Source organism: Procambarus clarkii, unplaced genomic scaffold (assembly GCF_040958095.1).
Source record: "Procambarus clarkii isolate CNS0578487 unplaced genomic scaffold, FALCON_Pclarkii_2.0 HiC_scaffold_173, whole genome shotgun sequence".
Taxonomy (NCBI): domain Eukaryota; kingdom Metazoa; phylum Arthropoda; class Malacostraca; order Decapoda; family Cambaridae; genus Procambarus; species Procambarus clarkii.
Window position 1 is genome coordinate 576,565 of NW_027189206.1, and position 72,089 is coordinate 648,653.

A 72,089-nucleotide genomic window follows, 5' to 3' on the forward strand; every position below is an offset into this window, starting at 1 on the left:
GTTCACAGCGCTAGCCACAGCACCACAGCGTTATTTCGTCCATGTAGAAACCTTCAAACGACTTTTTAGGTTCCTTTTCAAAATAAACTTGTGGTCAATTATTCATTTACAGGTATTAGTGATCAGGATTGTGGTTATAATGAGCGTTGTGCGTAGGAAGGAGGAATTTTGGTGAGGGAGGGAGGGAGAGAATTGAAGTAGCCTCACTGTGTGGCAGTAACTCTTGTTTTGCTCACCATACTAGCTTCGTGGTTCGCTATGGGGAGCACACATGTACATGGGTATATACAGTGTGTGTGGAATAGTGTAATAACAGCCAATGTGTAGCCATCAATAATATAATCTCTCCCATTCTACCAATAACTGTTGGAGTGCCACAGGGCAGCATCTTGGGACCTCTTCTTTTTCTTATATACATTAATGATCTGCCTAATGTCTCTAACATTCTGAAACCTATTTTGTTTGCTGATGATACTATCCTCATCTACTCCAACCCCAACCCACATACACTAAATGGTGTTGTTAATAATGAACTAAAAAAAAGTCCACTTATGGATGTCAACCAACAAACTAACACTTAACATAGAAAAGACCTACTACATCCTATTTGGAAGCAAATCTACAAATGCAATTCAGCTTCAGATTGACAATGTAAACATTAGCAATAAAAATGATGGAAAGTTTCTTGGCATATTCCTAGACAAGTGACTCAACTTCAGTACCCACATACAACACATAACTAAGAAAGTCTCTAAAACAGTTGGTATACTCTCCAAAATCAGATATTATGTTCCTAACTCTGCTCTCATCTCTCTATATTATGCACTAATCTATCCCTATCTCAACTATGGTATCTGTGCATGGGGTTCAACCACTGCAAACCACCTCAAGTCCATCATCACCCAGCAAAAATCTGCTATCAGAATAATATCAAATTCTGCTTTCAGACAACACACAGCCCCCTTGTTTAACTCCCTAAACATGCTAAACATAATCTCACTCCACAAATTCTCTTGTGTCAACTACATTTACAAAACCCTGTTCTTAAATGCAAATCCTTGTCTGAAACTCTTCTTGGACAGATGTAATAGGACCCATTATCACCACACCAGAAATAAATATCTCTTTGATATCCCCAGAGTTAAACTTAATCTGTGTAAACACTCTATGCAAATAAAGGGACCCAGTTTATGGAACTCACTCCCTACTGAATTTGAAAAGCTGTCCAACTTTTACATCATTCAAAATCAATACTAAAAAGTACCTAATTTCATCTTCATAGTTTTTCACGTTTTGCCTTAAAATTGCACTGTATCAATTGCTACCCAATCTCCCAACCTTTATGTTCCCAATTTGAACATCTTTACCATTGTGATCATTGCTGTTTTCTTATATGTGCTGCCAATCTGTTGTATGGTGTTTATAAATCTTGTTTATCTGTATCTTTTGCTACCCAGTCTCCCAATCTTTATGTACCCAATCTGAACATGTTTACCATTGTGATCATTGCTGTCTTATATGTGCTGTCAATCTGCTGTATGGTGTCTATTAACCTTGTTTAAATTACTAATCAAGCTGTCAATGTAATTAATCAGAGCTTTAATATAACAATGTGCTTTAATATACCTACTTATCTCTCTCATCTCATTTTTCTCTTGTAATGTATCTTTATCATTTATCAATTCTGATTGAAATTACCTACTTAAAATTATCTGCTAGATTAAGGACCTGCCCGAAACGCTGTGCGTACTAGTGGCTTTACAAGAATGTAAATACAGTGGTACCTTGCATAACGAATTTAATCCGTTCCATGTTCGTCATGTGAAACGGACGTCATACAAAACGAGTGTCCCCCATGTAACCAGTGTGATGCACTGTGTTTATTGTGAAATTCCCCCAGTGTGCATGACATCAAATGTTCCCCAAAATATAATTTTTCTTTGCAAAATGATAAATTACCGTCCCTGAACATGTCTATGTAAAAATAATTACCAAATTCCACTTACTTTGGCTGTGAGGGTGTGGACAAGGTGCGCTGTGACGTCATCAGGGCTTGGTCGCCCGTGTGTGAAGCTCCCAGACACGGTCGCGCAGGCCATTCAAGCACCGCGTGTTGCCACAAATATATTTTGCAAATATTTTTTCTATGCATTTCCAATGCGGTTTTATTTGTTTCTTTTATCGTATATGATGCATATTTGTGACCTTTACAATATGTATACAGTAGAATGTTCATAATTTTCCATGGAACTGTGATACATATGTCAGTAATGTGTCCACAATAAATGTTTGTCACAATATTACGTGGTAAAAATTCACTAAAATTACAATATGTACAGTTTCACATACTATTTACACAGTAACACACTGTATTACACACTCAGTACTTTGGAGGTGCGTAATAGTCAATGAAGTAGTCCATGGTACACAGCACGACTTTGCTCTCCTTGCACCAGCTACAGATAGATTTTCGTTTCCTATTTCATCGTTCTGTGTGCTTGCAAATAACGCACTCGCGTGCACCCTTGGCTTTAGTACTTGTAGGTGGTATGTAGCCAAGCTTGTAAAGCATAACGTAGTATTGAAACGATTACAGGAAAAGCTCAATTTGTAAGGTAGTTTTGAAAAGATTGCTTTGTAAGGTCCCACACAGGAAGAGATTCAGCTAGCCTCAAAGAGTGTCCATCAGTCAGGAAGAGATTCAGGTATTCTTGAAAATATAAATGAACAACAACACCATGGAAGCCGCTAACAATGTTCATCTATGCTACTTGTATCAGATGCATCATCACTGAACGCAGAAAACAATTCATTTATGTATCATCTATATAAATTCGAGATGGCAAGGGTGGGGCTCGGAGCTACAACTGGATACGCTCGCTGTATCATCCTCATAGGTGCTGTATCACTGGCATCCGACCGTTGTGTTAAGCCCTTATTGCGCCTAGCTTCACTAATGTTATGACCCTTATGTTCTTCAAACAATAGGGTCTGAATTGCACCGACTGAGCAGTCTTTCAACACCGTGTGGGACAGGTGTTTGAGAGCCAGAGGCACGTGTGCTACAAATGGTTGCTCACGCAGTACTAACCCAGCCAGCAGCCCTTGTCTTTCATATTCGTTATAGCAAAAGGTTCGTTCAGTGTTTGTTGGGTAGGCTGCTCCATTATGACAATCTTTCTTTGTTTCAAATGTGTTCCATTTGTTTTGTATTGTCACTTACGTCTCAATAATGGAGCAGCCTACCCGACACACTGAACGAACCTTTATGGCATTTGTCCATTTTTCAAATTGTTTCAACAGTTTTTATTTTTTTTATTTAAGAAACATGGAGCAGCCGACCTGTAGACCACCGAACGAACCTTTTTTGACATTTGTACTGGTTTTTAAAATTCTTCATTTTTTTTATTATTTACGTCTTTTGTATGTAAGAAACATGGAGCAGCCTACCTGCCGACCATCGAACGAACCTTTTGCTATAAGACAAATGAAAAATAAATATTGAACACATTTGAAGAAAGGAAAATGTCATAATGGTTTATTCAGTGTATGTAAGGTAGGCTTCTCCATTTTTGAGACGTAAATGACAAATGCAAAACAAATGGAACACATTTGAAACAAAGAAAGATTGTTATAATGGAGCAGCCAACCTGCCGAACACCGAACAAACCTTTTTGACATTTGTTGTATAGCAGACATTTCATTTCTTTTTTCCTACAAAAACGTCAATGCTTTGCAACATCTCAGCAGTCACCCTTTTATATCCCAGCATCATTAGCATCTTTAAACAAGAACAACATAATTTATGTGCATTGTCGGAGGCGTCTAAGAATGTGCAAGAAGCAGCGCGACCCCACCATGTGGTGTTGACGTTACTCAAACCAGCGTTCGTCATACGGGACGATTTGACGCCGATCGGGCCGTTCGTTACCTAAAATGTTCGTCTTTTGGGGCGATCGTTATGCGAGGTACCACTGTACTGTACTATCCAATGTATTCTCACAAACCCAATGTACCTTCTTGTATATATATAAATAAATAAAATAAATAAATAAATAAATAAACAGCACCAGGAGTATGTTGTGAGGAGCTATTTTGGTGAGGGAGGTGACGTCGTAATTGTGGAGTCGTCTGCTGTGATTTGTCATGCAGTGTATGGTGGCCACTGTACTGTTTGGACACAATACCGGCTTACTTGCATAGTTCTGGTAAATAAAATATGTAGATAGGTATATATAACATGTGTAATAAATACCATAACAGTATGGTGGGAGGAGCAATGTTGGCGAGTAAGATGTTGGAGTGAGGGAGGGCTGGCTGGGTGGGTGTGGCTGCTCACACTCGCGGTGTTCTGAGTGTGTTGATGGTGAATGTATATAGTGTGTGACAGTGTAGAGTGTGTACATATGTTGTAAATATACATAAATGAACATGAAACATTGGTGTGAATAACTATGATTTGGAGGAGTAATGTTGGTGAATACAATGTTGGAGTGAGGGAGGGCTGGCTGGGTGTGGCTGCTCACACTCGCGGTGTTCTGAATGTGTTGATGGTGAATGTATATAGTGTGTGACAGTGTATAGTCTGTAAATAGATTGTATATATACATAAATTAGCATGATACATGGTAAATATGTGCAACATGTGTGTACACAAGTGTCATGCACGTAACACAGTGTCTTCGGACAGTACGGATGTTTTACTGCCATAATATAGTGTAAGTGTTCATTATACATAGGATTAGCACGTAAAAACAAATAAAATGTATTTGGAACTGTGCGCAAAAAATGTGCAAAAAATATATTCGCGGCAACTCGCGCGCCCCACCGGCCCCAGGAGCATACTGCTCTGGCGCACGGGAAATTATGACGTCACGGCCCACCTTTCGGACCCCATAGCAGCCAAAGTAAGTACAATTTCGAACTTGCGTTGCTATACCCATATACAGGGAGGGGTTTATGACACTTTCCGAAGAAAATTGTTTTTTCCCCAAGGTTTCATTTCCTGCGCATTGGGGGGATGTCATATTTATAGGCCGCGCAGTTAAAGGGTTAATGTCCAGAGGTGGCCCACTTGAAAGTTGGCCCAAAAAAATTGTTGTGCAAAATTAGCCAACTTTCAAGGCAAAATATCTCAATATGCATCATTCCCAATTTGGTTTTGAATGACACCATTGGAGAGAGCAGATTTTTCTGTACAAGAGTAACTTTTATTTAAGTTGGGATTTGAATTCCTAGTTCAGCCAGAGGACTCTGAAAGTGACATACCTTGGTGCGATATAAAAAAAAATCAAATTATAATTCTCCATCTTCTTTGTGCACTGATCATGACTGCTAGCAAATTGATATCCAAACTGATCGGAAAATTTTTAAGCTTCAGTGGGTAGAACATTTCTGGATGGGATTCAGAATTATTATTAAACAATCAGTGCTATTTTAGGCTCATGTTGTATATTTATCTTTACATCTTTGTAGTATCGTGTCAGCAGGTCAAACATTGCTGTTTACTTATTTGTGTATTTACTTGCAATAAATACACAAATAAATAAAAAGCAATATTAATATTAATGTATTACAGGTTTCACTTGAAATTACTATATTCAGTTAGTTAAATAATTTGATTTGAATTCGATTACAGATACGTCATGAATCAGGATTCCATTGGTTTATTGCCATGTGCTATTGCCAGCCATGAGTGTGGCTCTTCTGAATGTCACTTGACAACCTATATTGCCATGTGCTATTGCTAGCCCATGATCGTGGCTCTTCTGAATGTCACTTGACAACCTATATTGCCATGTGCTATTGCTAGCCATGAACGTGGCTCTTCTGAATGTCACTTGACAACCTATATTGCCATGTGCTATTGCTAGCCATGAGCGTGGCTCTTCTGAATGTCACTTGACAACCTATATTGCCATGTGCTATTGCTAGCCATGAACGTGGCTCTTCTGAGTGTCACTTGACAACCTATATTGCCATGTGCTATTGCTAGCCATGAGTGTGGTTCTTCTGAATGTCACTAGATAACCTACACTCCCAACAAAGACTTGAAGTTTCTAAAACAGTATAGTGCAGAAGATAAAAAACTGATAGCAAAGCGAAGTGAACTGAACTTGGATGGAGAATCTCCAGTCTGCCTCCATCATGAAGCTTTGATGTTGACAAAATTTGAATTTTTGTAAAAAACTTGCTGCAATCCCTTCAAGAAGAAATGCCATGTAAAGCGAAAAGATTTGCGACCAATCACAGTAGCTACTGCAGAGAAAATGTCAGATATGGTGAAAGTCAGTATTAAGCCTGGCCAAAAGTTGTGCACATCATGCAGAAAGGAATTGGACAGTAAGCAGGTGAGTGAGTCCCGCTCTACTGACTCTGATGGTCCTGCTGATAATATGGAAATCTGTGAAAGTGTAAACACAAGGTTATCAGTATTAGGCACCTTACCTATTAAATATCAACGAGTTAGTGCAAGGGATTAGCATGGTTATGCAAAGCGTAAGATTAGCCAAGCACAGGAAATAGTTGCCGAGCAGATTGCTGCAATTAGAAATATTGATTGGCAAAAGCTCTTGGTACCAAGGTCTACCCAACAGTGCACAAACTGCCAAGACTTCAGTAAACTCATTGAAAAAATGAAGCTAAAATTCCATGTAGCAAAGAACCAAGAAAAATACAAATCCTAACCCTCGTGCCACAAAGCTGGTCAATCAAAAAGTCAATGGAGCAATTCAAAGTTTCAGAATACATGGTTCGCAAAGCTAGGAAGCTGAAGGAAGAACAGGGGAATACTTTTCAAACAGTGACAATTTTTCCATTATTAGAGCCTTATCCAAGATTTATTGCTATCAGAATTCAGGCTTGGGAACCATAAAGATACCCACTATAGGCTTGGAATCTTAGACTAAGACTCCACACAAGGCTATCATGCACACTCCCCCATACACCAGGCCCCTCCGTACACTCCCCCATACACCAGGCCCCCCCGTACACTCCCCCATACACCAGGCCCCCCGTACACTCCCCCATACACCAGGCCACCCCCCGTACACTCCCCCATACACCAGGCCGCCCCCCCGTACACTCCCCCATACACCAGGCCCCCATATACTCTATGCTAGATTTGATATTTACCCATGCTAGATTTGATATTTACCAGGAAGGAGGAAGAGATATTTGACATTCAGTACCTTCCTCCCTTGGGTAAAAGTGACCATGTCTTTTTGGGAATAAAGTATGCAATGCGTTAACATCTGGAAGAAAATAAGGAGGTTGAAGCAGTTGAAAAACCTTGACTTCAGGAGAGGACATTATGGCGACCTTAGAAATTTTTTTAGTGAGTATAATTGCACAAACTTGATGCTAGGCAAGGAAGTCAATGCGATGTATGTCAAGTTCTGTGAAATATATGATAAAGGCACAAAAAAATTTATACCAAAACAGAGATGCAGAACTAGGAAACAGCATTGGTTCAATAGAAATTGCGAGAGGACCAAAGACCAAAAGACACAAAAATGGAATCAATACAGCAAGAGGCCAAACCCCAAAACATAACAGCGATACAAAGATGCGAGAAAAAACTACACGGCAGTGAGGAGAGAGGCAGAAAGAAATTTTGAAAAAGGGATTGCAGACAAATGTAAAACAGAACCAGGTCTATTCTATAAATTCATAAACAACAAATTGCAGGTAAAGGATAATATTCAGAGGTTGAAAATGGGAAATAGATTCACGGAAAATGAAAAGGAAATGTGTGAAACACTAAACGAAAAGTTCCAAAGTGTGTTTGTACAAAAGGAAATCTTTAGGGAACCAGACACAATAAGAATTACAGAGAACATAGAGCACATAGAGGTGTCTAAAGACGAAGTGGAAAAAATGCTCAAGGAGCTAAGTGAGAACAAAGCAGTTGGTCCAGATGGAGTTTCACCATGGGTTCTGAGAGAATGTGCACCTGAGCTCAGCATTCCACTTCAACTGATTTTTCAGGCATCCCTGTGTACAGGAGTTGTAGCTGATGTGTGGAAAAAGGCTAACGTAGTTCCAATCTACAAACGTGGAAGCAGGGAAGACCCCCTTAATTATAGACCTGTATCATTGACAAGTGTAATAGTGAAAATATTGAAAAAAAATAATTACTGTAAAACTAAATGGGTAGAACACCTGGAGGAAAATGATATAATATCAGACAGACAGTATGGTTTTCGATCTGGAAGATCCTGTGTAATGAACTTACTCAGTTTTTATGATCGAGCCACAGAGATTTTACAGGAAAGAGATGGTTGGGTTGACTGCATCTATCTGGACCTAAAAAAGGCTTTCGACAGAGTTCCCTATAAGAGGTTATTCTGGAAACTGGAACATATTGGAGGAGTGACAGGTAAGCTACTAACATAGATGAAAAATTTCCTGACAGAAAAATGAGGGCCGTAATCAGAGGCAAGGTATCGGATTGGAGAAATGTCATGAGTGGAGTACCACAGGGTTCAGTTCTTGCACCGGTAATGTTCATTGTCTACATAAACGATCTACCAGTGGGAATACAGACTTACATGAACATGTTTGCTGATGATGCTAAGATAACAGGGAAGATAAGAAACCTAGATGATTGTCATGCCCTTCAAGAAGACCTGGACAAAATAAGTATATGGAGCAACACTTATCAAATGGAATTTAATGTTAATAAATGCCATGTTATGGAACATAGAATAGGAGAACATAGACCCCACACAACCTATATATTATGTGAGAAATCTTTAAAGAATTCTAACAAAGAAAGGGATCTAGGGCTGGTTATAGATAGAAAACTGTCACCTGAGGACCACATTAGGAACACTGTGCGCGGAGCCTATGCTACACTTTCTAACCTCAGAATTGCTTTTAAATACTTGGATAGAGAAATACTAAAGAAATTGTTCACGACTTTTATTAGACCAAAGCTGGAATATGCAGTTGTTGTGTGGTGCCCATATCTTAAGAAGCACATCAACAAACTGGAAAAGGTGCAACGACATGCCACTAAGCGGTTCCCAGAACTGAAGGACAAGAGCTACGAGGAGAGGTTAGAGGCATTAAATGTGCAAAAACTAGAAGATAGAAGAAAAAGAGGCGATATGACAACCCGTTCTCGCAAATTCGTAAAGTCAATATTGACTTATTAACTACGTGCATAAGTGATATACTAAACATAATAGATACCCTTAAAAAGATTCATAGAAAACACCGACCTTACCTAACCTTGTTAGTATCTTAAGATAAGCATCTTATTGCTGCGTAATTACAATTATTACTTAACCTATACATATTATAGGTTAGGTAATAATTGTAATTACGAAGCAATAAAATGCTTATCTTAAGATACTAACAAGGTTAGGCAAGGTCGGTGTTTTCTATGAATCTTTTTAAAGGTATCTATTATGTTAGGTATGTCACCTATGCACATATTTAATAAGTCAATATTGACTTATTAAATTTGCGAGAACGGGTTGGATATGATCACTACGTTCAAAATAGTAACAGGAATCGATAAAATTGATAGGGAAGAATTCCTGAGACCGGAAACTTCAAGAACAAGAGGTTATCTTGAGATGATTTCGGGGCTTTTTAGTGTCCCCGCGGCCTGGTCCTCGACCAGGCCTCCACCCCCAGGAAGCAGCCCGTGACTGCTGACTAACACCCAGGTACCTATTTTACTGCTAGGTAACAGGGGCATAGGGTGAAAGAAACTCTGCCCATTGTTTCTCGCCGGCGGCCGGGATCGACCCCAGGACCACAGGATCACAAGAGGTCATAGATTTAAACTAACGAAACAAAGCTGCCGGAGAAATATACGAAAATTCACTTTTGTAAACAGAGTGATAGACAGTTGGAACAAGTTAAGTGAGAGGGTAGTGGAGGCCAAAACTGTCAGTAATTTCAAAGCATTATATGACAAAGAGTGCTGGGAAGACGGGACATCACAAGCGTAGCTCTCATCCTGTAACTACACTTGGGTAATTACACTTAGGTAATTACACTCCCCACATACACCAGGCCGCCCCCAAACACCAGGCCTCCCGTACACTCCCTCATACACTCCACCATACACCAGGCCGCCCCTGTACAATCCCCCATACACCAGGCCACCCCCCGTACACTCCCCCTCACACACCAGGCCCCCCGTACACCAGGTTCCCCGTACACGAGATCGAGCGGATAACAATAGTTCACGACTGTTGATAGTCGGCGACTTCAACTTGAAATCTATCGACTGGGAAGCATGTGAAGCTAAAACAGAAGATTTCTGGACCTGTAAATTTGTAGACCTCATCCTGGAAACATTCTTGTATCAACATGTTAACACTTTCGCCTGGGCATGACGCAGCATTGCGTCATCCGTTTACTGGCGGTAATACCGGGGATGACGCAGCATTGCGTCATCCACTTTAAATAATCACCAAAAATCAGGTTTTTATCCGATTTTTTGGGGACTGGTTTTAAAATGTGCGCCGATGTCTTCCCATTTTCTTTGTTGAGCCTCTTGGCCCTCAGGTGGCTTGGCACACGCCGTCGGCCCATTGTTTTCGCTCCACTGTTGTGACCAATGTCGCCTCCCCTCACATCTCAAACGTGTGAACATTTCGTCTATTTTCCGTGCCTATATTTCTTACTGCGGCTTTAGAAACTATCTACGCTTACTCCACGATGGATAGTGACATTGAACAAGGCCCTTCCAGGAAGAAAATTGTGAAAGAAAGGCTTGAAAAGGAAGGGAATTGGGCGTGTAGCTGGAAGGCGTCCGAGTGCTCACTCCCGGCTAACGCGTGGCCCGTCTTCAACTCGTCGGCGGTTGGAGCGTGACCATGTTTTTTATTTTATATGCTAATGTTCCTCTAGAGAATTCTATTGCGAACCCATTGAGACCAAAATGAAAGACCTAGGACAAAAATTAAGGTGACCAGAGTGAAAATAGTGAAAACATTTTATCGCGTTTGCGCGCTCCTGGGTAACTCATTCGCACTTTCTCTGTTTGCTGCGGGTAATTAGCCGGTCTTTTGGAGTTTATATGCATTTAGTGCTGTAGAGAATTCTATTGCGAACACAATGATACCAAATTTAATCTCGTAGGACGAGAATTAAGGTGACAAAGTTGAAGAGAGTATACACTTTTCAGAATTTACGCGCGCTCCTGTGACACCCTGGGTCCCATATCGGCACAGTTGAAGGGTGGCGCGCGGGGTACGCCAAAGTGTTAAACAAGCTACGAGGATGAGGGAAGGGGACGTCCCCTCCATGCTAGATTTGATATTTACCAGGAACATAAGAACAAAGGTAACTGCAGAAGGCCTATTGGCCCATACGAGGCAGAAAAGGAGGAAGGAAGAAGGAAGAAATATTTGACATTCAGTACCTTCCTCCCTTGGGTAAAAGTGACCATGTCATTTTGGGAATAAAGTATGCAATGCGTTATAATCTGGAAGAAAATATGACGGTCGATGCAAATGAAAAACCTGACTTTAGGAGAGGACATTATGGCAACCTTAGAAATTTTTTTAGTGAGTATAATTGGACAGGCTTGTTGCTAGGCAAGGAAGTGAATGAAATGTATGTCAGGTTTTGTGAAATATATGATAAAGGCACAAAAAAATTTATACCAAAACAGAGAAGCAGAACTAGGAAACAGGATTGGTTCAACAGAAAGTGTGAGAGGGCCAGAGACCAAAAGACACAAAAATGGAATCAATACAGGAAGAGGCCGAACCCCCAAACATACCAGCGATACAAAGATGCGAGAAACAACTACACGGCAGTGAGGAGGGAGGCAGAAAGAAATTTCAAAAAAGGGATTGCAGACAAATGTAAAACAGAACCAGGTCTATTCTATAAATTCATAAACAACAAATTGCAGGTAAAGGATAATATTCAGAGGTTGAAAATGGGAAATAGATTCACGGAAAATGAAAAGGAAATGTGTGAAACATTAAACGAAAAGTTCCAAAGTGTGTTTGTACAAAATGAAATCTTCAGGGAACCATTGACTATTGTTAATAGTCATTAACAATAGAACTTTGTGTTAAATAGAGAATAAACGGGAGACCATGTGTGAGCCAGTGAACGAGGCTTTGTGTACATGCGTGTATTAGGATAAAAAAACAAAAAAAAATAGTGAACGGTGATTCGTGGAACAGTGATGTGGAACGGGTATCACAACAACATATAAGTTGGAAGTGAATATTATAAATATAGAACACTAGAAATATAGAATAGTGGCAAGAGGCGGCATCAGTGGTTATAAATCGGGTAACTGGAAACTGGTGACATCAACCTGGGCCACAAGAGGTCACCTGTACTGACCGGGGGACCAGCCTCGCTACCTACGCTAAGTACCTGCCATAAAGTTTGAACAAAATAACACACATAATATTACAAATATACGATATACATATAATATTATAATATTAACCCTTAAAGTGCGCATCACTTCATATGAAGTGTAAATCGTTTTACCAGTCAACTGCGCTTCACTTCATATGAAGTGTATGGGTACCGCGCACGATTTGAATGGCCCGCGGTGTAGCTGGGGGTCCCATACGCTGCCCAGGGGCTCTAGTAAACAGCGGCCATTTTGAAAAAAATTCCAGCTCACGATCCGATGGCATGGGAGGCCTCAGTTTAGCGAGAGTCACCATGGCGAGCGCACGGTCAAACGCCTCACGGGCACGCACCACTCAGTCCCTCACCCCAGAGCAAATAGCCCACGAATTATTCTCTGAAGGTGAAGAAAGTGTGTTTGACGATTCAGACAACGATGAGGATTATACACAGTTGTCGGGTGATAGTAGCAGCAGCAGTGAAAGTGAGAATGACCGCCATGCCATGGCGAGGCCTATACGCTCTCCCATGCCTCCTCGCCCATTTTCTACCCCAATTCTACCACGACCTCACAGTTCCTGTGGATATTTTCTGTTTGAGGGTGACGAGTCAGAGGGAGGTGACTCCTTTTCTGGGTTTAGTGACTCAGATCAAAGTTTTATTGAGCCTGTGGCTGGTACCAGTGGTGTAACTGGGCGAGAAATTGTCGCGTCGGCAGCATCTCGCCCAGCCAAGCGCCACCGCATGGCACCACATGAGGGACCAAGACCCTCGTGTTCACGTGCATCCACCTCACGTGCATCCACCTCACGTGCATCCACCTCACGTGCATCCACCTCACGTGCATCCACCTCACGTGCATCCACCTCACGTGCATCCACCTCACGTGCATCCACCTCAAGTGCATCCACCTCACGTGCACCCACCTCACGTGCACCCACCTCACGTGCACCAACCTCACGTGCACGTAGCCGCCGTGCTTCTCGCAGACGGTATTCAGCTCCTGGTCGCCGGTATGCATCGCTTCCTCGCCGTCTTTCCTCTGCATCTCGCAGGACGCCTGGTATACTTGAGTGGAGTGATGGTGACGATTTTATTCCTAATATTCCTCACTTTGACGATAAAGATGTTGGGATTACAAACCTTTTCCCTAATCAAGGTGAGGACATGGTTGAGATGGAATATTTTACAGCATTCTATGATGAACCACTCATGGAATACATTGTACACCAAACGAACCTGCATGCTGCTTACCTGATTGAGAGGGAAATCACAGAATTTTCACGACTGCAGCGTTGGAAAAATACCACAGTGGCGGAAATGTATGTGTTTTTGGCACTCTGTTTGTTGATGAAGCACTGTCACAAACATGCAATAAATGACTATTGGAGCAAGGACAAGACAATACCAACACCTTTATTCGGGAAATATATGTCACGAGACAGGTTTCAGATACTCCTCAGGTGTCTACATTTTGGAAGTGTTCAGGACCGAACACCTGATGATAGACTGTGGCGAGTGAGGCACTACATGAACGATGTTATTGGAAAATTCAGAGATTTTTACGTACCAGCACAGAAGCTGGTGGTTGATGAATCTCTCATACTTTTCAAGGGACGTGTTCCATTCAAACAGTACATTCCCTCAAAACGAAACCGATTTGGCCTGAAATTTTTTGTTCTTTGTGATTGTGAGACAGGATACGTGTTACACATGATTCTGTACTCGGCTAGTGATGTAGACATTCCCGGTAACGACGAACATGGATTCTCGGGGAGTGTAGTGAAGACCATCATGGCTCCGTGGATGAACAAGGGACACATTTTATACACAGATAATTACTATACAAGTCCCTTGCTAGCTCGGTTCTTGCTAGAAAATAGAACCGGATTGGTTGGTACAGTAAAGCCACAACGAAGGGAAATGCCTGTGTTTGACAACGACATTGCAGTTGGTGAGTGTCAGAGAAGGAAAAGTGATAACATTCTGTCAGTTCGGTGGAAAGACAAAAGAGAGGTGAACTTGTTGACAACAATTCATGATGGAACAATGGTGAACAGTGGGAAAGTGAGCCATAAAACAAACGCACCACTATATAAGCCAGACTGTGTTTTAGACTATAATATCAACATGCGGTTGATTGATAAATCAGACATGATGATTGGCACTGCAGAGTGTGTGCGGAAGACGTGTAGGTGGACGAAAAAAGTGTTCTTCCATCTTGTGGACATGAGCATGCTGAACTGTTTCAACATGTACCTTGTGAGAACTGGACGTAAGCCCACTTTCCGTGACTTTGTATTTGATGCTGCAATACAGTTATTAGGAAAGTTTGCAAAAGATGTCCCAGGTATTCAGCGGCCCATCATAAACCCACTGTTGCAGCATGCTGGTACTCCACGCCTCGCTCACACTGAAGGCTTCCTAGCACACAAACTTAAGTATTTGCCACCTGGTGTGAAGCGTGCAATAGCCCAACGTGATTGCTTGGTGTGTAAAACAACGACACGTAGAGACAAGAAACGGAAGCTTGTGCAAACATGGTGTAAAACGTGTGGTATCCCATTATGTGCTGTCGACTGCTTCAATGACTACCACAGTCTAGAAATCTTCTAAGTGTGCTTCAAAGTGTGTATTGCGTGTGCGAGTGTGTAAATATGTAAACATATAAGCAGATAGCGTGTGCGTGTGTGTAAATATATACAAATATAAGCAGAACATACAATATAATAGACTGTAATGACATATTATATTGCCGTAATTGAAAACATTTGTGTGCGCCTGTGTATACTCAAATATGCAACAATTATTGATACAAAATATGTTCAAACAGTATTTGAAACACAATTAGTGAAAAAAAATTAGATAAAATGCGCTTAGACATTGTAAATAAATAGCGCGAAAATATATTTGTGGCAACTCTGGCTGTTTGAGGACCGCGCGCAACACCTCCCGGGCGTGTACTGCATGAGCGAACATGCAGATTGTGACGTCATCACCGTCCTTCTCGGCTCTATTGCAACAAAAGTAAGTACAATAGAATTTTTTTTTTATTTTTCCCGTGATCAGTGAACAGAACTTAACAGATTAGCAAAAAAAAAAATTTTTTTTTTTTTTCAAAATGACATGCGCCTGTGTGGATGGCAGGATATTAGACCCCGAGCATGTTAAGGGTTAAACATATAAATATATATACATATATATTGTTACAAATATACAATATACATATAATATTATAAATATATAGATATATACAACAAAACAAGGCAATATGGGAGTAAATAAACAAATTTGTGGCCACTGTAACAACTTCTTAAAGACGAAGGTAACGGGAATTGAATGTTATATCTGTAAGACTAGATTCCATTCAGCTTGTACAGGAGTGAGTAACACTACGGCACTGAGAGATGGCCACTTGCTCTGGGTGTGTAAAAATGACCTGCCAGCTTGGAATATCCTAAAAAACCTTCTAGATAACATGACGCATGATCGGAAAACATCATTCATTGGAAGCCTACCAACCATCCAGAAGGAGTGGGAAAGGATCAACAATTCTAATATACAAGGGGCGGAGGCTATAGTCAGGGATGAAACTGAGGCTGAAACTCAGAAAGTTGTAAACTCTGACTCAGTAGGCCAGGATGTAGATGACAGTAAACTAGAAAGTGTACCAGACAGCACTGACAGCTCGATAGGTACAGACACTACGACGGTTCTCGATAGAGCAATTCAGAACAGAAGGACAGACTTATGCAAATTTTATGCAAAGGGCATATGCAGACATAGATATGCTGGTAATAAGAAAGGATTAGAATGCAGTTACCAACATCCCAAAAAATGTTTAAATATGCTTAGGAAAGGTGAGTGTCGATTTGGATCAATATGTAGGTTTTTCCATCCTGACATGTGCCAAACCTCACTGGAGGACAGAAAATGCTATGACCTCAGCTGCCCACACTTTCACGTGAAAGGCACGGAACGCTACATAAAGAGTGGCAAGCAGGATAATGAATTTGGAGAAAACTCTATAAATTTTTTATACCAGACCGGCAGAGAATTCAAAAGGAGCAGCATGGAGAATGTATGGAACTGGATGCCAGATCCACTTGCATTCCAGAATTACAGATACAATTACCCACCGAAAGGGAACTACAACTACGACAGAAAACTGCCCTACAACAATCAGTACTGGTCAGAACAAACTCATTATGTCCACGAATAATGGACTTGCCGAAAAAGTCTCCCATTCAAACTATCACTAATAGAGTAACCTCATTCATCTTTGCCAACATACAAGGACTGAAAACAAGAACAAACAACAAAGTACAGTTCATAAATGGCCTCCTCACGAGTCAAATGCAGTATTTGGAGCTTTCACAGAAACCCATGCAGGGGAATTGTTGGACAGTGAGATCTGGATTCCAGGATATAACCTATACAGGTGTGATAGGAAAATTAGGTCACATGGAGGAGTGGGTCTGTATATTAGGGAAGACCTTGTATGCTCGGAGCTCCTAAACGTTACAAATGAGGTGGTAGAGGTACTGGGATTAAAAATAGAGAAAATAAATTTAGTGATTATACTAATATACAAACCGCCAGATGCAACGGCTGAGGAATTCACAGAACAGATAAGCAAAATAGAGAATAGCCTTGATAATTTGGAGAACCCGATACCTGATATTATCTTCCTAGGTGACTTCAACTTGCCTAGTCTCAGGTGGAAAATAGCAAACAATAATATTATACCAGGAAATATATCAGGACCTAACCAACCACAGATTAGAGAACTACTTAGATTCTGTGACAAATTTTCACTCAATCAGCAGATATCGGAGCCAACGAGAAATGAAAATATTCTAGATCTGGTCTTTACGAACAATGAAGACATTATCAGAGACATTACGATATCAGATACCACATACTCAGATCACAAACTCATTGAAGTGCAAACTACCATCAATACTCAGAATAGACCTAAAACGTTGATAAAGCGAGAGGGGCTATTCAGTAAATTCAATTTTAATAATAAAAGGATAGACTGGGAGATAATAAACAGGGAACTTACAAACATTCCATGGGGAACTGTTCTAAATAATACAAGTCCTACAGAAGGAATAGAAAAACTGACTTCAGAAGCGTATCAAGTCTGTCTGAAACATGTTCCTTTGAGGAAAGCCAGAAAGAGATCTAACGTAGAAAGAGAACGCAGACGACACTATAAACGCAGGAAAAAAATAACGGAACTGCTTATGCAGACACGAATTTCCCGTCAAAGAAGGAATAATTTAAATAGGGAGATTGAAGAAATCGAGTGGAAATTGAAACACTCATATGAAACTGAAGAAAGGCAGTTAGAACAGAAAGCAATTCAGGAAATAAAGAAAAATCCAAAATATTTCTTCTCATATGCGAAATCAAAAGCAAAAACCACTGCCAGTATTGGACCTATTCGTAAAAGTGAAGGTTCATACACGGAGGATGACAAAGAAATTAGTGAAATCCTAAAAAACCAGTATGAGGACATGTTTAGCACTCCAATAAACAACATGAAGGTGGAAGATCCAGACAATTTCTTTATGCGGGATATTCAAACCCCTGTAAATATAACTGATATAAACACGTGCGCACTAAATTTTGAAAAAGAAATTGAAAACATGCCCATGCACTCGGCCCCAGGTCCAGACTCATGGAATTCAATATTTATAAAGAAATGCAAAGTGCCGGTAGCACAGGCACTCAGTATAGTGTGGAGGAAGAGCCTGGACACGGGGGAGATACCAGATGCACTTAAAGTAGCAGACATAGCCCCTCTACACAAGGGAGGGAGCAAAGCATTGGCAAAAAATTATAGACCAGTTGCACTAACATCGCACATCATAAAAGTTTTTGAGAGAGTGATTAGGAGTCAGGTCACCAATTTCATGGAGACCAATGACCTTCACAACCCAGGCCAACATGGATTTCGAGCGGGAAGATCGTGCCTCTCACAGCTACTTGAGCACTACGACAAAGTCACGGAGGCATTAGAAGAGAAACAGAATGCTGATGTGATATACACGGACTTCGCAAAGGCTTTCGATAAATGTGACCATGGCGTGATAGCACACAAAATGAAGTCAATGGGAATAACCGGTAAAGTAGGACGCTGGATACTCAGTTTTCTGTCAAACAGGACTCAGCGAGTAACTGTCAACCATATAAAATCTAGTCCAAGTGCAGTGAAAAGCTCTGTACCTCAGGGTACAGTCCTTGCACCGCTGCTTTTCCTTATTCTCATATCAGATATAGACAAAAATACAAGTCACAGCTTCGTATCATCCTTTGCAGATGACACAAAAATTCAGTATGAAAATTACCTCGGCTGAGGACATTGAAAAACTTCAAGCTGATATTAACAAAGTTTTCGACTGGGCATCAGAAAATAACATGATGTTTAACAGTGATAAATTCCAGGTACTCAGGTACGGTAAAAATGAGGACCTTAAACATAATACAGAGTACAAAACACAATCAAATGTACCCATAGTAGGAAAACAGCATGTAAAGGATTTGGGAATAATAATGTCTGACGACCTAACGTTTAAGAAGCATAACCAAGCAAATATTGCGACAGCCAGAAAAATGATAGGATGGATTACGAGAACTTTCAAATCCAGGGATCCCATCACAATGGTTGTACTCTTCAAGTCACTTGTGTTGTCCCGTCTTGAGTACTGCTCAGTACTCACTTCCCCCTTCAGAGCAGGAGAGATTGCTGAAATAGAGGGAATACAGAGAACATATACGGCACGCATAGATGCAATAAAGCACCTAAATTATTGGGATCGTCTCAAAGCCCTCCAAATGTACTCACTAGAAAGAAGACGAGAGAGATATCAAATAATATACACCTGGAAGATACTGGAGGGCCAAGTACCAAATCTACACAGTAAAATAACAACGTACTGGAGTGAACGACATGGAAGAAAATGTAGAATAGAACCAATGAAGAGCAGAGGTGCCATAGGCACAATCAGAGAACACTGTATAAACATCAGAGGTCCGCGGTTGTTCAACGTCCTCCCAGCAAGCATAAGAAATATTGCCGGAACAACCGTGGACATTTTCAAGAGGAAACTAGATTTATTCCTCCAAGGAGTGCCGGACCAACCGGGCTGTGGTGGGTATGTGGGCCTGCGGGCCGCTCCAAGCAACAGCCTGGTGGATCAAACTCTCACAAGTCGAGCCTGGCCTCGGGCCGGGCATGGGGAGTAGAAGAACTCCCAGAACCCCATCAACCAGGTAACCAGGTATCAAGAATTACAGAGAACAGCATAGAGCACATAGAGGTGTCTAGAGACGAAGTGGAAAATATGCTCAAGGAACTAAACAAGAACAAAGCAGTTGGTCCAGATGGAGTTTCACCATGGGTTCTGAGAGAATGTGCACCTGAACTCAGCATTCCTCTTCAACTGATTTTTCAGGCATCCCTGTATACAGGAGTTGTAGCCGATGTGTGAAAAAAGGCTAACATAGTTCCAATCTACAAAAGTGGAAGCAGGGAAGACCCCCTTAATTATAGACCGGTATCATCGACAAGTGTAATAGTCAAAATATTGGAAAAAATAATTAAATCTAAATGGGTAGAACACCTGGAGAGAAATGATATAATATTAGACAGACAGTATGGTTTTCGATCTGGAAGATCCTGTGTATCGAATTTACTCAGTTTCTATGATCGAGCAACAGAGATATTACAGGAAAGAGATGGTTGGGTTGACTGCATCTATCTGGACCTAAAAAAAGGCTTTCGACAGAGTTCCACATAAGAGGTTGTTCTGGAAATTGGAAAATATTGGAGGAGTGACAGGTACGCTTCTAACATGGATGAAAAATTTTCTGACTGATAGAAAAATGAGGGCTGTGATCAGAGGCAATGTATCGGACTGGAGAAATGTCACAAGTGGAGTACCACAGGGTTCAGTTCTTGCACCAGTGATGTTTATTGTCTACATAAATGATCTACCAGTTGGTATACAGAATTATATGAACATGTTTGCTGATGATGCTAAGATAATAGGAAGGATAAGAAACTTAGATGATTGTCATGCCCTTCAAGAAGACCTGGACAAAATAAGTACATGGAGCGCCACTTGGCAAATGGAATTTAATGTTAATAAATGCCATGTTTTGGAATGTGGAATAGGAGAACATAGACCCCACACAACCTATATATTATGTGAGAAATCTAAAGAATTCTGATAAAGAAAGAGATCTAGGGGTGGTTCTAGATAGAAAACTATCACCTGAGGACCACATAAAGAATATTGTGCGAGGAGTCTATGCCATGCTTTCTAACTTCAGAATTGCTTTTAAATACATGGATGGCGATATACTAAAGAAATTGTTCACGACTTTAGTTAGGCCAAAGCTAGGATATGCAGCAGTTGTGTGGTGCCCATATCTTAAGAAGCACATCAACAAACTGGAAAAGGTGCAAAGACATGCTACTAAGTGGCTCCCAGAACTGAAGGGCAAGAGCTACGAGGAGAGGTTAGAGGCATTAAATATGCCAAAACTAGAAGACAGAAGAAAAAGAGGTGATATGGTCACTACATACAAAATAGTAACAGGAATTGATAAAATCGATAGGGAAGATTTCCTGAGACCTGGAACTTTAAGAACAAGAGGTCATAGATATAAACTAGCTAAACACAGATGCCGAAGAAATATAAGAAAATTCACCTTCGCAAATAGAGTGGTAGACGGTTGGAACAAGTTAGGGGAGAAGGTGGTGGAGGCCAAGACCGTCAGTAGTTTCAAAGCTTTATATGACAAAGAGTGCTGGGAAGACGGGACACCACGAGCGTAGTTCTCATCCTGTAACTACACTTAGGTAATTACACTCCCCCATACACCAGGCCGCCCCCGTACACTCCCCCATACACCAGGTCCCCGTACACTCCCCCATACACCAGGACCCCCGTACACTCCCCCATACACCAGGTCCCCGTACACTCCCCCATACACCAGGCCCCCTGTACACCAGGACCCCCGTACACTCCCCCATACACCAGGCCGCCCCCCGTACACTCACCCATACACCAGGGCCCCGTACACCAGGCCGCCCCCCGTACACTCACCCATACACCAGGCCGCCCCCGGACACCAGGCCGGCCCCCGTACACCAGGCCGGCCCCCGTACACCAGGCCGCCCCCATACACCAGGCCGCCCCCGTACACCAGGCCGGCCCCCGTACACCAGGCCGCCCCCCGTACACCAGGCCGCCCCCCGTACACCAGGCCGCCCCCCGTACACCAGGCCGGCCCCCGTACACCAGGCCGCCCCCGTACACCAGGCCGCCCCCGTACACCAGGCCGCCCCCGTACACCAGGCCGCCCCCGTACACCAGGCCGCTCCCGTACACCAGGCCGCCCCCGTACACTAGGCCGCCCCCGTACACCAGGCCGCCCCCGTACACCAGGCCGGCTCCCATCCACCAGGCCGCCCCCGTACACCAGGCCGCCCCCGTACACCAGGCCGCCCCCGTACACCAGGCCGCCCCCGTACACCAGGCCGCCCCCATACACTAGGCCGCTCCCGTACACCAGGCCGCCCCCGTACACCAGGCCGCCCCCATACACTAGGCCGCCCTCATACACTAGGCCGCCCCCGTACACCAGGCCGCCCCCATCCACCAGGCCGCCCCCGTACACCAGGCCGCCCCCGTACACCAGGCCGCCCCCGTACACCAGGCCGCCCCCGTACACCAGGCCGCCCCCGTACACCAGGCCGCCCCCGTACACCAGGCCGCCCCCGTACACCAGGCCGCCCCCGTACACCAGGCCGCCCCCATCCACCAGGCCGCCCCCATACACCAGGCCGCCCCCGTACACTAGGCCGCCCCCGTACACCAGGCCGCCCCTATCCACCAGGCCGCCCCCATACACAACAATAACATGACCAAGAGTGTGCAGGAGTCAGAGGACCAGGGGCCGCCCTTCACAACTTACTCCCTGGTTAAGGTTGTCGTATATGCCCTCCGTCAGCATGTCAAAGCCTCGCTCGAACATGAAGGCGCCGACCACGGCGGCCAGCACGAAGGTGGACGTCCGCCGGAACACATTCTGGTATATTTTGGTGGCGAGTCCAGCCATCTTGTGAGGTGTTGTGGAGGAGCCGGGAGCCTTGCGATCCTTCCTCGCCGCTCCTCTCCTAACTTTATTTCTATAATATTTTCGTGGCCTATATTATTATTCCCCTTATACTATATTTGTATGTTATTCATTTATTGCATAAAATTGAGGTATTTGTGATATTCTTCTTGTCGTCAATGTTGCAAGAATCGCAGACAGTTGAGGGTCGGGGGCCGCGCTCCTGGCTCGCGGGCTCCAGCTCCTGGTCTCATGCTTATTTGCAGCCTTTTTAAATATTGCATGTAGGTATGGGGGTCCAGACGCGTAACTTGTGCCATTACTGGTGTGGTGCCATACACGAGGACAGTGACCAAGGGCCTGTCCCGGCCACAGCTGTGACGTCACCACCAGAGCTGTGACGTCACGGCCAGAGCTGTGACGTCATTGCCAGGTCTGTGACGTCACAGTGGCCTCAGCCAATCAGCGCTCAGGATTCTTGTGTTTTGGATGTATATCTTGACGAGTTGCTCAATATCATTATAATTTAATACCGTCTCATTATTCCGCCATACTGTAACCGTAATTATGCCGCCTAACATACTCCGTCAGTATTTGTATAAATATAATAAGAATATATTAATAAATCAGGGCGTGAAGTGTGTGTTTGAGAGCGGAATAATAGATACTAAATAGTGGAGTGGCAGCTGATCACGTGGGAGCTGCTGGAAGCTTGACACTTGCTAGGGATGCCTCAATTAGTGCTTTAAACGGTCAATGTAATTAGTGGAGGTAGGTGTATGGTGGGAGGAATGTGTGTGTGTGTATGGGTGGGGGGAGGTGTGGTGTTATGGGTGTGGGCGGAGGAGGGGAGCAGCCACCACCCGCCCGTCACGGTACGTCTCCCTCCTCTTGTTATATCTTCACAAGCGTCTGCTTCAGGAGGTGCAGGTGGGGCGTGTAGGTGGTGCCTGGTGGGGGTGCAGGTGGTGGAGGGCCTCGGGCAGGTGGTGGGGCGGCCACACACCTGACAGGTGGCCCCCGGCCGCAGGAGGGAGGGACAGGTGGTGGTGGCGGTGGTTTGTTTACCAATACTCTTGTGGGCCCGGCCTGCCCACCCTCTTGGTCCTTGTGGTAGGTCTCTGGTTGTGGTGGGCTGGGGTGTGGTTATGTGTTGTGTGTGGTTGTGGTGGGTCTGTGGTTGTGGTGGTGTATGTGGTTGTGGCATGTGTGTGGTTATGGTGGTCGTGGTGTGTGTGTGGTTGTGGAGGAATGTGGTTGTGGTGGATCTATGGTTGTGGTGGTGTGTGTGGTTGTGGCATGAGTGTGGTTATGTTGGTCATGGTGTGTGTGATTGTGGTGGGTGTGTGGAGGCATGTGGTTGTGGTGGTGTGTGTGGTTGTGGCATGTGTGTGGTTATGGTGGTTGTGGTTTGTGTAATTACCTAAGTGTAGTTACAGGATGAGAGCTACGCTCGTGGTGTCCCGTCTCCCCAGCACTCTTTGTCATATAATGCTTTGAAATTACTGACGGTTTTGGCCTCCACCACCTTCTGACCTAACTTGTTACCTTAACTTGTTGTGTGGTTGTGGTGGGTGTGTGGAGACCTGTGGTTGTGGTGGGCATGTGGTTGTGGTGGGCCTGTGGTTGTGGTGGGCCTATGGTTGTGGTGGGTGTGTAGTTGTGGTGGGTGTGTGGTTGTGGTGGGCGTGTGGTTGTGGTGGGCATGTGGTTGTGGTGGGCCTGTGGTTGTGGTGGGCCTATGGTTGTGGTGGGTGTGTAGTTGTGGTGGGTGTGTGGTTGTGGTGGGCCTGTGGTTGTGGTGGGCCTGTGGTTGTGGTGGGCCTGTGGTTGTGGCAGGCCTGTGGTTGTGGCGGGCCTGTGGTTGTGGCGGGCCTGTGGTTGTGGTGGGCGTGTGGTTGTGGTGGGCCTGTGGTTGTGGTGGGCGTGTGGTTGTGGTGGGCGTGTGGTTGTGGTGGGCCTGTAGTTGTGGTGGGCCTGTGGTTGTGGCGGGCCTGTGGTTGTGGCGGGCATGTGGTTGTGGTGGGCCTGTGGTTGTGGTGGGCGTGTGGTTGTGGTGGGCCTGTGGTTGTGGTGGGCGTGTGGTTGTGGTGGGCGTGTGGTTGTGGTGGGCCTGTGGTTGTGGTGGGCCTGTGGTTGTGGTGGGCGTGTGGTTGTGGTGGGCGTGTGGTTGTGGTGGGCCTGTGGTTGTGGTGGGCCTGTGGTTGTGGTGGGCCTGTGGTTGTAGCGGGCGTGTGGTTGTGGCGGGCCTGTGGTTGTGGCGGGCCTGTGGTTGTGGCGGGCCTGTGGTTGTGGCGGGCCTGTGGTTGTGGCGGGCCTGTGGTTGTGGCGGGCATGTGGTTGTGGCGGGCGTGTGGTTGTGTTGGGCCTGTGGTTGTGTTGGGCCTGTGGTTGTGGTGGGCGTGTGGTTGTGGTGGGCGTGTGGTTGTGGCGGGCCTGTGGTTGTGGTGGGCCTGTGGTTGTGGTGGGCCTGTGGTTGTGGTGGGCCTGTGGTTGTGGTGGGCCTGTGGTTGTGGTGGGCGTGTGGTTGTGGTGGGCGTGTGGTTGTGGTGGGCGTGTGGTTGTGGTGGGCCTGTGGTTGTGGTGGGCCTGTGGTTGTGGTGGGCGTGTGGTTGTGGTGGGCCTGTGGTTGTGGTGGGCGTGTGGTTGTGGTGGGCCTGTGGTTGTGGTGGGCCTGTGGTTGTGGTGGGCCTGTGGTTGTGGCGGACCTGTGGTTGGCCTGTGGTTGTGGTGGGCGTGTGGTTGTGGTGGGCCTGTGGTGGGCGTGTGGTTGTGGTGGGCGTGTGGTTGTGGTGGGCCTGTGGTTGTGGTGGGCCTATGGTTGTGGTGGGTGTGTAGTTGTGGTGGGCGTGTGGTTGTGGTGGGCCTGTGGTTGTGGTGGGCCTGTGGTTGTGGTGGGCGTGTGGTTGTGGTGGGCATGTGGTTGTGGTGGGCGTGTGGTTGTGGTGGGCCTGTGGTTGTGGTGGGCCTGTGGTTGTGGTGGGCGTGTGGTTGTGGCAAGCCTGTGGTTGTGGCAGGCCTGTGGTTGTGGTGGGCGTGTGGTTGTGGTGGGCCTGTGGTTGTGGTGGGCGTGTGGTTGTGGTGGGCGTGTGGTTGTGGTGGGCGTGTGGTTGTGGTGGGCGTGTGGTTGTGGTGGGCGTGTGGTTGTGGTGGGCATGTGGTTGTGGTGGGCCTGTGGTTGTGGTGGGCCTGTGGTTGTGGCGGGCCTGTGGTTGTGGTGGGCGTGTGGTTGTGGTGGGCCTGTGGTTGTGGCGGGCCTGTGGTTGTGGCGGGCCTGTGGTTGTGGCGGGCCTGTGGTTGTGGTGGGCGTGTGGTTGTACTCACCTAGTTGTGCTTGTGGGGGTTGAGCTCTGGCTCTTTGGTCCCGCCTCTCAAGTGTCAGTCAACTGGTGTACAGGTTCCTGAGCCTACTGGGCTCTATCATATCTACATTTGAAACTGTGTATGGAGTCAGCCTCCACCACATCACTGCATTCATTCAGAGAATGAATGGTAGAATGCTAATGCATTCCATTTATTGCATTTTGCAATAATGCATTGCTTTCTGCCCGAAACACTATGTGTACTAGTGGCTTTACAAGAGTGAATACGTCAATGCCCTGTACTCTAATAAACCCAATGTACCTTCTTACATATAAATTAATTAATTTAACTACTCTGACACTGAAAAAGTTCTTTCGAATGTCTGGCTCATTTGGGTACTCCGCTTCCACCTGTGTCCCCTTGTTTTGTGTTGTGTGAGGTTGAGTTGTGGTTGTACTTGCTTGTGTTGGTTTGGGAAGTGGTTAGGTTGTGTGGTTGTGATGTGGTTAGGTTGTGTGGTTGTACTGGGTTGTATGGTTGTGCTGGGTCGGATTGTGCCGGGTTGAGTGGTTGTGCTGGATTGTGTGAAGTTGTTGGGTTTTGTAGTTGTGATTGGTTGTATGGTTATTCTGGGTTGTGTAATTGGGCTGAGTTGTTGAGTTATGATTGGTTATGTGGTTATGCTAGGTTATATTTGGGTATGATTGGTTGTGTGATAGGGTGGTTATGTTGGGCTGTGTGGTTATGTTGGGCTGTGTGGTTGTGCTGGGTTGTTGGGTTGTGATTGTGTGTTTTTCTTATTTTACGTTGTACTGGGTTCACTTGAATTGTGTTGTGTTGTTAATAATAATAATAATTTATTTAGAAAAAGTACATACGTAGTTGCAGCGTTACTGTACAAACATTGTTAGATTTAAAGATAGAGGTAGTACGTACAATACCTAAAACCACCAGTACGCAGAGCGTTTCGGGCAATGTTGCGTTTGTTGGGTTGAGTTGTGTTGTGTAATGTTGTGGGGGGGGGGGGGTTGAATTGTGTTAGGTTGTGCTGAGTTGTGTTGGGTTGGGTTATGTTGGGTTGTGTTTTGTTGGGTTATACTGTGTTGTGTTGAGTTATATCATGTTGGGTTGGGTTGTGTTGGATTGGGTTGTGTTGTGTTGGGTTATATTGTGTTGTGTTGAGTTATATCATGTTCGATTGTGTTGGGTTATATTGTGTTGTGTTGGATTATGTTGTGTTGTGTTGTTGGGTTTTGTTGTGTTCTTTAGGGTTTGGGTGGGCTTGTGTTGGATTAGGTTAGGATTTTAAATTGGTTGGCAAACAGTCTTTGGTACGATGTAACGTGTATCCTGAGTTGGTGTGTTTGGTTTTGTATCTTGCTTAAGGCCTATCAACTGAGGGAGGGTTATTAAGGCCATCACAATAAACTTACTGTCAAACAAGCCGCCAGTTTATTTAGTCCTGAATTATGTTCAGGAATTATGTTAGAGTAAACTCGGCATATATACTTGTACCAAGAGGTGGGGTAAACCTCTCGGAGTATGTATCACTTGTCCGGGTATGGCTGGTACTGTAGTGTAGAGTGAGACCTTGTCAAAGGTAGTGCAGCTCTCGCTAAGTTGTCAGGAAAAGTTAGAGGATCACTTGAATAATGTGCCATCACTTAACACTTTCGCTCACCCCGCGCGCCACCCCTCAACTGTGCGATATGGGACCCAGGGTGTCACGGGAGCGCGCGTAAATTCTGAAAAGTGTATACTCTCTTCAACTTTGTCACTTTAATTCTCGTCCTACGAGATTAAATTTGGTATCATTGTGTTCGCAATAAAATTCTCTACAGAACTAAATGCATATAAACTCCAAAAGCCCGGCTAATTACCCGCAGCAAACAGAGAAAGTGCAAACGAGTTACCCAGGAGCGCACAAACGCGATAAAATGTTTTCACTATTTTCACTCTGGTCACCTCAATTTTTGTCCTAGGTCTTTCATTTTGGTCTCAATGGGTTCGCAATAGAATTCTCTAGAGGAACATTAGCATATAAAATAAAAAACATGGTCACGCTCCAACTGCCGACGAGTTGAAGACGGGCCACGCGTTAGCCGCGAGTGAGCGCTCAGACGCCTTCCAGCTACACTCCCAATTCCCTCCCTTTTCAAGCCTTTCTTTCGCAATTTTCTTCCTGGAAGGGCCTTGTTCATGATCACTATCCATCGTGGAGTAAGGGTAGATAGTTTCTAAAGCCGCAGTAAGAAATATAGCCACGGAAAATAGCCGAAATGTTCACACATTTGAGATGTGAGGGGAGGCGACATTGGTCACAACAGTGGAGCGAAAACAATGGGCCCACGGCATGTGCCAAGCCACCTGAGGGCCACGAGGCTCAACAAAGAAAATGGGAAGACATCGGCGCACATTTTAAAACCAGTCCCCCAAAAATCGGATAAAAACCTGATTTTTGGCGATTATTTAAAGTGGATGACGCAATGCTGCGTCATCCCCGGTATTACCGACAGTAAACGGATGACGCAATGCTGCGTCATGCCCGGGCGAAAGTGTTAACCTTTTGTTTGAGATCATGAATATATAGGACAGTTCATCATGCTAAAAATTAGTAGACTTCAGGTTTTGTGTTATTATACTGTACACCCATACATACCACTGGCTGTATTAGTTTGTTTTAATCATTTTAGATTTTGTACATTAATTCTGATAGTTTAAACCAAACTGTGGACACAACAGGTGAAAAATTTACGTACAGGATAGATGCAGACCACTCCATACCGGAGACATCTTACATACAAATTTTAAAATCTTGTAAGTAATAAAGTTCAGTATAGCAAGAATGTGAGAGCTGTAAATCATTTTGTATAGTGAGGATATACAAAATAAAAGTATAGGGTAATTAGAACTTATGAATAAAATAACCAATAGAGTATCTGGTCCACAAGGTTGCTATACCTCTAAGCCTATTGTACAATTCATATTGTCTTTGTTATTAAAATATCCATTTGATACAAGCCAATGGGATACTACACTCTTTGCATTCAGGATGGTGTACTGTAAATGTAATAGTGCAGTTCCCAAAGGTTTCTATCCATTGTACACAATCCTGCACTTGGTCAGGGTTCATAGCTCAAATTGGGGGACCACTTGTTGTGTTAGTAACTGACTCATCTTGTAGAAATTGCAGCTCGAGCAGTACAGTATTGTTCTATAATTGGAGAATTGTATTGAATTTGGATGAAATATTATGTAGGCTAATGGATCAGTATTGTGATTGCTTTATCCTGCATTCAGATTGTGCCATATATGCCAGTGAACAGTTGTTGACATACAATTGTTCATTGTACTGTATATCTACAACCCTTATAATGTAAGAATTGTAGATATACAGTATTCTATCTGCAATCCTTATGTTAGAGAAAGGACTAATTGTTCAGGTAATTTCCCCAGTACATGTATGTCACTTGAATTTTCCAGATGGCCAATGTCTTCAGTGGTCATCTGGTCAAGTCAGATGGCCACTCTGAAATGCAAGTCGCTTTGATCTATATCTGATCGGCTTTTCAAAGTATTATGCTGCACTGTACATTATCTTCCAGCTGAGAAATATCCGAACATGGATGTCTTGGGTAAACTGCACTGTAGAGTTAATAGCTTTTATTGCTGTTAGGGAAGACGCATGTCTCATATTTTGTGTTGTTTCTTGTCGAGTTTTAAAGTGTCTTCTTATCGCATCAGGCATCTTAACACTTTGGCCGCCCCGGCAGGTTACCCACACCGCACCACAAAGTAAGCCGTGCAGTGCCTGTGAGCGGACAACCACATTTCAATGTTTATTCTCTTTACAGTTTTCTTACTGCATGGTTTATTTCGTGATATATCGTATTTCGTGATACATCATGTTCGTGATGCATCATTCATTTTGGTATCAAATTGTTCGCAATAGAATGCTCTAAAGGGATATATGCATATAAGGTCAACCCCTGAGTTCTCAGGGTTTTTCTCTCTGCACTGTTCACATTCAGGGAGTGTCCAGCATCCTGGCAGACGACCTTTCTCGCCTCATTCCTCTTTCCACATAATGAACAGTCGACGTGGCCTCCATTCTTTGGCTTTGTCAGACGTTCGGGCACCCAGAGGTGGACTTCTTCGCTTTGGATTGGTCCAGGCGCTGTTCCCCAACTGCGAGGCATTCTCGGTGGATGCTTTCCGGCATGACTGGTCGAGGTGGGGGTTCCTGTACTTTCATCCCGCGGTCCAGCTGTTGATTCGGGTTATGGCACAGCTCGAATCTTATCAGGGAAAATTGGTTCTCCTGGCCCCATGGTGGCCGGCCCAGCCTGGGTTTCAGACGCTGCTTGCATGGTGTCATGATGTATTTCTGTGGCTCCGCCTTTTTCAGCAGGTCAGGCCAGTGAGATATCTCGCTGGTTTGAATTACTCTTCTGCACTTTGCATCTGGATTTTTTATGTGGGTGTACTGTATTGCCGTTTGTATGGTGATGAAGTGGCTTCGTTGATGGTGTTCCACCTACATTCTTCCTCTCAGCGACAGTATAAAGTCTCCTGTCGGTCTTCCTGCCATTTCGTAGGATTTTGCCAGTGACTGTTCCAGTTGTTTTGGCCTTTCTTGGCTCTTTCAGGACCGGCGTCTTATGCCTAATACTGTCGCTTCTTATCGTGCGGCGCTGGCAGAGCAGCTCCAGCTTGCGTTCGGGGTGGATGTCACTTCCACTCCGTTTCCAGCCCTCTTGGTCTTTGGACTGGATGCTCTCGTTTCTTGTTTCAGGGGAGGGTGTCAGGGGAGGGTAAGGCATAACGAGCAGGCACGTTAGTTGATGACGTGTTGCTTGTTTCACTGTTTTTCTATTGGGGGCGTTCCTTGGCTCTGTTCGGACGTAGGTTGTAATTTTAACCAGTTAGAAGTTTGTAATGGTTTGCCTACCTTTATGGGAGCCTTCCCCAATCGATGGCAGAAATGACAAACTCTAGATGTAGAGAGCTCATCAAAAGCACCACTGCTCTTCCTTATTCTTATATCAGATATTGACAAAAATACAAGTCAGAGCTCTGTATCATCTTTTGCAGATGACACAAAAATCAGCATGAAAATTACCTCTGCTTAAGACATTGAAAAACTACAAGCAATATTTAGCAGTCTCCGTGGTGTAGTGGTAAGACACTCGCCTGGCGTTCCGCGAGCGCTATGTCATGGGTTCGTATCCTGGCCGGGGAGGATTTACTGGGCGCAATTCCTTAACTGTAGCCTCTGTTTAACGCAACAGTAAAATGTATACTTGGATGAAAAAACGATTCTTCGCGGCAGGGGATCGTATTCCAGGGACCCTTAGGATTAAGGACTTGCCCGAAACGCTACGCGTACTAGTGGCTGTACAAGAATGTAGCAACTCTTGTATATATCTCAAAAAAAAAAAAAAAAAAAGCAGATAAAGTTTTCGACTGGGCAGCAGAAAATAACATGATGCTTAACAGTGATAAATTCCAGGTATTTAACCACCATTCTGTGTGGCTTAAAAATATGACATTCCCATAATGTGCCAAAATTATATTCTTTGCAAAAGATGATTTTCTCTTATACCGTATTGTCAAAATATAGTCTTTGATCATAGGAAACTAAACAAAAATATTGTATGTGACATACTTTAGCCGTGATGGAGCTGAGAAGTTGAGCAAATTATGGGCACTGAGTGATGAAGCGCTCGGGGCCACTCAACCCCGCCACCCCTGTTGGGCAGTAGTTGCTGCGAATATAATTTTTCACAATTATTTTGATGTTTCTCTTTTGTGTCTTCTCTGGTTTTTTGCTGTAACATTATTCAAAAGTGTGTAATTTGTGAAATTTATATAATTCAATGTGTGGAACATCATTATGTTAAAAATGATTTTGCTCATATATACGATATGTACAGAAGACCACATGCTTTGCGAACCCCTTGGGGATGAGACCCGTCGGTAACCATTAAGTTCTTAAACGAGAAATGTAGGGAAAAAATCTAGGAAATAAAATTGAAAGATTCATAGCATAAATGCGACAGTACTGGTATTTTGTTTGTACTCATCAATGAGAGAAGTCCTGATCCACTTGTTATGTTGATGATCATAGTTGATGGAGCATAGGTATTTACATGAAGAGGTGGTGGTGGATGTTTATGGTGTTGGGTTGGGTATGGTAATGGAGAATAATGCTGATAAGGTAACCTAAGATGTTGACACATTTGGGTCAACATGTGATGAGTCAGGTGCAGGTGAGGCAATGTGAGCTTTCATGGAAGCCTTTACAAACGACTCTTTAATTGACATTTGTTTCATTCCCTTTGATTTTGTTTTCTAAAACTTCATGTACAAATTATACTGGCTCATCATGTCCTTAGTTTCAAACTCACTGTTACTCATTTCCACAAATACCAGAGTGCCTTCAAAATGTTGTTGAACCTTTTCCATATTACATTTTTCCTTTAACCCTTAAAATGAGCAATACATACATATTTGATTTGACATGACATAATTTAACATAAGTTTTTAAAACTTGTACAAACACTTTCCAATTCCTTTTGCATAATCAACTAGGCAAATGCTCCAACTTTGTCTAAATGATCACAGTGTAACTTGAAAAACAAGAGAATCAAAATTAATTTTAAAGCTGAATATTGAAAACTTCAGATTTTTAATTCAGAATAAAAAATATGAACTATCACCAATTGTTCATTTAATGTTATTATTCTATCAGAATAGCATATGATCTTCATTTTCATCAAATTAGAATATAGATTTTCAGTATAGTTTACTGTAAAAAAATTGTCAATAAGGCATTTGAAATATGTAGCAAATTTAGACCCCAAAAAATTATAACTCCAAGTATATAAAGTTAATAAAAAATCCATTCTGAAGGGATTGTAGAATAGACAGCTGAGCACACAATATGTCAAAATAGTGAGAATTTGTCAAAAACTGGAATTTTAGAAGCCACTCAAAGTTGAAACTCTAGTTTCCGAGATAATTGAAGTTGAAGTTATCAACAATGAATAAAGGTAGTTTTAATTTGTTAATTTAATTGTATGTTTTAAGAAACATTGTTTGGCATTCGAACTCGAATATGTGAAAGTTGTAGGTCAGTATGTGTTGAAATAAAGTCAAGAAAAAATAATCCCATAAACACAAAATATAGGGATAATTATAATAATTTAGGGGATATATATTTAGGGTATACTTTATATAGGTGAAAAAGCCTTAATATGGTCCCTAATCATCAAAACAACCTAAAGAAACAAAGAAAATAGAGTTTGAAATCAGAGAAAAAATCAGCACAAAAAAATTAAGTCTCAAGTTTTGCGAGTTGTGACTGATTTATGTGTGGACCAATTTCATTCTATCTTCACATTGTTAGAGAAACATATGCACTCTCCAGGATGTAAACAACAAACAACAAAATCAGATAATAAACAAAGGAGTAAAAAAACTAAAATCTTAAAAAAAAATCCCCTAAAAAAAAAAATATTTGGTGACTGATGAAAGTAACATACGTTAACATTGGACAATGTATTTATATGCTATATAACAAAATAGAGTATAATAACATAGTTACTCATTATTATTTGTGTTATTATGTATTACTCAGCAATGATATACAGGCACCAACTGCATACCCACTTTGTGGACACTTCTTACTACTATTCTTCTTCTTTGAGCGTCGGACAGGTGCTTGCATCTCTTTATTACTGCATAATTCTTCAGCTCCAGTTATTAGGAGCTGTTCTCCTTGTCAACAAAATGTTCTTATATTTTTAAAAATTCATTTAAAATCAAATTCTGAAAATATTTTGATGAAAGTTTCACGACACTGAAGCCAAAATGTTGGAGATTTGTCTAGCATTTTTAAGTTATTTTTACATAATTCAAATATTTTTTGCTTCCAGGCCCCCAATATGTGCGGTATAAGGGTTAACGCTTCTTCATTCTCTTCCTCTTCATCTTCTTCATTGCCCTCTTATGGCTTTTCTGGGGGGAGCCCCGTCGGCTCCCCGGAGCTATCCCAGGCTGATATGCTAATGTCAGACTTTGGCATCAGTCATGTGTATGGAGTTCTTAGGCCTACCGGGGACCACGGCCAGAACCGGGCCCCCTCAGAGAGGCAAGGGGAGCAATGGCCTATAGAAGCCCCCGTGTAGTTGGAAGCATTCTATGTCTGCCATCGACCGGAACAGGCACCCAGAAAGGTAAGCGCCCCAAAACAAACCCCTATTCTGGTTAAAATTGCTACCTAATACCGAACTAGTGGATAGAACTCCCCAACCGAAAACAAGCAAATTAGTGTGACGTCACACACTGCCGCGCCGCTGTCTGCGCAGCTCCCCCCTCCCCGGGAGGGGGAAGGGGGAGCCCCAGACCCCCCGCGCCGGCTACCCACCCCTCAGTTCTTGAGGCTGATGCTATAGGCGATGGTCGTGTGCTCTGGCTCCGGTGTCGCTACTGCACTGTGCTTTGAGTGTGGTGTTAGTTTTGTGGGTGCGAGAGCCAGGAGTTATCTTCAGTACTCGGGCTGCATGCGCCTAGGGCTGCCTTCCCTAGGTGCCCTGTAAGTACTGCCCTTGGGGCTTGGGGCCACCTTCCACAGGCTCCTCGGGGTCTGCCTCTGCTTGTCCGTTTTACCTTTCGGTTTTTCGGCCGCCTGTTGGGCTCTTGGGTGTTCTGTTCTCCCTTGTTACCGGCAGGTAAGAGGCAGTTTGCACTGGTAGGGGCGCAGGGTGCTGCTCAGCTTGTAATTCCCGACATCGCGGCCGGCTCTGTTCCTTGGGGTTCGCTGTCCTCTTGCGGGGTTTTGTTTTTCTTTTTGTTTTTGCCTGGTGGGGGGTTCTGTCATTTTATTCAGTTTGTTTTTGCCCTTCCACTGTTCTCCTCGGTGGCGCCCCCTGCTAGGTCCCCGTGAGTGTACACGTCCCTGGGGTTCAGCTTTAGAAGTTTGCTTGGTAGTTTTGGGCGCCGGTTTGCAGCACCCTGCCTGGGACTACCTGAGCGCGAGTCCTCTTAAAGTAAACGCTCAGGACCCTGGGAATCCCCTAGGGGGCGCGTGGGTCCGATGGATGTGACCCCGGGGTCCCCACTCGCTGTGTGCGAGTTTGAGGGTTGCTCGGTCCCCTTGTCTCAGGGTGACCCTCATTGTTTTTGCCTCTGCCACGCTGCCTGTTGGGTCGGTGATACTTTCGACCCTGAGTCCTGTGAGTGTTGCTGCTTGCTTGTGACTCAATTTACCCAATCCTCTGATGATTCTATTCGGGTACAGGCGGCACGTGCGTTGCAATCTAGGTTTCGTCTGTTGCAACGCGCTCGGTTGGTTGCTTCCCCGGATGCCCCGGGGCTGCCCCGCTTTGCTTTTCGAGACCCGGACTTGGGGGTGGGGGTCGCTTCGATCCTGGTTCAGTCCGCACCTCCTCGTCCTTCCCCTTCTGTTCGTTCTGGTCCCCCGCCCCTGCTTCCGGCCCCGAAGCGTCCGAGGGTTTCGGGGTCGGAGCAGGGGTTACTTGATCTCGAGACTCGGGCAGCTTCGGGGGTTGCCCCTTCCGGGGGGGCGGCAGAGGCATTCGAGTCTTGTCTCCCGGCCGAAGCTTCAGGGTCTGACCAGTGGGCCCCCCTTCCTCCAGCTTGGGTCGGGGCTTGGGGAGAGGACTCGGCCTCGGGTCCTGTGGTGACGGACCTCGAGGCTGGGGAGGGGCTGACTTGGGGGCCTTGGGCCCCGCTGGACCCCGCCTGGGTTTTTCTTCCCACTGAGCGGGGCTTATTGTTACAAGGAGTGGGGTTTTCTTTCCCCCCCTCTGCGTACGAGTTGGATTTGGTGTCGGCCCCTCCCCGGGTACGGTTCCGTGTTCCCCCGGGTACGTCGGTTCCGTCCTTCCGGAGGTTTTCGGCTTATCGCATCCAACCTGGTGTGGTGCGAGCGGCCTTTGCAGCTTACCTCCTGCGTGACCCGGATTATGCCTCGGAAATGGATCCGTCCACGTTCAGGTTTGGGACTTCGTTCCCTTTCTGGCTCCGTTACGAGGTTCCGGAGTCATCCTGGCTAGCAGACTGCCCCTTGTTTGGTCTGGATTCCTGGCATTCCTTCTGTCGTTCCCGCACGCTGGAGTGGCGGGAAGCTTCCACGGTGCTTCAGGTTTTCCTGGGGGGTGAACTTGAGTACCTGAATGAGTGCTTGTTTGCCCCTGCCCTTCCCCGCGATGTGGGCGTTATTCAGCTCCATGTGCAGGTTCCCTCCCTTTCGGCGGCGCTCGTGGCGGAGGACTTGCGCGCTCGGGGCCTTTTGTGTTCGGCCTTGCGGTTCTTTTCCCTTCTGGAGCTGTCTTCGGATTGGCTCGTGGAGGATGTGGGGACGCTTGGGTCCGTCCCGGGGTCCGGCACCTTGTCCTCGGCTGCGCGTTCGTCGGCTGCCTTGTTGAAGCTGTTCACGCCGATTTTGCGGGATGCGGTTTCCCTGTTCTATGCTTCCCGTCTCGCGTGTCGGCAGGCGGTGCTGGGTTCCTCCGTGGAATCTGCTTGGGCTCTGGCTCTTAGGCGTTCTTCACCTTTTTGTCCTCTCCTGTTTGGGGAGTCGGCCGTGGCGCAGTTTATTCAGGCTGCGTCGGCGGCTTGTCGTCCGATGTCGGACTTGTTGGTTTTCCGGGGGTCCCGGGGTGGGTCTTCCCGGAAAGGTCGTGCCAGGGCTCGGGGTTCCTCTCGTCGTGGTAGGCCTCTGGTGTCAGGTTTGGGGTTGGCTCCTCCTGCGGACCCTCCCTCGTCTGGTCGGCGCGGTGTTCGCGCTGTGCGGGGTTCTGGGTCTCGTAAGGGTCGCCGGCCCTTTCGCGGTTTGCCCCTTTGACGGGGCGATGGGGGGGCGGCTTGCGCTGTTCGCCCGCGCCTGGTCCCACGATTCGTGGGCCTTTCGGGTCGTGTCTCGCGGCCTGCGGTGGCGTTGGGTGGCCCCTCCCCCCTTTGGGGGGTCGGGGCTGGCGGGGCAGGCTTCTTCCCCTGCGCTCTGTCGAGTCGTCTTGGAGTGGGTACGCTTGGGCGTCGTCGAAACGACGTCGTCCCTCAGATGGGTTTCCCGTCTGTTTCCGGTTCCGAAACGGGACTGCGCAGACCTGCGGTTCATTCTGGACTTGTCCCGTCTGAACCCCTGGGTTCATTGCCCCTCCTTTCGGATGACTACGCTGTCTCAGGTTCGGCTCCTCTTGGAGCCGGGTGCTTGGATGGTGTCCCTGGACCTCCGGGACGCTTATTGGCATGTCCCGATTCATCCGCGGTTCAGGGACTGGCTCGGTTTTGTAGTGGGGCGTCTGAGTTACCGCTTTCGTTGTCTCCCGTTCGGGTTGAACCTGGCACCTCGCGTGTTCACACGCCTTACACGGGTTGTGGTGGCTCGTTTGCGTCTCCTAGGTGTTCGGGTGTTGGCCTACCTCGACGACTGGCTGGTTTGGGCTCCCAGCCAGTCCGCTTGCTTGCTAGCCAGGGATTTGGTTCTTTCCCAGCTCGCCGGGTTCGGGTTCTTGGTGAACTGGAGGAAGTCCCATCTGGTTCCCTCTCAGGTTCGGACTTGGCTGGGTCTCGTGTGGGACTCTCGGACCGCCTCCTTGTCTCTCCCTCCGGAGTCTCTCCTGCGGCTGCGGTCCCGCCTTCGTCTGTTTCTGGAGGGCCCTCGGGTCACCCGGCGGTTGCTCGAGGGGCTGTGCGGGAGCCTGAACTTCGCGATGGTGGTCTACCCGCCGGGTCGGGTTTGGCTTCGACGGCTGTTCTGGTTCCTTCGGGGTTCCCCCTTCCGCCTCTCTCGCGATCGCAGAGTTCGACCCCCGGGGGACTTGCGTCGGTTGCTGCGTCACCGGCTTCCTCTTCGGGTTTTTCGGGGTTCAGTGCCTTGGCGCCTACCCGAGCCCTCGCTCGATGTGTACACGGATGCGTCGTCTCTCGGCTGGGGTTTTGTGACCAGTGCTCACCAGGCCGGCCAGGGGCGTTGGGATCCGTCCTTCCGTCGAGCTCACAGTACGGTGCGGGAGTTCGCGGCAGTGTGGTTTGCTCTGGGGAGGATTCGGGTGGCCCGCGGATCGACGATTCGGCTCCATTCGGACTGCTCTCCGGTGGTTCATTGCCTGAACCGCGGGGGTTCGATGCGGTCCTTGTCTCTTTGGGGTTGGTCGCTTCGGGTGACTCGTCTGCTGAGTTCTCGGGGTTTGGCTCTCCTGGCGGTTCACGTACGGGGCGTGTCCAACGTCTTGGCCGACGCCCTGTCTCGCTTCGTTCCCCTCTCCACGGAGTGGACGGTCGACGACGAGTCCTTCCGTTGGCTTTGCCAGACGTTGCGAGGCCGTCGGGGTCGATGCCTTTCGGCTCGACTGGTCGAGGTGGGGGTTCCTGTACCTCTTTCCCCCAGTTCGGCTGTTGCTCCAGGTCCTGACTCGCTTAGAGACTTACCAGGGGAGAGTTGTCCTTCTGGCCCCTTGGTGGCCGGCCCAGCCTTGGTTTCAGGCGCTGGTTGCTCGGTGTCCGAACCCGAGGGTTTTCCCGCGGCTCCGCCTCTTTCAGCAGATCGGGCCGGTACGTCACGTAGCTGGTTCGATCTTCTCCTCGAGTCTTCGCGTATGGTTTTTTTGACTCGAGTCTATCATCATCTCTATGGTGATCAGGTGGCCTCCTTGTTGGTGTCCCACCTGAGGGCTTCTTCTCGGCGGCAGTATGAAGTTTCCTGGCGGTCCTTCCGTTTCTTTTTGCGTCTTCGTCGTGTTAGCTCCTTGTCTGTTCGGGTGGTCTTGTCCTTCCTCTCGTGGTTGTTTCAGGACCGTCATCTTATGCCTAACACTGTCGCTTCGTATCGTGCGGCGCTGGCGGAGCCGCTTCAGCTTGCTTTCGGTATCGATGTTACGTCTGCGCCGTTTCGCAAGCTGTCTCGTGCATTGTTTCACCTCCGGCCTGCTCATGCGTCGCCTGAGCCGTCCTGGTCTTTGGACAGAGTGCTCGCTTTCCTTTCATCTCCTCGTTTCGTTGTGGCCCCTTCGGTCCAGGATTGTTTTTCCAAGGCACTTTTCTTGTTGGCTTTGGCCTCTGGGGGTCGGGTAGGGGAGCTTCATGCTCTCCTCCGGCGCAGGGGTTTCTGCTCTTTTGGTCGTGGTGATAGTTTTGTTCGTTTGCAGCCGTCTCCTTCTTTTCTGGCGAAGAATGAGACTGCTGCGTTCCGGAGGGGTCCATGGGTGGTTGATGCTTGGTTGGTCAGGCCGGGGGTGCATCATGTTTTGTGTCCGGTTGCGGCGCTTCGCAGTTATTTGCGCGCCACAGCTTCTGTGTCCGGGGACGCGCTGTGGGTTGATCCGGTTTCCCTTCTTCCCTGTTCGCGGGTTCGGGTCTCTCAAGTCGTCCGCAGGGTTAGTAGGTCTATCCAGCCTGCGGTCTATCCCCGTGCCCATGACGTTCGTAAGTTCGCGGCTCTTGCTGCCGTCTTTGGGAATATGTCTTGGTCTGATATTCGGGCGCGGGGATTTTGGCGGTCGAACAGGGTCCTGGCTGCTCGTTACCTTGTGAATGTCCCTGGCCCTCGTCGGGCCTGTGTTGCTTTGGGTCGGCGGTTGCAGCCAGTTGTCTCGGCTTCGAGTTGAGGGGTGAGCGACGACCGCCTCCCGGGTAAGTCCCTCTTTTTCTGTCTGTGGGTAGTTAGCTCCGGGGAGCCGACGGGGCTCCCCCCAGAAAACCAGCGTTGAATGTAATGAAACGCCATTTTCTGGGTGAGTCCCGGAGGCTCCCCGGCATCCCTCCCTCCCTCCGGTCGGCGGTTTTTCGCGTTTTTGACATCCAGCCTCAAGAACTGAGGTGTGGGTAGCCGGCGCGGGGGGTCTGGGGCTCCCCCTTCCCCCTCCCGGGGAGGGGGGAGCTGCGCAGACAGCGGCGCGGCAGTGTGTGACGTCACACTAATTTGCTTGTTTTCGGTTGGGGAGTTCTATCCACTAGTTCGGTATTAGGTAGCAATTTTAACCAGAATAGGGGTTTGTTTTGGGGCGCTTACCTTTCTGGGTGCCTGTTCCGGTCGATGGCAGACATAGAATGCTTCCAACTACACGGGGGCTTCTATAGGCCATTGCTTCCCTTGCCTCTCTGAGGGGGCCCGGTTCTGGCCGTGGTCCCCGGTAGGCCTAAGAACTCCATACACATGACTGATGCCAAAGTCTGACATTAGCATATCAGCCTGGGATAGCTCCGGGGAGCCTCCGGGACTCACCCAGAAAATGGCGTTTCATTACATTCAACGCTGGTTTTTTGCTGTACATAATTCAATAATTTCAAATCAGTCATGTTTTGAATGGTTGGGACTTCGTCAAAATCTATTCACCCATCGTATGTCATCTTCTATTGTTTTAGTCACAAGTTCTGCTCTCAGTTCTGGGGGACTTAATTTCCCTTGACATAGGCAAGGACTTCCTCTCTTAATTTTTTCCTCTCGCTAACTTTCTTCACCGCAAATCCTTCAAAATCTGCCTTGTCATCTTTCTCAGGAAACAGACTTACGTGAGCCAAAGTTTTTTCCAACCATTTCTTATTGTTGTTTGCTTTACCTTGTCCCATGCACTAGCAGTAGTCCAGATAGCTGACCTTATTGTGAAGACTTTATAAAAGTCCTTAATTGTTCCTGGCTGATTATTAAGATGTCTGGTAGTGGTGTTTAAGGTTCTTAATTATCCCTTGATCCATGGGGTTGGATCAGTGAAGTTGTATTGGGTAGTAACAACGTTCCAATGATATTGCCATTTACTAGCTCATCACCTCGTGGATGCGTTGAACTATTATCTAGTATCAGCACAACTTTGCTGTTTTGTGGGAGGCCAACACTTTTCAGGTGCTCCTTCACCTCGCATACAAAAGTTCTTATTAACACTTTCGCTCACCCCGCACGCCACCCCTCAATAGTGCGATATGGAACCCAGGGTGTCACGGGAGCGCGCGTAAATTCTGAAAAGTGTATACTCTCTTCAACTTTGTCACCTTAATTCTCATCCTACGAGATTAAATTTGGTATCATTGTGTTCGCAATAGAATTTTCTACAGCACTAAATGCATATAAACTCCAAAAGCCTGGCTAATTACCCGCAGCAAACAGAGAAAGTGCGAACGAGTTACCCAGGAGCGCGCAAACGCGATAAAATGTTTTCACTATTTTCACTCTGGTCACCTCAATTTTTGTCCCAGGTCTTTCATTTTGGTCTCAATGGGTTCGCAATAGAATTCTCTAGAGGAACATTAGCATATAAAATATAAAACCTGGTCACGCTCCAACCGCCGACGAGTTGAAGACGGGCCACGCGTTAGCCGCGAGTGAGCGCTCAGATGCCTTCCAGCTACACTCCCAATTCCCTCCCTTTTCAAGCCTTTCTTTCGCAATTTTCTTCCTGAAAGGGCCTTGTTCATGATCACTATCCATCGTGGAGTAAGGGTAGATAGTTTCTAAAGCCGCAGTAAGAAATATAGCCACGGAAAATAGTCGAAATGTTCACACGTTTGAGATGTGAGGGGAGGCGACATTGGTCACAACAGTGGAGCGAAAACAATGGGCCCACGGCGTGTGCCAAGCCGCCTGAGGGCCACGAGGCTCAACAAAGAAAATGGGAAGACATCGGCGCACATTTTAAAACCAGTCCCAAAAAAATCGGATAAAAACCTGATTTTTGGCGATTATTTAAAGTGGATGACGCAATGCTGCGTCATCCCCGGTATTACCGACAGTAAACGGATGACGCAATGCTGCGTCATGCCCGGGCGAAAGTGTTAAACCACTCGGCAAATATTACTCGAGACAGCCGTCTTGAGTTGATTTCGGGGCTTTAGTGTCCCCGCGGCCCGGTCCACGACCAGGCCTCCACCCCCAGGAAGCAGCCCGTGACAACTGACTAACTCCCAGGTACCTATTTACTGCTAGGTAACAGGGGCATAGGGTGAAAGAAACTCTGCCCACTAAGTGGGTCCCAGAACTGAAGGACAAGAGCTACGAGGAGAGGTTAGAGGCATTAAATATGCAAAAACTAGAAGATAGAAGAAAAAGAGGCAATGTGATCACTACTTTCAAAATAGTAACAGGAATCGATAAAATTGATAGGGAAGAATTCCTGAGACCCGGAACTTCAAGAACAAGAGGTCATAGATTTAAACTAATGAAACAAAGCTACTGGAGAAATATATGAAAATTCACTTTTGTAAACAGAGTGGTAGACGGTTGGAACAAGTTAAGTGAGAAGGTGGTGGAGGCCAAAACCGTCAGTAATTTCAAAGCATAATATGACAAAGAGTGCTGGGAAGACGGGACACCAAGAGCGTAGCTCTCATCCTGTAACTACACTTAGGTAATTACACTCGGTAATTACACTTAAGTAATTACCATCCAACTCCAAGTCCAATTGCCGGCCTATCTTGAGGTTATCTTGAGATGATTTCGGGGCTTAGCGTCCCCGCGGCTTGGTCCTTGACCAGGCCTCCTTTTTGTTACATATCCCCCAGGAAGCAGCCAGTAGCAGCTGTCTAACTTCCAGATACCTATTTACTGCTAGGTAACAGGGGCATCAGGGTGAAAGAAACATTTTGCCTATTTGTCTCCGCCTCCACCGGTGATCAAACCCGGAACCTCAGGACTACGAATCCGAAGCGCTGTCCACCCAGCTGTCAGGCAGGGCGCCCTCTCAGGCCTAGAGAAACAATTTCCTCAACAAGAGGCACTTCAGGTTCAGGCTCAAATCCCTCAAAGTCTTGTTCTGCAACACATTCAGGCCACAAATTTTTCCAGCCAGAGATCATGGTTCTTAGTCACTTCTTGCCAAGCTTTGTCTACGAGTTTTAAAGCACTACAAATGTTAAAATGTTTTTTCCAGAACTCTTTGAGGGTGAGGTTTGTGGCATCCGTCGCTTCGACACATCTCCGAAAAAGTGCCCTTTCAAAGAGTTTCTTAAAATTGGCAATGATTTTCTGGTCCATAGACTGAAGTAGAGGAGTGGTGTTGGGAGGAAGGAACTTTACTGTAACAAAACTAAATTACTCCATCAATGAATCCTCCAAGCCTGGAGGATGGGCATGAGCATTGTCGAGAAGCAAGGCCTTAAGTGGCAAACTTTTCTCCTGCAGATATTTTTGTATGGCAGGGCACACCACATCATTCACCCACTCCGTAAAAAAATTGCCTAGTCACCCATGCCTTACTATTAGTCCTCCACATCACACACACTTGGCTTTTCTACACGTTATATTTTTTAAAACCCTTGGATTTTCAGAATGATTCACAAGCAAGGGTTTAATTTTCAAATTGCCACTCGCATTTCCACACAGCACAAGAGTAAACCTATCTTTCATAGGCTTGTGTCCGGGCAATGACTTCTCCTCCTTGGTAATGTATGTTTTCTTCGGCAATCTTTTTCAGAATAGTCCTGTCTCGTCACAATTAAACACTTGTTGTGGTAGGTATGCCTCACTCTGCACAAAATCTTTAAATTCACCATTAAATCTTTTCAGCCGCTGGTTTTTCTGAGCTGGCATCCTCCCCATGCCTCACAACACTATGAATGCCACTTCTTTTTCTAAATTTCTCAAACCATCCTCTGCTCGCCTTAAACTCTTTTGCTTCTGCATCGCTCGTTCCAGGGGTTTTCTTTATAAGATCTTCATGCAATTTTCTTGCCTTTTCACAAATGATGGCCTCTGAAACGCTATCACCTGCTAACTCCTTGCTGTGTATCCAAATTAATAACAACTGTTTGACATCCTCAAGTGTTTGTGTTCTACGTTTCGTGATTATTGATACACCTTTTGCCACTTTAGCACTCATAATGTCCTTTTTCTTAGCATGTATGGTGGATATCATTGACCGAGATTTGTTGTACTACCGAACTAGTTTAGCAACCCGCACACCATCTTCATATTTACGAATGATCTCTCGTTTTTGCTCTGTGGTCATCCTTACATGGGTTTTCATATGTTGAACCTTACCACTGACTTTCTTGGGACCCATGGCGTGATATATAATAATCAGATTTATGTTCAAAGAGCAAAAAATCACCAAAAAAATTTAATTTCTTATAAGTGTGATTGTCACTAAGTGGGCAGCTCTAGTAAACTGAGGCAGGTCGGCCCTCGCGATAGGGAACCATGCACTCGGGCGACCCGAACATGTATCAATGAATATCGTTAGTCGAAGAACACTATCGTAAGTCGAGTCGCATTTTTTTATCAAATTTATGATCACGTGATCATAAATTTCGATCAAGTGGTACTCCACCTGTGACATTTTTCCAGTCCGATATATTGCCTCTGATTATGGCCCTCATTTTTCTATCAGAAAATTTTTCATCCATGTTAGAAGCTTACCTGTCACCCCTCCAATATGTTCCAGTTTCCAGAACAAAATAATAAAATATATGATGTATTGTATTATTATACAATAGATAGAAGACATATGTGTTTTACATTACATATTAATAATATCTATTTATTATTATACATGTACAGTATTATATTTATGCACGTATTATATTATACGTGTAATACATGATGGGTGTGGAGTGGTGTGTAATACATGATGGGTGTGGAGTGGTGTGTAATACATGATGGGTGTGGAGTGGTGTGTAATACATGATGGGTGTGGAGTGGTGTGTAATACATGATGGGTGTGGAGTGGTGTGTAATACATGATGGGTGTGGAGTGGTGTGTAATACATGATGGGTGTGGAGTGGTGTGTAATACATGATGGGTGTGGAGTGGTGTGTAATACATGATGGGTGTGGAGTGGTTTGAGAACAGGTTTATAGAATATGTTACCAGATAATATAATACATTTGAGATTGGTGAATAGTTTCAAGCCTACGTTAGATATACTGTGTATGCAGAATAGTTTGTGAGGGTATTAATAAGAATGGCCTCACATGGTCCAATAGGCCTTATACATACAGTGTACTGTACCTTTATTCTAATACTTTTATGGTTTTAGGGGTTATAAATAAGGAGCCTACTAATATTTTTACAGTATTATTTGACAGACAAATACAGCACTGTAATTCATTTGTAATAATATAATTATTATTAAGGGCAGCTTCTTCCCTTCGAGATATTATTTGTACAAATTCACTTTCTGCATTGATATAAATTAAAAAATACTGATTGAATTACTGTTCAAATTTCACATAAATAGAATGTGTCACTTATTGAATCATTGCAGGCATCATCAAAATGCCTAGTGCTCACCTCAGCTTACGCGAGGAGGATGTAGTGCGGCTTACGCTAGAGTTTCTTCACAACCGCTTCTTACATATCTCTCAGTTAAATGTAGAGAGAGAAACTGGTATCATCAATGGAAATCACTCGGATGATGCACTCTTTCTACGTCAGCTTATTCTTGATGGCCAGTGGGATGATGTTCTTGAATTTGTTCAGCCATTAGAGGTAAGTTGAAGACATTTTTCTGATAAATGATCATCATATGTAACAAGTTTATATTAGAGCAGCCTTCAAATAACATGGTTAGATGCATTTATAGGTATACTGGTATTATCGTAACAATGAAGCGTTCAGGGTATTTTTGTCTGTGTAACGATAAAAACAGGTTTAAAGAGGTTTGAGACAATGATTTTTAATAAAGCAGTTTGTCATTTTCTTGTAAGTAAAGAAAACACCAGTCTTGAATGTAATGAAATGCCTGGTGTTGAAATGAAATCACTTCTTTCTGGTGAGTGCTTGGTGGCTCCTTGATGCTTGCTCTCTGGTAAATACCACCTAGCTCAATTCATGTCAGGGCCAAAGCATGGAATTGTAGATCAACCTCACAGAAAAAAGAAAAGCAGAAATGTGGGTGAACCAAAACATAGAAACAGCGAGGTAAACAAAGCATAAAAAATGGGACAGCAATGCCCTGAGACTCAAACCATCCAGTCATGAAGCACTTCTCTCCTCAGTTCCCCCTCAATCCACTAGCCTAGACACCTAAGTCTTATATGTAGTTGAGGTAACAGCAAATGGCTGTAGCTGGTCATAATTAATGATACTCCCCTGACTTAACCAACCAAGCACCATTCACCAATGGACCCCTCCAAAAATTCTTATCCAGAAAGGAATGAGAGAGCTATAATAATAATAATAATAATAATAATAATAATAATAATAATAATAAAAAAGAGCAAGAGCCTCCAGCATGTGGAGGAGAGCGTTGAAGATCTGCAACTTGATAACTGGAAACTGAGGACCAGCAAAACAAAGTTTTGAAGAAATAATCCCAGATTAAAGGGGGAGGTACAGAAAACCCTAGAAGAGGAGAGAAAAGCCAAGACGTCTCAGGAGGAGCATGAGTGAGCCGAAGATGAAAAAAATCCAGTAATGACTTGTAAAATGGGGCCGGCGATACATCGACACCAAACATCAACAGTAGTGGCTCTGCCAAGGTCAGACAGTACGAGACAACAGCATTTGGCAAGAGTAGTCTATCCATAAACAACTAAAAAAATAAATAGGACCACAGGCACATAAGGAGCATAACTGGCCGACCTCTCACAATGTTTAAGAAAGAACTTGACAAATATCTCCACAGAATACTTGATCAACCAGGCTCTGATTCTTAAGTCAGGTTGCGAGCAGCCGCGTCCAACAGTTTGGTTGGACGCGACCAACCGGGAGGCCCGGTTGACCAGACGACCAACCGGGAGGCCCGGTTGACCAGACGACCAACCGGGAGGCCCAGTTGACCAGACGACCAACCGGGAGGCCCAGTTGACCAGACGACCAACCGGGAGGCCCGGTTGACTAGACGACCAACCGGGAGGCCCGGTTGACCAGACGACCAACCGGGAGGCCCGGTTGACCAGACGACCAACCGGGAGGCCCGGTTGACCAGACGACCAACCGGGAGGCCCGGTTGACCAGTCGACTAACCGGGAGGCCCGGTTGGAGATCGGACCGCGGGGCCATTGATCCCGGGCAGCTACACAAGGTTGACTACACAAGGTAGGCATGGAAACTGAGGACAAGCGATGTAAAGATTGAAAATCTAAAGTGCCAAGAAACAACATTCTGCTGCCATGATGAAAACTGCAGGTGAAACATCAACACATCGGCCACCTGTGAACTGTACATAGAGTAATATACCAAAGTGAAATGTTCCAAACGTGTAGAACAGCATAGAACGTTGAACGACTGAGAAACATCTCCGGACCTATCTGGGGAGATGGAACTAATAAATGAACTGCTTCACAATCAGGTGGTTCGTTTGGTTCAGTATCTTGTTTCACATTATCTATGTTCTGTTTACCTTGCTGGTGGCTTTTTCTTTTTCCTTCTTGCACTTGTATAGAGTAGGAGGGGGGGGGGGGGGGCAGGTTTTGACCTTTGGTTCCCAGTAGGCTTACAATGACTCACAAGGGCCTTGCATGGATTTAATTTGGTGGAACTATCCAGCACCAAGGAGCGACTAAGGACCTGCCAGAAAATGCCATTGCATTACATTCAGTGCTGTTTTTCTTGTATAAATATATAAAGTACAACACTGTACATTACTTGAAATTTTGTAAACTGGGCGTACATTTGTACAAGTGTACAACCATTTATGAAAAATATTTTAAATTTAAATTGAATTACATTTCTCACTGTTCACTATTTGCAGACTCTTATATTCACAGGATGACAGAAATTAGAGGAATCCTGAAAAAAAAATTATGGTCTATATTTCATACCACTATAAACACCATGAAAGTTAAAGATCTGGAGCTTCTTCATAAATGATATCACAACTTGAACAATATAACTAATATTAACACTAACACAGCATACTTTGACAAATAAATTGACAACATGCCCATTCACTCATCGCCTGGCCCTGACTCCTGGAACTCCACATTTATAAAGAAATGTCAAGTATCAGTATCACGACACTCGTAGTATGGATACCTGGCGACACCAAAAGCACTTAAATTGGCAAATGTAGCTTGGCTACATTAGGTACATCTGTAGCAAATTGTTTGAAAAACGATTAGACTGGTCACACTTACATAACACATTAAAGTCTTTGAGTGATTAGGAGTTGGGGCCTACTGTTTTTATAGCAACAATTACGTACACAATCCAGGTCAAGGTGGATTTAGTGTTGGAAGATCTGTTTCTATTTCTGAACCATTATGATGAAATCACAGAAGCATTAGAACAAAACCAAAATGCAGATGTTGTATACATGGATTTTGTAAAAGCATTTGACAAATGTGATCGTTGAGTAATAGCCAATAATGTGAGGTCCAAAAGAATAACAGGTAAATGGGGAAAATGAATATTTAATTTCCTGTCAAACAGAATGCAAAGAGCAACAGTCATTCAAACAAATTCAAGTACCAGCACAGTGATAATCTCCATGCCCCAGGGAACAGTCATAGCACTACAACTCTTTGTCATTATATCAGACAACAAAAATTTGTTTGTCGTCCTTTGCTCAAAATCTTCACAGATATCAAGAAAGTCTTCCACTGGGCACTATTAAATACTGGAATGTGGTTATTAACAATGATAAAGTTCAAATGTGGTACAGTATTTAGTAATGGTAAAAATTGCGAACTTAAATGGAATACAGATTACAAGATGCAATCAGATTTCCTCACAGAGGGCACGTAAAAGACTCGGGCGATATGATGTTAGATGATTTAATGTTTAGTGAGCATAACCAAGAAAATGTAACATCAGTCAAGAATAAGATAGTGAATTATGAGAGCTTCAACTCCAGTGATTCCATCACAGTCCACACTTCTCTCACCTTTCACATAAAATGTGCTTTCCTGACATGAGTTTTGTTTGATACTAAGTTCCTCAGTCTAAGCAGGAGAAATTTCTGAAATAGATTTTCAGTGAACATATACATCATATATAGACAAAGTAGTGCACCTAAATTTCTGATATTGTCTCAAAGCAATCAAAATACAATCTCATGAAAATATACAAGAGAGATATCACATTATATATACAAGGAAGATACTGGAAGACCAGGAATACGCACAACACAGTAATAACCTGCTGAAATTAAATATATGGTAGAAAATGCAAAATAGGCCCAGTGAGGAGTAGAAGTGTCATAGGCAGAAAGAACATTGAACATCAGAGGTCTGCTGCTCTTCAACTTCCTTCCACCATATATAACAAAAGTTCCTTGATACAGTTGTAAGTTTTCAAGAGACAATAGGAGAAGTTCCTGCAAGAAGTGCTGGGGCAGCTGTGCCATAATGATCTGAATGCGGGTCTGTAGACTACTGCAAGCAACAGTCTTTCAGATCAAGTTATCCATGACAAGCCTGACTCCAGGCAGGCCTAGGGGGAATAAAACTTGCGGAACTGATTACAAGTAGTATGTCATCAAAACTGTCAGCTAATTTATTTACAGTATCATTCTAATTCTATGTTAGAACTGTATTATCTGCATATCTTATCTACAAGTTTATTATATATGATATTCTTTACAATATTTATTCCAGTCATACATCGTTAGGTTTACACCCTTGCCTAATGTTATTAATGTGACACCTTTTATGACCCTCCCCCTCTATGTATATGTATAGTGTACACCACATAACTCTCAGGGAAATGCACAACTTTCCATCATTGTAGGCTCAGTTACTCATTGCTCTATAAACTCGTAAACAAGCCTTGTTTCTTCACTAAAAACTTTATACAACGTTTAATATTCCACCGACTCCAAACCTGCTCATCGTTCTCCAGTCACGATGTATTTAACTTTGTTATGCTTTCTCCAAGTACATGTACACGTTATCTTTGATGTGGTGGCTCCACTAAGTGTATCTGTGCGTGTGTCTGATCCTCTCAACCTCTTCCACTGTGGACCTCACTTTATTCATCATATACTTGTTTATTTGTTATAGTCCATATTAAGTAAAGTGCATGTACTTATGTTTATTTTCAGGCTATTGATGCATTTGATACCAAGAAGTTCCACTTTATTGTGCTGAAATACAAGTACTATGAACTGTTGTGTATCAAAGCTGAAGCTCCTGCTAATCCCAGTAAAGAAGGTGCTGTTGATGAACTAGTCAAGGTAAGTGTGTATACTGTGTCTTCTACTGGAACATATCTTGGGAAACCAACAAACTTGTATATTTCAGTGTCTATTTTATTCACAGTAAGTTATCCATTATACATGTGTGAACTAACAATTAAGCCAAATGGTCACAATGGTCATGACAAGGGACACTGTGTTAACCATTATATTTGGGACTTGGCCTTCCAATGTCTTCTATGTATGTAATGTATTCACCTAGTTATGCTTCCGGGGGGTTGAGCTCTGGCTCTTTTGACCCGTCTCTCGACTGTTAATCACTCGACTTATTTTTTTTTCCTGGGGGGAGCCCCTTTGGCTCCCTGGAGCTATCTAGGCTGATATGGATATATTAGACTTTGGCATCAGTCAGTGTGAATGGAGTTCTTAGGCCTACCGGGGACCACGAGCCAGAACCTGGCCCTCTCAGAGAGGCACGAAAGCAATGGCCTATAGAATTGCACATGTGATTTGGAGCATTCTGTATCTGCCATCGACCAGGGTCAGGCACCCAGAAAGATAAGCATCTCAAAACAAACCCCTGTGCTAGTGGAAACTACTACTGAAAGTCAAATGAGTGGATAAAACTCCCCAAAGAAAATCAAGCAAATGAGCAAGATGTCATCATGTGCCGCACTGCCGTCTGCACAGTCCCCCCCCCTACCAAGGAGGGGGGAAGGCGGAGCCCCAGATCCCTCTCGCCGGCTACCCACAGCTTCAGGTCTTGGCTGATGTGTTTGAGGATTGGTTGTGTGACTCCAGCTCCTGATTCTTATGTTCAGTGCTGTCTTTAGCGTGGTGCCTGGGCTGTGAGTAATATTCACAGGTACTCAGGCTACATGCGCTTAACCACCGTGCTGCGTGGAGTTTATTGAGAAATTCTCCCAGTGCGCATGAAATGAAGTGTTCCCCAAAAATTCTTTTTTCTTCGTAAAATGATAAATTCCCTTCCCTGAACGTAAACGTTCCTATGTAAAAATAAGTACCAAATTCCACTTACTTTGGCTGTGGGGACGTGGACAAGATGCGCTGTGACATCATGAGGGCCTGGTCGCCCGTGCGTGACTCGCCCAGACACGGTCACGCGGGCCATTCAAGCACCGGGTGTTGCCACAAATATATTTTCAATTATTTGTTTTATGTATTTCCAATGCGGTTTTATTATTTTTTTTATCGTATATGATGCATATTTGTGTCCTTTACAATATGTATACAGTAGAACGTTCATAATGTTCCATGGAACTGTGATACATGTGTCAGTAATGTGTCCACAATAAATGTTTATTGTCGCAATATTACCTGTTAACAATTCACTAAAATTACAATATGTACAGTTTCACACACTATTTACACAGTAACACACTGTATTACACACTCAGTACTTCGAAGTGTTTAATAATCAACGAAGTAGTCCATGGTACACAGCGCGACTTCGCTCTCAGTGCACCAGGTACAGATAAATTTTCGCTTCCTGTTTCTTCATTCTGTGTGCTTGCAAATAACGCACTCACGTACACCCTTGGCTTTAGAACTTGTAGGTTGTATGTAACCAAGCTTGTAAAGCATAAGATAGTATTGAAAAGATTGTAGGAAAAGATCAATTTGTAAGGTAGTCTTGAAAAGATTGCTTTGTATGGTCCCACACAGGAAGAGATTCAGCTTACCTCAAGAGTGTCCGTCAGTCAGGAAGAGATTCAGTTAGCCTCAAGAGTGTCCGTCAGTTGGAAAGAGATTCAGGTATTCTTGAAAATATCTATGGAAAACACCACCATGGAAGCCGCTAACACTGTTCATCTATGCTATTTGTATCAGATGCATCATCACTGAACGCAGAAAACGATTCATCTAAGTATCATCTAAATAAATAGCATAGGATTGCAAGGGTGATGCTCAGAGCTACAACTGGATACGCTCGCTATATCGTCCTTATAGGTGCTGTATCACTTGCATCCGACCTTTGTGTTAGGTCCTTATTGCGCCTGGCTTCCCCAATATTATGACCCTTATGTTCTTCAAACAATAAGGTTTGAATTTCACCGACAGAGCATTATCTTTCAACACTGCGTCGGACAGGTGTTTGGGAGCCAGAGGCGCGTGCGCCACCCACGGTTGCTCATTCAGTACTAACCCAGTTAGCAGGGCATTCTGGGATTTTTTTCCAAGATGGCTGCCTCTCACTGGAGGTCTTAAGAGTCCATTTCGTACACAACCAACCTCGTACACATTTAGAATTGGTTACGAAAAATCAAAACGAGTTTTCTCGGTTGGCGCAGTTTCCCGCCAACCGAGAAAACTTGGTTGGCGCAGTTAAGTGGTTAAGGTTGCCTTGCCTAAGTGCCCTGTAAGTACCGCCCTTGGGGCTTGGGGCCATCTTCCACAAGTCACCTTGGGGTCTGCCTCTGGCTTTTGCTGCTCGGTAATTGACTGCCCTGGGTGTGCTGGGGGGTTTCCTCCTCTCTTGTTTACCTTAGGGTAAAGGGTAGTTTGCACTGGTAGGGGTGCAGGGTTCTGCACAGCTAGTTATCACCTGTTATAGCGGATGGCTCTGTTCCGCCTGGGTACGTTGTCCTCTTTTGGGGTTTTTCTTTTGTTTTTGTTTTCTGCCTGGAGGGGGGGGGTCTGTTTTCTGTTGGATGCCCCTGTATTTCATAATATATATCTCTCTGGGGTCTTGGTGGTATCTTCTGCTAGGCCCCAGTGAGTGGACACGTCCCAAAGGTTCAGCTTTTAGAAGTTTGATTGGTAGACTTGGGCACTAGTTTGCAGTACCCTGCCTGGGCTTTCCCCTATCGACACCAGTCTTAGGGCCCTGGCAAATCCCTCGGGAACGCAAGGGGTCCGATAGATGCGACCCCCCTAGGTCCCCTCTCACCATGGGCAAGTTTGAGGGTTGCTCTGTCCCCCTTGTCTCAGGGTGACTCACTGTTTTTGTCTCTTTGTCATGCTGCCTGTTGGGTTGGTGACACGTTCGACCCATAGTTCTGCGAGTTTTGTTGCCTATTAGTGACTCAGTACACCCAGTCCAGTGCCCAGTCCACTGATTACTCTATCCGATTGCAGGCAGCTCAGGCATGGCATGCTAGATATAGGTTGCTATAACACACTAGGTTGATTGCTAACCTGGAAGCCCCGAGGCTGCCCCGTTTTGTTGATAGGGACCCGGACTTGGGGGTGTTGCTCGCTTTGACCTTGGTTCAGTCAACACCCCCTCGTTCTTTCCCTGCTGTGGTGCATTCTGGTCTTTCCCCCCTGGCTTCCAGCTCCGAAGCATCTAAGGGCTTCGAAGTCGGGGCAGGGTTTAGAAGCTTCTGAGAATCGGGCAGTCTCGTGGGTTGTCTCGTCCGGGGTGCCAACGGAGGCATTCGAGTTGGTTCCTTCAACCGTGGCGTCAGGGTCTGACCATTGGGCCCCCCATTTCTGCCTGCCTCGGCTTATTCTTTTGAGGCCACAGCTTTGGAGGACAACTCGGCCCAGGGTCCTGGTGTGGAGGTTCCTGGGGTTGGGGAGGAGCTGACTTGGGGGTCTTGGGCCCCGTTGGAACCCGTCTGGGTTTTTCTACCCCTCTGAGCGGGACTTACTGTTGCAAGGAGTAGGGTTTTCTTTTCCCCCCTCTGCGTACGAGTTGGATTTAGTGTTGGCCCCTCCCCGGGTTTGGTTCCATATCCCTTCCTTGAGGTTACCTTTAGGTGACTTCGGGGCTCAGCGACCTCGCGGCCCGGTCGTCGACCAGAGCTCCTTGTTGCTGGACTGGTCAACCAGGTTGTTGGACGCGGCTGCTCGCAGCCTGATGTATGAGTCACAGCCTGGTTGATCATGTATCCTTTGGAGGTGTTTGTCAAGTTCTCTCTTGAACACTGTGAGGGGTCGGCCAGTTATGTCCCTTATGTGTAGTGGAAGCGTGTTGAACAGTCTCGGGCCTCTGATGTTGATAGAGTTCTCTCTCAGAGTACCTGTTACACCTCTGCTCTTCAACTGAGGTATTCTGCACATCCTGCCATGCCTTCTGGTTTCATGTGCTGTTATTTCTGTGTGCAGGTTTGGGACAAGCCCCTCTACTATTTTCCATGTGTAAATTATTATGTATCTCTCCCGCCTGCGCTCTAGAGAATACAGATTTAGGCTCTTTAGTCGGTCCCAGTAGTTTAGATGTTTTACTGAGTTGATTCTAGCAGTAAAGGATTTCTGCACGCTCTCCAGGTCAGCAATTTCTCCAGTTTTGAAAGGGGCTGTCATTGTGCAGCAGTATTCCACTCTAGAGAGCACTAGCTTCTTGAAAAGTATCATCATCGGTATAGCATCTCAAGTGTGAAAGGTTCTTGTTATCTAACCTGTCTTTTTTTTTTTTTTTTTTTTTTTTTTTTTTTTTTTTTTTTTTTTTTTTTTTTTTTTTTTTTTTTTTTTTTTTTTTACCTTCGGGTTCATCGGTTCTGTCTTTCTAGAGGTTTTTGACTTCCTGCATCCTGCCTCATGAGGTGCGGGTGGCCATTGCGGCTTACCTCCTGCGCGACCCGGATTATGCCTCTATAATGGATCCATCTTCATTCAAGTTTGGGTCTTCATCTCCCAACTGGGTTCGTTATGAGGTTCCGGAGTCATCCTGGTTAGTGGACTTCCCTGTGCTGTCTTTGGATGCTTGGAGTATTTTCTGTCGTACCCATGCGCTTGAGTGGCGCAAGGCACTGACGTTGGTCCAGGTTTACATGAGGGGGCGGGGGAGGTCCCATTGCTGGATTGTGCCAGGGCTTGGGGTTCCTCTCGTCATGATAGGCCACTGGTGCCACCTTTGGACCCGTCTTCATCTGGTTGGTGCGGTGATTGCTCTGTGCATTAGTTGGGTTCTCGCAAGGGGCATCGGCCCTTTCGCGGGTTCGCCCCCATTGACGGGGCGATGGTGGGGAGGCTCACACTGTTCATTCACACCTGGTCTCATGATTTGTAGGCTTTTTGGGTCATTTCTGATGACCTGCAGTGGTGTTGGATGGCCCCTCCTCCTTCGGGTGTTTGGGGCTGGCAGGGCTGGCTTCTTCTCCTGCACTTTGTCGGGTCATCTCGGAGTGGGTATGTTTGGGCGTGGTCGAAACGATGGCATCCCTCAGGTGGGTTTCCCGTCTGTTCCCAGTCCCGAAACGGGACTGTGCGGACCTGCAGTTCATTCCGGACTTGTTCCGTCTGAACCCCTGGGTCTATTGCCCCACTTTTCGGGTGACTACTCTTCTGTTGGAGCCGGGCGCTTGTATGGTGTCTTGGATGTCTTGGTCCCTGGACATCCAGGACGTGTATTGGCACGTCCCAATTCATTTGGGGTTCAGGGATTGGCTTGGTTTTGTTGTGGGGCATCTCTGTTACTGCTTTCGTCGTCTTCCGTTCGGGTTGGACCTGGCACCTTGCGTGTTCACACGCCTTACCCGGGTCATGGTGGCCCATCTGTGTCTCTTCCCATCAGATCAGATCCCATCACAATGGTTGTACTCTTCAAATCACTTGTGTTGTTGGGGATTCTAAAAAAAGCCCCGAAATCATCTCAAGATGACCTCTAGATCTCAAGATGACCCCCAGGGGCCTTGTGTCGGCTGTTGCATCGTCGGCGTCATCTTCGGATTTTCCGGAGTTCAGTGCCTTGACGCCTTCCCGAGCCCTCGCTTGATGTGTTCACAGACGCATCGTCTTTTGGCTGGGGCTTTGTGACCAGTGCTCACCAGACCAGCCAGACAAAATCACTGAGGCATTAGAAGAAAAACAGAATGCAGATGTTGTATACACAGACTTAGCAAAGGCATTTGACAAATGTGACCATTGAGTGATAGCACACAAGATGAGGTCAATGGGTATAACTGGTAAAGTGGGACGCTGGATACTCAATTTCCTGTCGAACAGAACACAAAGGGTAACAGTCAAATCAAATAAACTCGAGTCCGAGCGCAGTTAAAAGCTCTATTCCTTGAGGTACAGTCCTTGCACCACTGCTGTTCCTTATTCTCAAATCAGATATTGAAAAAATACAAGTCACAGCTCTGTGTCATCGTTTGCAGATGATATATAAATCAACATGAAAATTACCTCTTCTGAAGACATTGAAAAACTACAAACAGATATTAACAAAGCTTTTGACTGGGCAGCAGAAAATAACACGATGTTTAACAGGTATAAATTCCAGGTACTCAGATATGGCAAAAATGAGGATCTGAAACATAATACAGGGTACAAAACACAATCGAATCTGCCCATAGTAGGAAAACAGCATGTCAAGGATTTGGGAATAATGATGTCCGACGATCTATCGATTAGGGAGCATAACGAAGCAAATATTGCATCAGCCAGAAAAATGATAGGATGGATTACAAGAACTTTCAAATCCAGAGATCCCATCACAATGGTGGTACTCTTCAAATCACTTGTGTTGTCCCGTCTTGAGTACTGCTCAGTACTCACTTCCCCCTTCAGAGCAGGAGAGATTGCTGAAATAGAAGGAATACAGAGAACATATACGGCACGCATAGATGAGATAAAGCACATAAATAATTGGGATCGTCTCAAAGCCCTCCAAATGTACTCACTAGAAAGGAGACGGGAGAGATACAAAATAATATACACATGGAAAGTACTGGAGGGTCAGGTCCCAAATCTACAGAGTAAAATAACAACGTACTGGAGTGAACGATATGGAAGAAAATGCAGGATAGAATCAGTGAAGAGCAGAGGTGCCATAGGTACAATCAGAGAACACTGTATGAACATCAGAGGTCCACGGTTGTTCAACACCCTCCCAGCGAGCATAAGAAATATTGCCGGAACAACAGTGGACATCTTCAAGAGGAACGTAGATTGTTTCTTCCAAGGAGTGCCAGACCAACAGGGCTGTGGTGGGTATGTGGGCCTGCGGGCCACTCCAAGCAACAGCCTGGTGGACCAAAAGGTTCATACACGGAGGATGACAAACAAATTAGTGAAATCCTAAAAAAGCAGTATGAGGACATGCTTAGCACTCCAATAAACAACATGAAAGTGGAAGATCCAGACAATTTCTTTATGCGGGATATCCAAACCCCTGTAAATATAACTGATATCAACACGAGCGTACTAGACTTTGAAAGAGAAATTGAAAACATGCCCATGCACTCTATTCCGAATCTGGAATTCCATGAATTCCAGATTCATGGAATTCAATATTTATAAAGAAATGCAAAGTGCCGGTAGCACAGGCACTCAGAATAGTGTGGAGGAAGAGCTTGGACACGGGGGAGATACCAGATGCACTTAAAGTAGCAGACATAGCCCCTCTACACAAGGGAGGGAGCAAAGCATTGGCAAAGAATTATAGACCAGTTGCACTAACGTCGCACATAATAAAAGTATTTGAGAGAGTGATTAGGAGTCAGGTCACCAATTTCATGGTGACCAATGACCTTCACAACCCAGGCGAACATGAATTTAGAGCAGGAAGATCGTGCCTCTCGCAGCTACTTGATCACTACGACAAAGTCACTGAGGCATTAGAAGAAAAACAGAATGCTGATGTGATATACATGGACTTTGCAAAGGCTTTCGATAAATGCATAACATGGCGTGATAGCACACAAAACGAAGTCAGTGGGAATAACCTGTAAAGTAGGACGCTGGATACTCAGTTTTCTGTCAAACAGGACTCAGCGAGTAACAGTCATCCATATAAAATCTAGCCCAAGCGCAGTTAAAAGCTCTGTACCTCAGGGTACAGTCCTTGCACCGCTGCTTTTCCTTATTCTCATATCAGATATAGACAAAAATACAAGTCACAGCTTCCTATCATCCTTTGCAGATGACACAAAAATCAGTATGAAAATTACCTCGGCTGAAGACATTGAAAAACTTCACGCTTATATTAATAAAGTTCTCGACTGGGCATCAGAAAATAACATGATGTTTAACAGTTATAAATTCCAGGTACTCAGGTACGGTAAAAATGAGGACCTTAAACATAATACAAGGTACAAAACACAATCAAATGTGCCCATAGTAGGAAAACAGCATGTAAAGGATTTAGGAATAATGATGTCTGACGACCTAACATTTAGGGAGCATAACCAAGCAAATATTGCGTCGGCCAGAAAAATAATCGGATGGATTACGAGAACTTTCAAATCTAGGGATCCCATCACAATGGTTGTACTCTTCAAGTCACTTGTGTTGTCCCGTCTTGAGTACTGCTCAGTACTCACTTTCCCCTTTAGAGGAGGAGAGATTGCTGAAATAGAGGGAATACAGAGAACATATATGGCACGCATAGACATGATAAAGCACCTAAATTATTGGGATCATCTCAAAGCTCTTCAGTACTCACTAGAAAGAAGACGAGAGAGATATCAAATAATATACATGTGGAAGATACTGGAGGGCCTAGTATCAAATCTACAGAGTAAAATAACAACGTACAGGAGTGAACGATATGGAAGAAAATGCAGAATAGCACCAGTGAAGAGCAGAGGTGCCATAGGCACAATCAGAAAACACTGTATAAATATCAGAGGTGCCATAGGCACAATCAGAAAACACTGTATAAATATCAGAGGTTCACGGTTGTTCAACACCCTCCCAGCGAGCATAAGAAATATTGCCGGAACAACCGTGGGCATCTTCGAGAGGAAACTAGATTGTTTCCTCCAAGGAGTGCCGGACCAACCGGGCTGTGGTGGGTATGTGGGCCTGCGGGCCGCTCCAAGCAACAGCCTAGTGGACCAAACTCTCACAAGTCAAGCCTGGCCTCCGGCCGGGCTTGGGGAGTAGAAGAACTCCTAGAACCCCATCAACCAGGTATCAACTAGCCAGGGGCAGTGGGGTTCGTCCTTCCGTTGAGCCCACAGCACAGTTCGGGAGTTCGCAGCAGTATGGATGTCACTTCGGAAAGGTTCGGGTCGCTTGGGGATCAACGATCAGGCTCCATTCGGACTACTCCCCGATGGTTCATTGCCTGAACCGTGGGTGTTCGATGTGCTCCTTGGTTCTTTGGGGCTGGTCGCATCGGGTAACTTGCCTGCTCAGTTATCGGGATTCGACTTTCCTGGCGGTTCACGTTCGGGGGGTGTTTAACATCCTGGCGGACGGCCTCTCTTGGTTCATTCCCCTGTCCACGGAATGGACTGTCGACGCCGACTCATTCAATTGGCTCTGCCGGACGTACAGGCTCCCGGAGGTGGACCTATTCACGTCGGCGTGGTGGAGGCGTCTCCCAGTATATGTGGCGCCATTCCCTGACTGCAAGGCCTTTGGGGCTTATGCTTTTCGGCAGGACTGGTCGAAGTGGGGCTACCTGTAGCTCTTTTCCCCGGTTCAGCTGTTGCTCCAAGTCCTAGCTCGCTTAGAGACTTACCAGGGGAGAGTTTTCCTCTTGGCCCCTTAGTGGCCTGCCCAGCCTTGGTTTCAGGCGCTGCCTGCTCGGTGTCCGAACCCAGGGGTTTTCCCGTGGCTCCACTTCTTTCAGCAGATCGGTTTGGTCCATTATGAGGTTTGGTTCGATCTTCTTCTCGAGTCTTCTCGTCTGGTATTTTCGACTCTAGTCTATTACCATTTGTATGATCATGTGGCTTGGTTAATGGTGTCCCACCTGCGTGCTTTGTCTCGGGGGAAGTATGAAGTTTCCTGTTGGTCCTAACGTTTCTTTTTTGTCTCTTCGTAGGTGTACTTCATTTTCTGTTATGGTTGTCTTGTCCTTTCTCTCGTAGCTGTTTCAGGACCGTCATCTGATGCCGAATACTGTCGCCTCGTATCGTGTTTCACCTCCGGCTCGCTCATGCGCCGCCTGAGCCGTCCTGGTCATTGGACAGGGTACTCCCTTGTCTCTCTTCCCCTCGGTTTGTAGTGGCCCCTGCGGTTCAGGATTGTTTCTCCAGGGCTCTTTATTCCTGTTGGCATTGACCTCTGGGGATAGGGTTGTGGAGCTTCATGCTCTCCTGTGGTGCAGGGGTTTATGCTGTTTTGGCTCTGGTGATAGTTTGTTTGCAGCTGTCTCCTTCTTTTCTGGTGAAGAATGAAACGGCTGCTTTTCAGAGGGGTCCTTGGGTTGTTGATGCTTGGTTATTACATGCGTGCCACGGATTCTGTGTCCAGGGATGCGCTTTGGGTTGATCCAGTTTCCCTTCTTCCCTGTTCCAGGGTTTGGGTCTCCTAGGTCGTCTGCAGGGTTATTCGGTCTAGGCAGCCTGCGGTCTATCCTCGTGCCCGCGACCTTCGTAAGTTTGCTGCTCTTGCTGCCGTCTTTGGTAACATGTCTTGGGCTGCCATACGGGCGCGGGGTTTTTAACGGTCGAACAGGGTCCTGGCTGCACGCTACCTGGTGAATATTCCTGGGCCTAGTCGGGCCTGTATTGCCTTGGGTTGGCAGTTGCAGCCAGTTGTCTTGACTTCGCATTGAGGAGTGAGTGCCGACAGCCTCCCGGGTAAGTCCGTCTTGTTTTCGTCTTTTGGTAAGTAGCTCCAGGAAGCCAAGGGGGTCCCTCCCCCCAGAAAACCAGCGTTGAATGTAATGAAATGCCATTTTCTGGGTGAAACCCGAGGCTCCCCGGCATCCCTCCCTCCCTGCGGTCGGGGCTTTTCTGGGGGGGGGAGCCCCGTTGGCTCCCCGGAGCTATCCAGGCTGATATGCTAATGTCAGACTTTGGCATCAGTCATGTATTGACTGAGTTCTGTGGGCCTACCGGAGACCACAAGCCAGAACCTGGTTCCCTCACAGAGGCACGAGGAGCAATGGACTATAGAAACCCCCGTGTGGTTGGAAGCATTCTATGTCTGCCATCGACCAGGTTAGGCACCCAGAAAGGTAGGCATCCCAAAGCAAACCCCTATTCTGGTGAAAATTGCTACAAAAAACTGAACAAGTGGAAAGAACTCCCCAAACAGAAACGAGCAAACGAGTATGACGTCACACGCCGCTGTCTGCGCAGCTCCCCCCTCTCTGGGAAGAGAGGAAGACCCAGACCCCCGCGCCGGCTATCCACCTCTCAGTTTTGAGGCTGGACATCAAAACACGTAAAAACTGCTGACCGGAGGGAGGGATGCCGGGGATCCTCCGGGACTCGCCCAGAAAATGGCGTTTAATTACATTCATTGTTCTCTTGTGCCTCATCTGAGGGGTGCCAGGGTCTGGCTCAAGGTCCCCGGTAGGCTCACAGAACTCCATACACATGACTGATGCCAAAGTCTGACATCAGCATATCAGCCTGGATACCTCCGGGGACCCGAAAGGGGCATCCCCCCAGAAAATGGCGTTTCATTACATTCAACGCTGTTTTTCTGTGGGGAGCCCCTACGGCTCCCTGGAGCTTATCGGGCTAATGTATGTTATATTAGACCGGGACATTAGCTAAGGAGTTCAGACCTACCAGGGACCAGCGCCAGAACCTGGCCCCTTCAGATAGGTTTCAGGGAGCAATGGCTCTGGAAAACCCCTTGTGGTTGGGGTTTTCCTTACCTGCCATCGACCGGGGTTAGGCACCCAGAAAGGTAGGCATAACAAAACAAACCCCACATGGTAAAAACTAAAACAAAAACCGAACATAGAGGTAGAAACTCCCTACAATCACAAGGAAACAAGCAAACAAGCAAACATCACACTTTACTGCCGCGCCGATCGTCCGCGCAGCCCTCCCCACCCCGGGAGGGGGAGGGGGTAGCCCCGGACCCTACCGCGCCGGCTGCCAAGCTTCAGTTCGTTCGCTAATGACAACCGGGATTGACGCTTCTCTGGCCTCAGTTTCCTAGGCGGTGTTTGCCTTGTGTGGCGTTCACTGCCGTGTGTTGTGTTGTGTGGTGGCCAGGAGTACCTCATCAGTGGCGGGGCTGCATGTACTTAGTGGCTGACTTCCCTAAGCGCCCTGTGAGTACTGCCCTTGCGTAACAGGGTTATCTTCCCTGGGGCATTCGGGAACCATTCCCGTAGAGGTTCTTGCTGCTCGGCATTTGCCTCGCCCTTGGGCCAGCTGGGGCTTGGGGCCCTTGTTTGGTCCTGGGTAGGGATTGGTATTGTGCTGGTTAGGGCGTCAAGGTGTTGCACAGCCTGCCACCTAAACAGCGGCCGGTTTCTGTTGCCTCTGGAGACGGTGTACTTTTGCGGGGTTTTCTTGTTTTTAATTTTTTCATGCCTGGGCCCCGTGTACAATCACGGGGCCCTCTGCTAGGACCCCCTGTGATTGTACACGTCTTAGGGATTTTCAGTGCTATAATCTACCCTCTTGTTATGTTTGGGTTTCTTAACCGGTTAGCAACACCTTGCTCGGGCTTCCCGTAGTTGTTACCCCTACGGGCCCTGGAAACCCCTGTCTGGGCTCGGGGGACCATTGAATGTGTCTTCCAGGTTCCAACCTGTCTTGTACGGGATCGTTGGTTGCTGTTCCCTTGTCTCTGGGTGACAGTCACCATTTTTACCTCCGTCATGCTGCCTGTTGGGTCACTGACACCTTGACCCGGAGTCTTGCGAGTGATTCTCTGCTTGTTCTCCAGTACTCTCCTGATGTTATTACTGTTCAGAGTACAGGCGGCATCCGTGTTGCAAGCTTGGTTAGGTTTGCTGCAACATGCTAGGTTGGTTTCCCACTCGAATGCCCTGTGGCCGCCCCGTTTGGTTAGGTGCTGTTTGCCCCTTTCCCTCCATGTTCCCGGCTCCGGACCGTCTGCGGGTTTCGGGGTCGGGGCGGGGTTTAGTTGCGGCAGAGACTCGGGCGGTTTTCGGGGGCTGCCCCGTTCGGGTTGGGGACGGAGGTTTGAGCCTGTGCCTCCTGCCAAGGCTTCTGGGTCTTACCAGCGGCCCTTTCTTGTTGCCTTTCCCATGGACTCTTGCTTTTCTTTAAGGGCGGAGGGCTTGGAGGACGGCTCTGCCCCGGGGCCTCTGTTGTTGGTTCCCGAGGCTGTGGGGGATGCCTGCTAGCAGTTCTGGGGCGGTTTTGCCCCTGCTGGGGTTTTTCTGCTGTTGGGCGGCGTTTTTCGCCCATCCAGTCTGCTAGCTTCCCACATTTGCTGGCGTGTTTTTGTGTATTTAGCGTCAGTCACAGCCCCTGCTGGCGGCCATTTTCGTCTGCCGGTTTCACGGCGTGGCCACCAGGGCAGCGTTGTGGTTTGTTTACATGCGTCTGGGTGTGCGTGTGCGAGCGAGCGTCTCGGGTGAGTTTTCAATTTTTTTTCAGGGTTTTTGTTCTCCTGTTGTCGTTTCTTTGTTTTTCTGGTGTTTTCTTGCCGTTGCCTGTTCCTCTGGGAACGTTTGGGTGTTGATTTTACACCGGGTTTTTTCAATTTTTCTGTTTTGGGTCTGGGCCTTTGGGTTTAGGCTCAGTGCCCCTGGCTGGTATGCTTGCTCCCACACCTTGTCCCTCGGTTTTCAGTCTGTTGGGACCGTTTTCCAAGGGGGTTCTGCTGGGGGCTGTGCTTTGCCTTTCAGTGGTGTTCTCCGCTGGCAAAATGTGGTGGTTTGGGCTCCCCCTAGTTCGATTCTGGGTTCCTTTGGGTTCCTTGGTTTCGTTCTGGAGGTTTCTTCCTCTTGGGCCCCCTTTTGTGGGTTCAGGGGACTTTGTTTCCTCGTGTGACCCGGTTCTGCCTTCTGGGTTTCCGGGGTCTTCCTGGCTTGCAGACTGATCTTTTTGGGTCTTGGCACATGTTGTGGTCGTGCTGGGACTTTGCAGTTTTGCTGTCGAGGTGGGCCTTTTGATGCAGTTTTGTGCCTTCTTTGCCTGGCCGGCGTGGTGCTCTCTGCCCACTAGTCGGCGTCTTGTACTTTTACTATATATGTCCTCACCTAGTTGTGCTTGCGGGCGTTGAGCTCTGGCTCTTTGGTCCCGCCTCTCAACCGTCTATCAACAGGTGTATAGGTTCCTGTGCCTATTGGGCTCTATCATGTCTACATGTGACATTGTATGGGGGTCAGCCTCGTTACTTGTGTGTGGAGTCACCACATTACTTCCTAGTGCTTTCCTGTTACCATTCTGACACTAAAAAAAAAAAAAAAAAAAAAAAAAAAAAAATCTTCTATCTCTGTGGCTCTTTTGGGTACTCAGTTTCCACCTGTGTCCCCTAGTGCGTGTGCCCCTTGTGTTACATAGCCTGTCCTTATCAACCCTGTCGATTCCCTTGGGAATCTTGAATGTGGTGATCAGGTCCCCCCTCACTCTTCGTCTTCCAGCGAAGTGTGGTTTAATTCCCGTAGTCTCTCATCATGACTTAGGTAGTGTACTTTTTCTTTCGGAAGGGGTTCTGTTCCCTTCTCTGTTGACTGGGCGTTGGGGGAGCAGCTTGCTCTGTTGCCTCTCGTATGGTCCCGCTGTTGGTGGGCGCTTTGGGTTGTCTTCCGGCCTCTGCTGGCGTCGGAGGACGGCTTCTCCCCCTTGGGGGGGTTCAGAAGCTGGCGGGGTGGGCTTCTTCCCCTGCGCTTCGTCATTTTCTCTTCGTGGGTGCGTGGGGCGTGGTCGATCCGCCCCATCCTTCTGGGGTTCCCGTCTGCTCTTTGCAGTCATGAGCTTTTCCCGTCTGCAGTTCTTCTGGACTTCTTCAGTCTGCGCCCTGGATCCTATGCCCTCCTCGGAGGACTGTTGTCTCCTGTTCGGATTCTGTTGGGGCGGGTGCCTGGATGGTGGCCCTGGACCTCCAGGTCAGTTCTTGGCACGTTCCTCTCCAGTTTTTCTGGGACTGGCACGGTTGGTGGTGGGGCTTCAGATTTGCTGTTTTATTGCCTTCCCTATTTTGTAATGGGCACTTCGTATACTTTTTGCATCTTTACCGGATCTTAGTGCCCTGTCTGAGTCTGAGATTCGGTGTCTGGCCTACCTCGACGATTGGCTGGTGTGGGCTCCCAGTCAGTCCGCTTGTCTGCTCGCCAGGGATGGTTCTTTCCAGATCGCCGGGTTTGGGTTTCCTGGTGATCTGGAGGTTTTTCCATCTGTTTCCGTCCCGGGTTCGGACCTGGGCCTTGTTTAAGGCTCTTGGGCCCCTCATTGTCTTCCCTCCAGAAGTGTTACTGCGGCTGTGGTTCCCGCCTTTGGCTGTACAGGAGGGGGTCCCGGGTTGCTCAGCGGTTGCTTGGGCGGTTGTGCGGGAGTCTGCACTTCGGCGTGCTTGTCTGCCCGCGGAGTCGGGTTTGGCTACAGCGTCTGTTGGTTCCTGCGGAGATTCCCCTTCCGCCTCTTGCATTCATTGGGTTCCTCCGGGGATCTTGTGTTGGTGCTGCGTCACCAGCTTCCTCTTTGGGGTTTTCGGGGTTCCGTGCCTTGGCACCTCCCCGAGCCTTCGCTCGATGTGTTCACGGACGGGTTGTCTCTCGGCTGGGGCTTTGTGACCAGTGCTCACCAGGTCAGCCGAGGTTGATGGAGTCTGTCTGTCCGCGGGCTCACAGCACGGTTCGGGTGTTCATGGCTGTCTGGTTTGCGCTTCGGAGGGTTTGGGTCACTAGGTACTCTACCATTCAGCTCTGTTCGGACTGTTCTCTGGTGGTCTTGCCGGAACCACAGGGGTTTGGCTAACCGTGAGGTTCATGTCCGGGGTGTGTCCTGCGTCCTGGCGGACAGCTGTCTCGGTTCATTCCTCTTCGTGGGTTGGCCAGTCGTCGCCGATTCGTTTTGTTGGCTCTGTCGGGCGTATGGACTCCTGGCCATGGACGTCTTCGGGTCAGCGTGGTCTAGGCGTCGCCCATTTTGTGGCGCCCTTTCCCACCTGCGAGGACTTCATGGTGGATGCTTTCGGCAGGACTGGTCGAGGTGGGGGGTACCTGTTCCTCTTCTCCCGGTCCAGCTGTTGCTTCGGATTCTGGCTCAGTTGCAGCCCATTCCCACGAGAGCAGTCCTTATGGTTCCATGGTGGCCGGCCCGGCCTTCTTTTCAGACGCTGCTTGATAGGTGTCCATACCCGGGGCGTTTTTCCTGAGGCTCCGCCTCTTTCAGTAGGCCGAATCGGTCCTGTCCGTGACTGGTTCAGCCTTCTCCTTGGCTCTTCGCATCTGGTATTTTGACGCAGGTATCACCATCTCTATGATGTTCAGGTGGCTTTGTTGACGGTGTCCCACCTGCGAGCTTCGTCTTGGCGACAGTATGACTTTTCATACGTTTTCTCGTGTTTTGTTTCCCCTCCAGCCTGCTCATGCGTCGCCTGAGCCATCCTGGTCCTTGTTCAGGGTGCCTTCTTATCTTCCCCTCAGTTTGTGGTAGCCCCTTCGGTTCAGTTTCCTGCTCTTTGGTACTGGTGGTAGCTTTATAGGTGTGCAGCCTTTCTCTGTCCTGGCGACGGTTGAGACGGCTGCTTTCCGGAGGGGTTCTTGGGGTTTTGGTACTTGATTGGTTTGGCCGGGGGGGTGCGTCCTGTGTTGTCCGGTTGTGCTTTTTGCTGTTGCCGGCGTACCGTGTCTGGGGATGCACTGTGGTTGATCCGGTTCCTTCGTTCCCTGTTTTCAGGGCTCGAGTCTCCCAGGTCGTCCGCAGTGTTTTCATTCTTCCAGCCTGCGGTCTGTCTTTGCGCCCGTGCTGTTCAGCCGTTTTGCAGCTTTTGCCACTGTGTTGGTGACGTCTCGGGCTCATTTCGGGCACAGGGTTTTGTGGGTCGCACAGGTTCTTGGCCGCCCATCCTTATGCTCGTCTGCTCTTGGGCGTTCTTGTTGCCTTGGGTCGCAGGTTTGCGCCGGTTGTCGTGGCTTTGCGTTGCAGAGTTTGTGGCGGCCGCCTCCCGGGTTAGCCCTTTCTTTTCCTTCTCTTTGGGTATGAAGCTCCTGGGAGCCGTAGGGGCTCCCCACAGAAAACCAGCGTTGAATGTAATGAAACGCCATTTTCTGGGTGAGCCCCGGAGGCTCCCTGGCAAACCCTCCCTCCCACTGGTCGCCGTTTTTTTTCGCGTTGGTTGAAGCTTAGCTTCCGAACTGGAGCTTGGCAGCCGGCGCGGTAGGTCCGGGGCTCCACCCTCTCCCTCCCGGGGCGGGGAGGGCTGCGCGGACGATTGGCGCGGCAGTAAAGTGTGATGTTTGCTTGTTTCCTTGTTTCCTTGTGATTGTAGGGAGTTTCTACCTCTATGTTCGGTTTTTTGTTTTAGTTTTTACCATGTGGGGTTTGTTTTGTTATGCCTACCTTTCTGGGTGCCTAACCCCGGTCGATGGCTGATAAGGAAAACCCCAACCACAAGGGGTTTTCCAGGGCCATTGCTCCCTGAAACCTCTCTGAAGGGGCCAGGTTCTGGCGCTGGTCCCTGGTAGGTCTGAACTCATTAGCTAATGTCCAGGTCTAATATAACATACATTAGCCCGATAAGCTCCAGGGAGCCGTAGGGGCTCACCCAGAAAATGGCGTTTCATTCAACGCTGGTTTTTTGCTGGTTTGGGCAGCAAAACCAGCAAAAACTGGTTTGGTGGTTGGGTCGGGGAGCTCTTCTCAGGCACCATAGGTTTCTCTCCTTTGGTCGTGGTGGTCATTTTGTTAAGTTGCAGCTGGCTCCTTCCATTCTGGCGAAGAATGAGACGACAGGCTTACAGAGGTGTTCTTTGGATGTGGTTGCTTGGCTTGTTCGGCCGGGGGTTTGCATCACATGTTGTGTCCGGTAGTGGCTTTATGCCGCTACCTGCGGGCCACTGGTTCTGGGTCGGTGAGGGCATTGTGGGTTGATCCGGTTTTCCTGATTCTCTGTTCCAGGGTTCGTGTGTATCAGGTGTATCACTATGACTAGCCAGCCTGTGGTTGCAAATTGCAGTTTACCATCATGCCCGTGATATGCAGACGTATGCCACTCTGGGGGCTGTGTTTGGGAACATGTCTTAGGACGATATTCAGGCACCAGGGTTTTGGAGGTCTAACAGGGTCTTGGCTGACAGGTGTTAGGTTAATATCCCTGGACCTAGATTCACGAAGCTCCATGTATTTCTCCGTAAGTAGGTTTGATACGAAGGTTCCTAAGTATGCCTTAAGAAGATACTTAGGTGCAATTCACGTAGGTCCACTTAGGAAGATATTTGTTGGTTCACCTGCGTGCCGATAGAGGTCACTACTGTGTTTCGTTTGGCCAATCAGAGAGCAGCAACATTCTTCATATTGAAGATTTAGCGCTGGCTTATTGGAGCTCTATTGCCTCCTATTTACGTCAAATTTTCTTATAAAATTAGTATATTTCGAAGTAAAACAATGTTTTTTTCAGCTTCTACAGCCAGCACCGACATTGTAGTAAACAAATATGTTACATTTGTTGTTTACCTACAAAATTCTAAGAGATATTGTGCAGCTGTCCTTGTTGCTCGGAAGATGCGCTGACAATTATTGTATATATTTACTGAATTTACCCAAGGGCCACTAACTATCTAGTGGCCTCAAAGAGGACAGAAAGCCGGTGGCTTGTTAAAGGGCCCGTCAGTTGCCTTAATGATATTTTTTAGCTGGAATTTGGTATTTACGGCTTCAGCGGGTAGGCAGTTCCATGGGTTTTATAGCCCTCTTGGTGGAAAAAACATCTGTTTTCAGTCCTACTTGAGAGAACATACTCTCCAACACTATATATGTGATTGCCCTGTTATCACTGACTTCATACCAAATGGTATGAGGTACTTTGAGCTCTGTAATTACTTCATACACTCAGGAATATTGGAAGATATTCTTGTGCTGCACCCAGATTTTGCCAGTGGAGGCTAATAGATCAGCCTTAAGTATTTTGTTCTCTCCTGATTCCATGTATGACTGGCCATCCTGTAAGGTGAGGATGTTGGATGAGCTTGTAGCTGGTTTTTGATCTACACTGTGTGGTCCATCATACAGAATAGGGAAGCAGCACATTGCTGTGTATACCTAAACATGTTAAAAAATACATTGTTTGAGAGGAGTCGTGTAGAAACTGGTAAGAGTAATTATAATATAATGTTTCCATGATTCAGTGCTTACCTCTTGTGAAAATCGTGAAGAGTTGTTTAGTCAGAGTTGATTTTTTTTTTTGTATTGAGGCTGGTATTTTGTACCCTGATTCCATGTACCTGTACAGTGGTACCTCGGTTTAAGAGTTTAATCCGTTCCTGGAGACACCTCGTATTCCGAAAACTAGTATTCCGAAGCTAATTTCCCCATGAGAAATAATGGGAAATGAATTAATTCGTTCCTGACTACCCAAAAACCTCACTTCAAACTAAATTTTATACCTAATTCATCTAAATAAATCTACAAAACTATGTTCAAGTTATTACTTACCTTGCTGTTGGCGTATGGAAGATGGTGAGAAGGAGGGAGGAGAAGAGGTGTTACTGTTTGGAAGGGGAGTCCCCTTCCATTATAACATCAGGCAGTGAGAACTTCACTGGTGTGCACACTCTGGCACGTTTTGCCTGCATATCACTAAGACTTCCTTGTCTTACTAAGAATCTGTCTAAAGACACTTGTGTTTCCCTACATTTTAACACTTGTCTGTAGTAAGACATCACTTTGTCATTTAAAAGGTCAATGTAACGGTCTGCTACAGCTTTATCTGGGTGAGTTTTTTTAAACAAAACTTTGCAGTTCTTCCCATACTTCACACATTTTCTTAATGAAGAAGGGACATCCTCTACTGCCTCTACTAACAACTATTTTCTTAGGTTGAATCTTACCACTGGCTTTCTTGGGACCCAAGGCAAGATATATACAGTGGAACCTCTATTAACGAGTTTAATCCGTTCTGGCACCGAGCTCGTTACCTGGAAAACTCGTCTTTGGAAACAAATTTCCCCATTTAAAATAAAGGAAATAAATTTAATCCGTTCCACTCCTAAAACATTCATACTTGTATGACTTTTTTTTATGTAAATATAATATTGCACATGTAAATATAAATGTTTTGTTGTAGTGTTTTAATATTTACTTTACCTTATGAAGAGTAGTTGCTGGCTTGAGGGAGACGATGGAGAGGTGGGAAGGAGGAGAGGGGTTATGGTGTGGAAGGAGAATCCACCTCTGAGTCAGGCGGACTCTCTCTTCTTGGGAATTTCACCCAAATTTCATTTCAAATGTCACACAAGGATGCGTTAGACCAGCACCAAATAAAAAACTACGTTGATTACACTCGTTGTGTCAACAATATAATAGTCTTACCACGAAGATACAATACAATGCCGTTTTCTCAAATAGGCAATGTGGTTATTAAAGAAAACGGAAATTTCATGGCAAACATGTATACAATCCCCAAGTCGATTGGATAAGAATTGGATTTTATAGAAATATTTGCTCAATGACGCTTGAGCGCGGTGTTTGGGTGCATTCAAGAGAAAAAAAAGTGTGTTACGTTCAAACGACATATACCTGTGAAAGTGATAACACTTTCATAAAGTGTTATCACAAAGTGATAAATTAATTAAACATTTTCACACACCGGGTTGTCACTGCTTTATCAGAGCAGCTTTTCCAAGAATGCGTTCACCTTTTCAAACATTCCAAACACTTCCCTGATCTCAGTGGAAGAGGCAGCATCCTCCCTTACCTCCTCATTCCCTTACTAATGGTGTAAATTGTTGATGAGGACCTGCCATACTTCCTTGTAAGATCAATCACACAGACACCACACTCATGCTTTGCTATAATTTCCTTCTTTAAATCCACAGTACTTGTGTCTTTCTTCCCTCTTGACAACACTATCTTTAGCAAAGCAGCTTCTTGGAGACATCGTGTGTTACAAATTGTAGTCGCAAAACCACTAAAAACCCAAAGAAAGGCTCAAATAAATCCAGGGGGATGCTTGTCGTGTGAGATACAACAACAACACTGGCGTCGGAGGCGTCCCGAGAATTTGCGAGAACCCGCGAGACGCTAGGAAGCGCCATGTGGTTTCACTCGTTAATAGAGGCGAGCTCGTCAATAGAGACAAATTTGCTGCGAGTGGCTTGCTCGTTACTGGAAAAACTCGTTATTAGAGCCACTCGTTAATAGAGGTTCCACTGTAATGTACGCGTATCAACAAACTTGTGTTCCGAGGTAACCCTCGCCTTCTGAGGCACATTTTCCAAGCAAATCCTGCTCGTATTCCGAAAACTCGTATTCAGGGACACTCGTATTCCGAGGTACCACTGTATGTCTCACCATCCTGTGAGATGGGAGTATTAGATAAACTTATAGCTAGTTTTTTATCTACACTGTGTAATATTCCATATAGAATAGGGTAGCAGTACATTGCTGTGTATACCTAATCTTCTTAATAAAAAAAATCAGTAATAAAGATTTTAAATTATAGTTTGTATTATTACAAGCACTGTATTATCTTTATTAAATCATGTTAACCATGGATCATTAAGATCTCATGTTGATATGTAATAGTCATATTTCTTTTGAACTGCTAATCCATGCTAATCATTTTTGAATCATTCATTAAATTGTGCTTTGTCTCAATTTTTCACTTCTTTGGATATACTGTACAGTACAAAAAGATAGGATAAAATAAACCAGTAATATTTCTTTCATTATATTTTTTATTTAAATAACTGCATCAATATTTTTACAGCTGACAGGATTTGTTTTACCATACAGGTGCATTATTTGTTAAAAAAAAATTGGTTTATTGTTACACACAATGGTGCTACATAGCCTTCCCAGCTTGGTGCCTTCTTTTAACACTTACTTACTGATTAATAAATAAATAATAATAAATAAATTTTATTCAGGAAAAGTACATACAGTTGATTTACAAACATAATGGTGGATTTATAGACAGAGCTAGTACATACAATACCTAAAGCCACTAATACTCATAGCATTTCGGGCAAGGTGTGGGGAAAAAAAACACTTAGACTAAAACTTAATAGTAATCGGGATAAGTATAAATTGTGTTGAAAGAAGGAATAAAAAAAGGAGGTAACAAAGCAGAAATCAGCAATTGTACACGTTGGTGAACAAACCGCATTGTTTAAAAAAGAGCTAGACATGGGTTGACATTTAGGGAGTAAGGTAGGTTACATGGAGTTAATTAGGTAGTACAGTGGTACCTCGCATAACGATTGCCCCAAAAGACGAATATTTTGGGTAACGAACGGCCCGATCGGCGTCAAATCGTCCCGTATGACGAACGCTGGTTTGAGTAGCGTCAACACCACATGGTGGGGTCGCACTGCTTCTTGCACATTCTTAGACGCCTCCGACGATGCACATAAATTATGTTGTTGTTGTTTAAAGATGCTAATTATGCTGGGATATAAAAGGGTGACTGCTGAGATGTTGCAAAGCATTGACGTTTTTGTAGGAAAAAAGAAACGAAATGTCTGATATACAACAAATGTCAAAAAGGTTCGTTCGGTGTTCGGCAGG

At 45.9% G+C, this 72,089-nt stretch overlaps 2 protein-coding genes across 2 annotated transcripts; one reads left to right on the forward strand and one right to left on the reverse strand.

Annotated features, from left to right (window-relative positions):
- Nucleotides 1–21,426: 21,426 nt before the first annotated feature.
- Nucleotides 21,427–22,491, reverse strand: LOC123771536 (uncharacterized). Its single transcript, XM_045764130.2, has 2 exons — nt 22,406–22,491; nt 21,427–22,258 (listed from the first exon to the last, which is right to left on the reverse strand). Exons 1-2 carry the CDS (start codon nt 22,489–22,491, stop codon nt 21,427–21,429), a joined length of 918 nt encoding a protein of 305 aa, XP_045620086.2.
- An 811-nt stretch (nt 22,492–23,302) lies between these two features.
- Nucleotides 23,303–54,466, forward strand: LOC138361085 (uncharacterized; the record flags this gene model as incomplete). The annotated part of the gene is made up of 4 exons (XM_069320555.1): nt 23,303–23,363; nt 45,013–45,236; nt 49,735–49,866; nt 54,306–54,466. Coding segments are annotated over exons 1-4 (563 nt in total), but the record flags the coding sequence as incomplete, so codon positions are not given.
- Nucleotides 54,467–72,089: the final 17,623 nt, after the last annotated feature.

Bases quoted from the DNA above. Each gene is read 5' to 3' on its own strand.
- LOC123771536 (XM_045764130.2), bottom strand. From the start codon at position 22,491: ATGGCTGGACTCGCCACCAAAATATACCAGAATGTGTTCCGGCGGACG. The intron at 22,259-22,405 runs GTTCGAGCGAGG...CCTGGTGGATAG, and splicing joins GCCGTGGTCGGCGCCTTCAT to GGGCGGCCTGGTGTACGGGG.